General features: G+C 39.6%; 2 protein-coding genes across 2 annotated transcripts; one reads left to right on the top strand and one right to left on the bottom strand.

The window, feature by feature from the left end:
- The first annotated feature begins 2016 nt into the window (after positions 1–2016).
- LOC124118649 (early nodulin-75-like) lies at positions 2017–5186 on the top strand. Its single transcript, XM_046480851.2, has 2 exons — positions 2017–2094; positions 4017–5186. Exons 1-2 carry the CDS (start codon positions 2017–2019, stop codon positions 5184–5186), a joined length of 1248 nt encoding a protein of 415 aa, XP_046336807.2.
- A 6669-nt stretch (positions 5187–11855) lies between these two features.
- On the bottom strand, positions 11856–37677 carry LOC125378971. Its single transcript, XM_048394997.1, has 8 exons — positions 37645–37677; positions 36881–36967; positions 35935–36061; positions 26841–26927; positions 16096–16182; positions 15410–15576; positions 12697–12783; positions 11856–12150 (listed from the first exon to the last, which is right to left on the bottom strand). The coding sequence occupies exons 1-8, from the start codon at positions 37675–37677 to the stop codon at positions 11941–11943; spliced, it is 885 nt and encodes a 294-aa protein (XP_048250954.1). The 3' UTR covers positions 11856–11940.
- Positions 37678–55467: the final 17790 nt, after the last annotated feature.

Below are 55467 nucleotides of genomic sequence, written 5' to 3'. Positions count from 1 at the left end.
AAGTAACTCACGTATTCAACGAACCAGCCATCTGAGTGGCAGGAATCAGCAAACGCAAGACCAACCTCGTTCACGGTGCAGACGGAATCGTCGACAAACTGAAAGTGATACAACTAAACCTGTGAAGCTGATATTTTCCGTATATTTTCCACCCATTGATCACACACTTTTTTACAGGTAGCTGTGTATGCATCGCATATCAGTATCCTTTGCTTAGTCCTTTGTGCAAATATATAAGTGCATAGTGGTTAGTTTTTACATAATTCTATCAGCATGACAATAGAAATCGAACCTAGATATTAAGCATAACAGTTAACCACCGCCCCACCAACATGTTGGAGCTTCAATATGCATTCAATTTTGAACATGGGTCCTTAAACCAGACCACATAAATCTGATGTTTATGCACAGTCAGTAATATCTCAGGAAAGTTTAATACACATATTTCTTCAATAGTACGTGTATACTAATGGACTTCATCGATACAAACATGTTGCTTCAGCCCTTTTATTCCAAAAAGAAAAATCACGTTACCTTGTGCCTGCTTATGTCTCCTCTCTTTAGACTGATATCTTCCCCATGTTTCAAGTCCCTTCCAACTTGTCCACACGTCCCTGCAATGGTTAACCGCAGGTCAGCATCGGAACCAGCGTATCTTTTCTTTCCAGTCTTGATTGTTATTTCGTAAGTTGTGTCTGTGTGTTTGAAATTAGGTACAAGGACATGATGTCACATCTAACTCGGGCTGTATATAAATCTTGTTCACACATCAGGCAATGAATCTACACCATCACATTATTTTCAGAGAAGCATAAAAAAACTACAACAGACTAACTTGGTAAATTCATAGTGTAGCATGAATGTGCAGATGAAAGCTTTTATTTGAAAACAACAGATTATATGTATTGTAGAATAAAGCAACAGACTGAAATTGGGCACAGCCACCATAGTCTTAATTGGTAATAAACTGATATCTGATATCTATACAGTCTTTGTTGATCATAGCCCCTAATCAAATCCCGATCATGTACCTCAACTAGGACTGACGTATACAGGTAAACATAATATAGAAGCCTGTATGAATTTGAAGACATGCATCAACCAAGTCAGCGATACTACCTCGTACCGCAAGCTTGAGTTGCTGAAGACCTATTCTAACCCGGATCTTCACGGGTCACTCTTAATGTAAATGCCCATGCATCTTGATAATGTTGATGCCTGCCACGGGCTACACCTTTTGAGACCCATCGATCCAGATCCCATAAAGCAATTAACCCTATTTCCTAATATTCACGAGGGGATCTGTGCGCTTCCAGCCACAACCACATCTCATCACTGTTCGTACACTGACTGACTGAAACACTGGTACTTACGTTGAACCTCACATCTCTTTATGCACTTGTGAGTGTGCACTAGGCCATCAGGGGTTCTACCTGCTGTCCCATCGTTCTCTCCATCATCACATCCTTCTGAAAAATATTGACACTAACATTGACATCATATCTGCCAAATGACACGTTTGTTGTAATATCCAAAAGAAAGGTGTTAATAGTGATGGTGTCTTTAGTTGTCGTATATGGTGTCATATTAGGCTAGCAAACAACTATATGGAATTGATTATGCTGAAATGTTTTCATTATCCAATACCTGTAACGAACATGTCATGTCAAAATAAAAACTTACAACCCCAAGGGTCAAAGGGTGACTACTCTTAAAATCTAAGAGGACAAATGTTGAAACAAACAAACCTAAGAAAACCTTACAACAAATATGGCCAGATTGACTTTGGTGAAGATAGAGAGAAGGATATTGGTATAATGTAACGTCGCATCGATAACCAAGGTTATCTTATGCCACACCGTGGCGTGCTGTTCTGTCAACATTTAATTCAAACTACTTCTTCTTTTGAACCACAAATTGGAAATTAACGAAATTTGACTGGAAGCATCCATAGATAGATATCAACCATATTATGTTGGAAGCATCCCTAGGTGGTGGGGATTCAAAATCGGACAAATGGAGGGGCTGATCCCACCAGGACTGAGGGGCGGGGCCAAGAAGATTCATAACTTGGACACAGTTAATATCCCCACTGTAGAACCATATGCACAATTGCTGAGTTTAATGAGAGGAATGCACATACGCTACCAGGACTGGCCCTTCTGTTCATCTGTCACGCACTCCCATAGGAGTTAGAACCTTGATCATAACATGCAAACCGATATTATCCCCATCCTATAATATACAAATAATTGTATACATGTGTTTGTTATGAAGAGATTTATACATTTGTGCCAATAGGATTCACCCTGCGGTCCTATCCTGCCTCTGGAAACTTAGATCGTGGATCATAACATGGAAACGGTTCAGATCTTATGCTACATTTGTAGCTAGAGAAATACACGTTCTTGCTGTCAGATTTTGCCCTCCACTCATTTTAAATGCTGTCGGAGTCAAAATTACGAAATATTTGCAGTATTATATACATGTTCAATGGAAATGTATATTTTGTCATGATTGCGTAAATATCCAGGTGAGCAATTCAGGGCCTATTGGCGTCTTTTATTTCAAAGGCTGGTGTACAAAACATCTACTTACTGTATTCCAAGTAGCCGTCACACCTCCTGTCAGCTCCGTTATACACAAAATACATACATCTGCTATGTTTGTAACAGGTCGCAGCACACAAGGCAAGGCTAATGTCAGGATCAGAAAATATTGGGTCATTTTTGTCCTCCTGTTTTCTGCTACGGACGTGAACTACCCGAAATATGAATATGCACCAAATAATCCACGCAAGTTGATGCTTCATGTTTGTAACAGGCTCTGAACACAAATGGTGACAAAGCATCGTTGCAAAAATATTTTTGTCTGGTTGGCCATTAGTAGCTAATAGGATTCTTCACACAATTTATTTTATTAAAGATCTAAAGCTATACTAGATTAGAAACTTAATAGAGGTTATCACGAGAGTGTGTTTTGGGATGGCAACTGTCACGTATAAAGAATAATCGTTATAATAATAATCATCAGTGCTTCGGCGACCTAAATAAAAAAACGGTATGTATTTTAACTGCAGGATTGTGGCACCCCACAACGCACAAGTATGACACCTGTTTATCACATAATGTCAGTCTCATCAGCCTTAATTTATCACTAAGCTAAGTTTGTTTGTTTTGTAACTTCGCACTCAGCAATATTCCAGCTACATGAAGACGATCTGTAAATAATCGAATCTGGACCAGACAATCCTGTGATTTTGACATAATGGCATCGAGCTAAGTATTTTCATTTCTCACAAACGGTATTTTGTTTTCCTGGAATGTACACGCTGTTACAGTACATCATGCATTCAAGATACTAATCCAAATAGGCATATATTTTTCCGAACAATATTTGGTCAATCCATCTGTGAGAATGGACGATCTATTCAGCATGTATCGTAAAGTGCTAACGATATTCTGATCCAATTGAATCAATGCTGACAAGTTGCTATACTGCTTTTGGTACAAGGGCTGCAGGTATCATTGTGAATGGTCGATACAGAGCAAAGGTGTGGATACTGTGCAGGATCATATCTATCATGTTTGGAGCGTTAGCCTTGCTCTGGCATATACATGTTCAACATCCCCTGTAAAGAGCTGAACGTGATAATAGATTTATCTTTCTCAGAAATGTTTATACTATTCCGACCGCATATTAAACACGTCCGACATTTATTTTCTATACTGGTATATTTGCGTATTTTGGCATTGACAAAGGCCTACATGAAGGGACATAGTTTAATCTCTTCATTGAGGGAATACTGTTGAACGTCGCAGTCAGATGTATTCGAGCTAAATCAGGTACGGTGGTCTGTATATAATTGAGTCTGGCACACAAAATCAGTTATTGAAAGCTTCAAGAATGGTGCACATATCGTACACGTTGACCGGCAGATTACTGGTCACAAGGTGTACCACGGGATTCCGAAGGACTCTCCTCCCATAGTCAAGGTACAGATTACTGGTCACTAGGTGTACCACGGGATCCCCGCGGACTCTCCTCCCATAGTCAAGGTACAGATTACTGGTCACAAGGTGTACCACGGGATCCCCACGGACTCTCCTCCTATAGTGAAGGTACAGATTACTGGTCACAAGGTGTACCACGGGATCCCCACGGACTCTCCTCCCATAGTGAAGGTACAGATTACTGGTCACAAGGTGCACCACGGGATCCCCACGGACTTTCCTCCCATAGCCAAGGTACACATTACTGGTCACATGGTGTACCACGGGATCCCCAATGACTCTCCTCCCATAGTCAAGGTACAGATTACTGGTCACAAGGTGTACCACGGGATCCCCACGGACCCTCCTCTCATAGTCAAGGTACAGATTACTGGTCACAAGGTGTACCACGGGATCCCCAAAGACTCTCCTCCCATAGTCAAGGTACAGATTACTGGTCACAAGGTGTACCACGGGATCCCCACGGACTCTCCTCCCATAGTCAAGGTACAGATTACTGGTCACAAGGTGTACCACGGGATCCCCATGGACTCTCCTCCCATAGTCAAGGTACAGATTACTGGTCACAAGGTGTACCACGGGATCCCCACGGACTCTCCTCCCATAGTGAAGGTACCGATTACTGGTCACAAGGTGCACCACGGGATCACAAAGGACTTTCCTCCCATAGCCAAGGTACAGATTACTGGTCACATGGTGTACCACGGGATCCCCAATGACTCTCCTCCCATAGTCAAGGTACAGATTACTGGTCACAAGGTGTACCACGGGATACCCACGGACCCTCCTCTCATAGTCAAGGTACAGATTACTGGTCACAAGGTGTACCACGGGATCCCCAAAGACTCTCCTCCCATAGTCAAGGTACAGATTACTCGTCACAAGGTGTACCACGGGATCCCCAAAGACTCTCCTCCCATAGTCAAGGTACAGATTACTGGTCACAAGGTGTACCACGGGATCCCCATGGACTCTCCTCCCATAGTCAAGGTACAGATTACTCGTCACAAGCTGTACCACGGGATCCCCACGGACACTCCTCCCATAGTCAAGGTACATATTACTGGTCATAAGGTGTACCACGGGATCCCCACGGACTCTCCTCCCATAGTCAAGGTACATATATTGGTTACAAGGTGTACCTCGGAATCCCCACGGACTCTCGTCTCATAGTCAGGTTATACTGATGTTGCGTACTGTTCTGGTGCATATCGGTTTTTCACTTGTGTGATCACTTTCGTTGGTAAAATAAATATCATATAAATGTTGTGTGAATACATTGATTCAGTGATTGTTTGTTATCATTTCAATATTTTCTTCAATATATTGACTTTTAAACAATATTTCAGGTAGCTACAACTTCTACACGACAGTACCAAAAATACATCACAGTCACTGGACAAATTAAAAACAACAGCAACAAAAACGTACTGACAAAACTGAGAACAATGAATATTGAAAACAAATGAGAATGGAGTTAATTGGTGCGATTGAAATTGGCATGAACATGGTTTTGGAAATATGTTTTATAAATATTCCAGCCCAACTTAAAACTTAAAACTTATAGCAGTAACACACGAACACTGTTAACAGTCACAGAATGAATGAAATAGAAGCAAAAAAACAAAAAAACAGGGATATTAATGAATTTTGAAAACAAATAGAAACTGATCATGTTAATGGTGCGATTCAAATCGACGTGGACACGGCAGTACATTGACCATTTTTGGAGAAGGGACCGCCCATTTGATGTCTTCGGGTGGGGTTGGGATGTGTGTGGAGTGTATGTTTTGGTTGGGGGGTTTTGAGTTTATTACAGAAATACTTATGCTTCAAACGGTAGATAAAATAAGAAATTGTCTGTCACACAAATTACCTTGCTACAAGGTATTTGTCTTACAAAAAGAATATTAAGCCTCATAGTTTTGATTACATTTTTTTTTTGAATTTTCAGCACTAACTGAAAAAAAATACATCTCCAGAGAAAAATCCCAGGCCCACAACCAGGGGCATATATATTACTGATACACAAACTGTTTGGGAAAGGTTTCGTTTTTCAGATAAATCGCTGCAGCCAGAACACAACTGAATCTAGACTAGAGTGAGTGAGTGAGTGAGTTGGGTTTAACGTCACCTTTTAACAGTATTCAAGTTATATGACGGCATGTCAGCTTAATGTGAGAGGAAAGCCCAAAGTGGTACAGGTCTCAGACGTTCACGGGTATGGTGCTGACAAACCTAGATATATAATAGGGATGAACCGGGATTCGAACCCACAATCCTAGGTTTCTGGCGTGCCCAAGGGACAACTCCAACTCTGCACAGCGAATTGCGGCGCCTCAGACGACTGGGCCACCCGTGCCCCACGATTCTTGACTAGATAAAACATTGATCAATGATATGCAGTCTGACGATTCTCTGATTCTAACTACTTGGATCTTTTAAACAGTCTTCACAGATTCCGATATACGATGTTATATGTCACGTATCTTTCCTATTTCCTATACTACATCGCCTCTCATACAGTGGAATCACTCATCACTAAATAGATGTGAATTTGATGCTTGATCCCCGTACATTGGGGTTTAACATAAATGTGGCATGGCTTGATATGGCTTTCAACTAACATATGTAAGACTTCGATTATTTACATATACACGGGACGTTTCTGTCGTTTGTTTTAGTAATTATCTAACTGGATGTGAGTCTTGTTTCGTGTATTCTTCATTTACCATAATGCCAGAGAACCTCATATGTTGTAAACATTTGTTGTGTTGTCCTGATCGGTGCATGTTTATATGTCTTCTAGTATAACCAATAAACAATACATAGGTAATAATAAACACTGACAAATTTTGAACAGGACACTGTTTCTAGAAAAGGTATGTTTCACAACCGTTTTTATTGCTTGGTCCTGTGTCGAAGGTAGCCAACACCTCTTATATTAGAACGATCGAGTACGGACTTTCTAAATGTTTCCAGAAAGAATATGACACAACATGAAGTAATATCATGTGGATTCTCAAAAACAATAAGGATTTGCTTGAATTTGTGCAAACTCAGAAAAGAGCCAAGTTCAATTATGTCAAACATTCGATATTGCAACTGTGTACTCCCCTGGGGACTCGGGGTAGAATAGAATGTGTCCTCAGCACCCCGTTTTACATGGGATTCTCCTTTCTGTCGGTCGAGAAGTGGAGTCTGGTAGTTTAGAGCAGTGGTTCCAGGTGAACGGTGGCTCATGGGGCCAATCTGGTAATGTTGACCGCTGGATTCTGTATGTCTCTATTTTTTTTATTATTGGCAGAACCAGCTTGACAGTAAATTTAGTGGACAAATTTAGCTATTCATGTCATATTTGCTGGATAATAATGCCTCTGTAGCCCTGGTGTTTTGAATTTTGGATGGCCAAGGCAATAAAACACCATCCTCGTTGACACTCGATGGTGGCAGGGGACGAGGAGCGCAAACCTATCTCATTATATCTCAAAATCACTCTGGCTTTAAAAGAAAACACTTAGATGCCAGCTCATCTAATGATGAAATCGATCTCCAACTGGATTCCTCGTCTCGATTTATTGTGATCAGAGGCATCAAATCATCAACCGATGAAATTGAACCCGTTTGCCATTTTGAAGGTCATCAATGACTGTTATGGTGAGGTTTAAAAATGTCACCCACCTCGGTAATGACTCCATACTTGTGGAGTGTGTACGGAGAGTTATCATTCTCCAGCCCCAGGATAGCAGATAACCCAAGTTGCCTATGGGCGCTATAGGGTTTTTACATCCACCTCATATATTGGGTTAGGTGAACAGAGGCGTGGTTGAAATAAGTCACTTGCCCAGGGTGATACCACACGTTTTGACCCTTGTGTTTCGGGTGTATGAACGTGTTCATGTTTCCATCTGGTCAGCTATGATGAGTGGGTTCTTTAGCGTGCACAGGGCGAAAGCGTATGCTACAATTACCACGTCTAGGAAAGAGCCTGACAAAGTGATCCAGTTTAGGCAGGTCTGTACTTAGAGAAGCGTACACATATGCTGTTGGGGACAAACTCAACCCCAGAATTCCCACAGGTCTCTCTTCTCACAACATACTAAAACAGAAACAAATACGACAATATGTTGACAGTCTTTGAAATACATTTGAAATTTATACACATAAATGGATTATGTATGGATATCAACTGGTAAGTTGGTTGTAATATGAGGTCTTTGAAAGGCATTTGGAAGTGATACACATAGGGAAGATGATTTATGGATGTAAATGCTCACTCCGAAACGTTGTGTTCATCATAATTAAGCAGCTGACATCCATAAATCTTCCTTGTGGGTAATATTATTATAGTGAATTCAAAAAGTTGATAATCTATTTTCTCAATGATTGTTACTATATATATTTCAGGTTGTTTCACTGAACATTTTAGAACATTCTACATTTCTGTATCACCTATGTTGACAAGAAGTCCATTTGTCCAGGTGAACCCACATTGTTCTACATGTTCGCTTTTTTGTGAGACATTTGAAAGTAAATTATTCTGAGCACCTCAAGCATTTATCAAATAGCACGCAAGTTGAGGACTAGTTTTACTAAATGTGTCCTGATAAAGGTTATCATGAGACTCAGATCGGTGTAAACACGACACGTCAATGACCCTCACCTTGGATTAACTTCGTGCACATACCTGGAATACCAGATCAACAGAGCTGCCTATGTCCGAGTTGGTTTCGGGATTTCACAAATGCGTCTATCTATTATATTTTGCATTTCAATATAAACATAATCGATAAAATACTTCATAAATGTTCAGAATGCAGGTTTTTCATTCAACATTTCTTTACCTTCATTTCTATATCATCCATTTTGTCCTGGTGAATATAGCTTGGCTTTGGCCAGTGAACAATCACACAAAGTTATAAATTGTGTCAATGTCACATAAGGTCTGACCGAACACAGGCCAGTAGCTATTTGTTATCTTTATTTCACCTGTCCGTGTACATTGATGAAACATCAACACTGAGGACACATATGGAACAGTCCGCAAGCATGGATGAGTATGTGACGCATATCATACAACAAAACATTAGCAGAATTCACTATTAAGTTCTTAAATTATTACCAAAATGAATTGTATTTTTGTACTGAGTGATGAGTGCGGTTTTAGGCCACTTGTAGCAATATTCCAGCATCATCACGGCTGATAATTGGCTTCACCGGGAAATGGGCTTCACACATTGTACCCATGTGGGAAATGGAACCCGGGTCTTCGGCGTGACAAACCAACGCTTTAACCATCAGGCTACCCCACACCTCTCTACAATCACACCTTTACGTGGTTTGGTGCGCGTTTACTTGTGGGTCTGTTGGTTCACATTCTGAATATAATGCCATTTTTGTCCAGCCAACTGAGATACAAAACCACAGGTTAAACACGAATACCCCACTCAGAAACAGCATACTGACTTTGCGCCAGTGAGTTCTTGTTCTTGTTCAGCACCAGTCAGGGTATCAACAAGTCCTATGTTTTAACGTGTTTTGGAATGAGGGAGCTGAGGATGGGATGGTGCCACCGACCTTCCTCTCTCTCATTCCACAACGCCACACAGACGGTACCAAGCATGAGGCAGCATTCACACTGAACAACTAGTTATAAACAATTTGCACGTTTTGGAGTTTTACGCCATAAGTCTCAAGTTGTACTCATGCAACAAATCAAAACGCGTATCAAAATCACCTGCTGTTTTCACATGTATTTGTAAACAAACGTGGCGACTCCGACTCGTGTCATTAACTTGATATTGAAGTGTTTAAAATATCAACATTCAGAAACTTTGATGTGAGGCATCAACGCGTCGGCAAAATGTCTTTATAAAAGTTGCAAACCAATTAACTTTTCAAAAAAATATGAATATTTAAAACAAATGACTGCTGATCAAGATAATGGTGTGACTCCAGTTGACGTGGACAAAACGCTTCAATGAACATCTTCAAGACAAAAACAAGTGTATACTAAAACGTTAAAGTGCTAGGTCCCAAACTTTTCGGTCTTTTGCTAAAGCAGTTCAAGCATAACTATCCTTTATTGCAATACTCATCGTTAGTAAGTGAGTGAGTGAGTGAGTATAGTTTCACGTCACCTTTAGCAATATCCCAGTAATAACACTGGTGAGGACACCAGATATGAGCTTCACACATTGTACCGATGACGTGTCTGTAGTACCAATAAACCAAATGAGTGTCAATCCTATGAGATGTGTATCCTGATTCGTGGTTTGTCAACATAGAAGACAGTCATTAAATGACATTAAATTAGTGAAGCATTGTGTAATTTAAACCACATATTTAGTTATAATGTGTTCCCTTGCGTGAACATCTGGTAACTCTCAGCATAAAAAAAGTCAAAAACAAAAACAAACAATAAGCAGAATGATTTTAGGACCGGAAGCTCACATTTGATTTGCTCGAGAACTCAAACATATTTGAGACAGGCTCTTTATGTGACCATACTAATTATGTGAATGAGAGGCTAGAAAGTGATACATAGCTTTGCTAGTGTGTGTAAGGACATGAGGTACGGTGAAATGGGGTTTAACGTCGCGTCCGAAAGTATTGCCCTTATGTAACGACGTGCATGCATGTGTGTGTGTGTGGCTAGATACCATGTCACTGTTTGAAGGAATACCCCACACAGACGCAGTATACTCTGAACCAACCAGTCCTTGTTTTAGCCCCTTAAGGACATGAAGCTCCCCTGAAATCAAGGGATAATATTTCCGTAATAACAAAGAAAATGGGTAAAATGCATGCTGTTGAGAACATCTTTCTTGAATGCATCACATTCTGAAAACTACTTCTCATTATGAAAAACACACAAACACCAATTGTCACTGTGACACGTTTCAAAGAATATAATGTGTAAGAAGTTATGTTTCTCTGTCCAGGTTGGTGAAACAAACTGATTGTCACCATCATTGTCTACATCCTCTCTTTGACAAGCATGCAAATGAACCTGTTTCCTTTGTCAAGCAACTTAATTAGGTATGTGTGACTGTATATTGGCCATTAAACATTGACAAATCGCAGACATAAATTAGTATTGTTCATTATATGGTTGAAATCTGAGGGAAGCAAAAAATGTTAATTTTGTTCTGTTCTGCAATTTGCATGACTGCTTTTGAAGTTTTTGTTTATTTTTATTTTTTCATTCCCGTGATCAGAAGACCTTTCATCTGGATTGATCAAGGTGGCGAGAAGCTGGACCCTACTGCTGATGTTAACCCTTGGTAACCGACCTGAAAACAAGCTGGGAAAGCTCTTTCGACTACACGTGACGGAGAGGCGGACGTGTTAGGACCTACCAGACCTTCATTTCCAACGAGATCTCACGGTATGACCACGGCAGTCCACTGGAAGACAAGCTGGTGTGTTTGGTTCTGTTATAACTGGATCGCCATCAGGAAACAACCTGGGTACTTTGCCCTTCCAGACGTTTCACGGAAAACACACAAAACAAGATTGGGCGTATCAAGCCCCGGAGACAAGTTCAAAGCTCTTAGATCAACCAGATATGATTGGTGTACTAGGCCCGTATTCTTCATGGGGAGACAAGCTGATGTTCTAATGACAACCAGACATGAATTCTCCACAGGAAGAGAAGCGAGGTATGATTTGATGTACTGCACCAGTATTGTCAATGGGAAGACAAGATTGTTTGCTGGCATGTAGTAAACTCAAATTTCCCAGAGGCAAGCACGAGATACGAGTGATAAGATGATGAGCACTGCAGGCTTTATTATATCCTCATAGTTGAGTGACACAGCATGCACAAGGTTGTAAACATCAATACTGTGACAGTCTTACAGGTTCATTATCAACAAAACCTACAATAGTTACATTTAGGACACAAATATTTCCGTTCTCATCACTACCCACATACCTGGTAAGACCTGCAGGTAGCATATTGTTTTTTAATAATGGAGGTGAAACCCTGAAGCTGAACATTGACACATTTTATTCCGGTGGTATGCTCATCATCATCCTCATCATCATCACCATGTGCACTGAGCCAGTAGTTCGTCCGAAACGTCTTTCTGTCTCTATTGCGTGTCGCCATCTCTACAGTGACCACTGTAATCTGAAACTCAACAAACCCCCTGAAATTCACAACTCATAACATCGATGACACTCTCGGTCATAGGCGTAGATGGTGTACGTCAATATTTCATTCTACTTGATTGTTGAAATAAATCTTTGCATTCATAACCACAGGGATGGCATAAAAATTGTTGATGTAAAATCAATAAATGATGTTTATGACTTATAATAATTGATAACATTCAATATGACTGTCCTAAAACGTGTACAATCCCTCCCCTTTTACCTTGGATAGTGGATATGGATTCTAAACCTGAATCACCCCCACAATGATGCATAGTCCATCAGGCGCTATGGCATAATTTAAATACTTGGTACTGGATATAAATAATACAGTTCACAGTGGGGCATTGGGTTTACTGGTATGTCGAATTGAGTGTGCATAATATTCACGATTTAAACTCATGTTCCCAAATATGTTTTTATCTTTTCAGAAAATATAAACAAATGATGCTCTCTGAAATCATTCACACACACACACACTGAGGCAGTACTGACTCATATATTGACAAGCGTGGTAACTCACGTATTCAATGAGCCAATCATCTTTGTGACAGGGATCAGAAAAGGCAACACCAATTGTTTTCATCCCGCAGACAGAATCGGCAATAAACTGAAAGGATCGATTATACAAATACATACCATTATAGTTTTCTTTGAGTAATTAAACTAGTGTAGTAGGACATTCCACAGAAATCACAGTCGAATAAGGATGTGAATATGTTAATTACTTCATATGTTCAAGTGGATAAGTTCAATTCTTACAGGCAGTTTGAGATAACTGACAATGTTTATTGAAGTCATGTTCTTGGTGACCCACTTACAGTACTCCTTGTTATTATAAGGCAACGGTTGATGATGGTCCCTGCATGATTGTGGCTCATGGTCTGACCATATCACTCCCGGTCAACCCTCAGATAGCCAGCGGGGGGATGTGTGTTGATGTGCATCACCATGCTGGAATAATGTATGGCACTTACTGTTTGTCGGCCCACCCGATGACCCAACGCCGCTGACGCTGATACAATGGCTGGCATGAAGCAATTAACAGAGATGCAGACTTTGCAATTGTCAGTCATTGGAAGATAACCATTCCCGCTGATCTATGATTGCTTTCAGAAGTATATGTATATTTTGCCACCAATATGTATGCTTGATAAACACACTATAGTGCATGTACAGACAGTCTTCAGGTCACCTGGTTTACACATGTTATGCAGCCATACATAAAGCATGAATTTGACAGTTATTAAGTATTTTTGTGTGTGTGTGTGGTCGGGTGAAGTTTCTGCAATCATTTGCATTCTGTATTCACTATTCGATATTCAAATTAGTAATTCGATAACACGTTTATGTTTGTTTTTGTTTGATTCTGTGTGTGTTTTGCCGGTTTTACAGGATGTGAAGGCAATAGTCGCTTGTCTCTCAAAACAGGCATTTGACCATAGTTGTTTATTTCAAATAGCAATGTGTGAATGGATACGTTGGGCTTCATGACAGAGCATGAGCCTGTGCTGGTCGATTATCAGACACCACTCCCTGTTTTTTTAACAATGATCCAAGAGAGTGAAGAGTGTTTGTTTCTTGTGGCAGATAGACAAACATCCCACTCCCTGTATTTTGAACAATGATCTCAGACAGAGAAGAGTAAGTGTGGTTGTTTCTTGTCTCAGACAGACAAACATCCCACTCCCTGTATTTTGAACAATGATCCCAGACAGAGAAGAGTAAGTGTGGTGGTTTCATATCTCAGATAGACAAACATCCCACTCTCTGTATTTTGAACAATGATCCCAGACAGAGAGGAGTTCGTGCAGCTTGCTCGGTGCTGTAGTCATCAACGTGTACATTGTCGAATCATCGGTAGGGCAACATATTGTTCACTGCTTTGATTAACGAAGTCAGCGTACTTAATATTAAACCGGTGAGTTACGACTGCAGTGACTTACAACTACATTGTTACACATGTGTTTTGACAATGACAATGTGAATTTTGAACCTGTATATATTTGTGTCAGTGTTGCTCGTATAGTGTCAAGGGTGTGTATATAAAGTGAAACTATACGTTTTAACTCCAAACATGCTTGCAATTTGCTTCAGTCGCCTTTCAACGTATTGGTTAAATTCTTCAGTACATTCAGGCTACCCTAAGGGGTTTCAGTTTTCTTTTCTTAGTATGATGTCTTTCCCAGTTTGCATTTAGTTATAAACAGTAAACACGTACCTTTGATAGTTAGCATAAAACCAGCTTTAGAACCTGCATTTCGCGTCCAGTTGGGAAAACGTACATAACCTTGTGTTTTCCTTGGCGCCCTCAGCAACATTCCAGTTGGGAGCAGTTCTGCTACCTTGTGTGCATCAGCTACATTCCATTTAGAAACAGATAACTTACCTTGTGTGTGACTCAGCTACATTCCATTTAGAAACAGTTAACTTACCATGTGTGTGACTCAGCTACATTCCATTTAGAAACAGTTAACTTACCTTGTGTGTGACTCAGCTACATTCCATTTAGAAACAGTTAACTTACCATGTGTGTTCATCAGCTACATTCCATTTAGAAAGAGTTAACTTACCTTGTGTGTGCATCAGCTACATTCCATTTAGAAAGAGTTAACTTACCTTGTGTGTGCATCAGCTACATTCCATTTAGAAACTGTTAACTTATCTTGTGTGTGCATCAGCTACATTCCATTTAGAAACAGTTAACTTACCTTGTGTGTGCATCAGCTACATTCCATTTAGAAACAGTTAACTTACCTTGTGTGTGCTTCAGCTACATTCCATTTAGAAAGAGTTAACTTACCTTGTGTGTGCATCAGCTACATTCCATTTAGAAACTGTTAACTTACCTTGTGTGTGCATCAGCTACATTCCATTTAGAAACAGTTAACTTACCTTGTGTGTGCTTCAGCTACATTCCATTTAGAAACAGTTAATTTACCTTGTGTGTGCATAAGCTACATTCCATTTAGAAACAGTTAACTTACCTTGTGTGTGCATCAGCTACATTCCATTTAGAAACAGTTAACTTACCTTGTGTGTGCTTCAGCTACATTCCATTTAGAAACAGTTAATTTACCTTGTGTGTGCATCAGCTACATTCCACTTAGAAACAGTTAATTTACCTTATGTGTGCTTCGCCGTCTTTCAGCTACATTTCAGTCGGGAACAGTTTTGTTACCTTGTTTGTGCGTCTCCGTTCTTCAAGTGCATTCCAGTCGGACAAATTAGATTACCTTGAGTGTACCTGCGCGTCCTTTTCTTAGTCTGATGTCTATCCCATTTGTCAATTCCTTACTAACTTGTCCACACCATCCTTCGAGGGTTAACACCAAATCTGCTTTCGAACCAGCATTTCTTTCCCGTCCAGTCTTTATGTACACACTGTACTTTGCTTTTTGCTCTATGTTTTAGAAAAGACATAGGGTTCAACTACCAATGGCGTAAATCTTTTCGATCAGTTTTGGAATACTCCCATACTCTACCAGTATTTCCCCGTTTTTCCCCCGTAATTATTAAGCATACATATGAAATTCTCGGTCATCGAAGTGTCACGTTAAAGCATGTGCCAAGTGAGAATACTGTCTGATAAATAGAACTTACCCACACGTTTCAATGAAACTGTTAACTCAAATCAACAATTTACTGATTAGGATTTTAACCTAAAATATTTTTGTTATATTTACTTAATTATATGACGATGCTCTACCACCATGGACACATATCAGAGGGCATGACATTCAGTATGTTTCTATCTTTGAGCGTAGCAAGTGTTTGCGTGTCTACTTTCTTCTCAGACATGTGTCTCTTGTGGATGAGATGTTGTTTATCATACACCAGTATGTATGGATAATGTGCATGTTTGATATGTATTTCCCATCCGCTAAAATATCACATCATTGGTATCAAACAGTATACTTACTTTCGCATCTCTTCTTGCACGTGTGTTTGTACCCCAGGCTTCCAACGCTCGTACCTGCTGTTCCATCGTCCTCCCCACCGTCACAACCTTCAAATGAATTTAGTGTGAACGATTAATAGAACAGCATGACATCCCCAGTAGTATGCATGTGTCGTAAGAATAGATTTTCAGATGTGGTGGTCTAGTTCGGTGCCACTGCTGATTGCATGTTAATGTACTACCCTTTAGCAGGACACTCCTGAAAACATCAACCTCTGGTTTGTCTGGCCCGCACTCAGTGTTGTCACAGGCCGTCACGACACAGTCGGAATATTGCTGACTTTCAGGTAACATTACATTCTATCACATATGAGGAGCAAAGTAAAGTGCATCATGAGTGAGTGAGTGAGTGAGTATGGCTTTACGCCGCTTGTAGCAATATTCCAGCAGTATCACGGCGGGGAACACCAGAAATGGGCTCCACACATTGTACCCGTGTCGGGAATCGAACCCGGGTCTTCGGCGTGACGAGCGAACGCTTTAACCACAAGGCTACCCGAGCGCCCAAGTGAATCATGAAAGGTAGGAACTTGAAATATATACATTAGTTTATAAACAGTCAAGTTGTTCTCATTATACACGGGGGCACGGGTGGCCCAGTCGTCTAAGGCGCCGCGATTCGCTGTGCAGAGTTGCGTCTCTTTGGCACGCAAGAAACATATGATTATGGGTTCGAATCCCGGTTCGCCACGTTTATGTTTCTAGGTTTGTCAGCATCATACCAGTGCTCATGGGTTTCACCAGTGCCAGTGGTAAACGTCTGAGACCTGCATCACTTCGTGCTCTCCTCCCACCTTAAGCTGACACGCCGCGATATAACTGGAATACTGTTAAAAGCGGCGTTAAACCCAACTCACTCACTCACTCACTCACTCACTCACTCACTCATTATGCACTCAACTTTATTAAGTAGATGTGTGAGTACTCCTTTCGTTTCAGATACTCCAACAATCCATGACACAAACAAACCATTAATTTTGACCAGCAATTAGTGTAACCATTTGTCTGCCAAGTTAATAACTGCAAGAATGATGGCCTCTTCTAATTGACTCGTCACATATGATGGCTATATGGAACTTATGTAGGTTCGCCCCGATTATGTTTCTATGTTTGTCAGCATCATACCCTTGTTCGTGTGTTTAACCAAAGTGGTAAACGTCTGAGACCTGCATCAATTCAAGCTTTCCTTTCACATTAAGCTGACACGCCGTGATATAACTGGAATAAGGTGAAAGGCGTAGGCCAACATAATTATACTATCACACTTTTAATGACGATTAAAGCTTTTTATAACTATCCTGAACTGCTCATTTCCTGAAGTGTTGACATTCCCCTATTCCCCTATCTACTTACGATTTTCCTCGTAACCATCGCATCGTTTGTTGTGGCTGGTGTACACAAAATACAAACAGCTGCTATTTCTGTAACAGGTCACGGCACATGACACCAAGTTGCTGTCAAGAACGGAGTATGATGGTTCTGTTTGTTCATCGTTAACACCATGTTTTCTGCATTTATAGGCCATTTGATCAACACTGCTGTGAACGTACACTGTCCAAAAGACGCAGATGCGCCAAATACCCCCAACACCGAGGAGCGTCATCTCACACAGGATAGAAAATACAAGTGTGAGAAACAATCATGATCCGTGCAAACGAGAAACATTGAGAATTAATACTTTTCCTCACACAATCGATTCTATAAATGTCACTTGCTAATTAATTTACAAAGGTGTTCTTTTTTGGTTTTAAGAGTTTTGCTTAAGATATTTTTGCTTAAGATGAATGGATAGAATGTTTCTTGCTTTGTTTTTGTTTAACATGGCTTGATAAAGGTGAATTGATGAACTTATTATTTTTCTTAATACAAATTGGCATTTGTTTATTGAAAAGCGGGGTGTAGCCAATTCGTCTTAACCGAGTTGTGTCCCATGGGTTTTTATCTTGGTTCGCCCCTTTTATGTTTTTAGGTGTCTCAGCACCATGCCCATGCTCTGTGTTTAACCAAAGACGTAAATGTCTGAGACCTGTATTGCCTCGGGCCTTTCTCCCACATAAAGCTGACACATTGTGATAGAATTGGAATACTGTTCAGAGCAGCGTTAAACACCATCACTCACTGTTTCTCTATAAAATCCCCGTTTGGACCCGGGGAAGAATGTGTCCCCAGCACCCCATTGATGGTCGTAATAGGCGACGGAATTTGGAAACCCATTTTGCCCTGGGTAGCAACTCCCGTGTCGGCGGAGGACGGGAGGCCTCAGTAAAGCGTTCAACAGTAGAAGTGTTTTGTGGTAGACATATCTGAGGACATTTCCAAATTTGACGAATTAGTGATACAAATGATGTCCGATGCAATTCAATATTTTGACTTGTGTGTGTTTTTTTTTTCACGTGAACAATTGACTTGCCTTTGCATGTGTTTGTGATGGTGCCACCGATGAGGCAGGATACACTCACCTTTTCGCGAACACCTGGTATCATCACTAGTCCGTCCATAGGACCCGTGAAGATTCAGGGTGGAACAGGCCTTCAGCAACCCATGCTTGCCGTAAAAGCAGACTATGCTTGTCATAAAAGGCGATACAAAGGATCTTGTGGTCAGGCTCGCTGACTTGGTTGATGCATGCCATTGATCTCAATTGCGTGAAAAGATGTTCATGATATCAGTCAGTGGATTGTCTGTTCCAGACTCGATTATTTATAGACCGCCGTCATATAGGTTGAATATTGCTGGGTGCTGCGTTAAACAACTAACCAACCAACCAAATTCTAATTGTTGCTATCCTCAGAGACAAATACTGTGCACTCTGGTAATAACGGGCAACGATTCTGTTACAATACATCCACACAGGGTTTTGAAGCATCCAGTTAAAGGGAAAACTATGCTTTCAGGGAAAGTGCTGACGTTCCACATTTGAGATGATCGGGCAAATGTGCTAAAAGAATTAATATGAGCTTGATCTTCAACACACGCATACGTATGTTCAACCATAGTTCAAACTTTGAACACATGTTAATTTTGTTGTTTTCGTTTTGCATTTTAGGCTGCACTGACTGTTGTTGGCAATGCGGACTTCATCAACCAACTCACCGAGCCGTTCGAGGGGCTCTTTGTACCAGCATACATGTGTGTGTTTGGGTGTGGGGGTGGGGGTGGGGGTGTGGGAGGGTGGGGTGGGTGGGGGGGGGGGGGGGTGGATATTAGTTGGAGATACTTCATGACAGCTCGGAGAACAATTAATTGTTAATTGTTTTTCAACATATACAATTTAGTCACATCAGTGACTGTTTAATAGGTTGTGTGTGCATTATGTTTAAAAACAGCATGTGAGGTCGGACAGTAAGGGTGTTACACACATACTCAGAACACCAATTCAGATCACCTTAGTCAGGAAGAAATCAAGGGTCACTTCTACGCTTCCTAGGCAGGGTCAGAAATGTCAGACAACCTGGTACTACAGCAGATTCTGTAGATAGCATATGACATTTATGTATTTGTACAAGTTTTAAACTAGGCATAACAGCCAGCTGCATCTTAATTGCATGTATTGACCATCATCATACACTCGATATCATAATTCATCTTGTGGAAAACATCACATGCGCCCACAAAAGCAAACTGTCATGCTTGTGCACAGATTTAAAAAAAGCTTTGCGTAGATCCAAATTCAGGGTGTGCTGTAAACTAAATACTGTCCAAAGGGAACAGACATCCACATACACATGTGATCACTTGCCCTGTTACAGAGATGCTGTATGATTATGTAAATCAAATAATTGTGAGTGTTGTCACAGCAACATTGTCAAACCACTTCCCCATTGCCAAGTTTTTTACCCGTGAATATCCAGGTTACAGCAACCCATGCGTGTCATAAGAGGCGACTCACGGGACAGGATGATCAGGTTCTCTGACTTGGTTGACACGTATTCCACTTAGGTAGACAGATGCTCAATCAATGGATTGCCTGGCGCAGACTCGATTATTTATAGACCACCCTCACATAACTAGAATAGTATTGTGTTATTGTCAAATGGACACGAATCACCCTGCTTGCGGTCAATGGGCACAAATAACACGCATGTTGATGAATGTTTAAGGCATATGACCTCTGATCAAGGTAATAGGGCGACGCCTATAGGCGTGAACATGACACTTCATTTGCCTTCACTTTGGAATAAATAGGCGCACATACCAGGAATACCAGGTATAACAGAAATAAGTACCTTCACGTTGGTCTCGTCTTACACAAAGTGTTTCCTTTGTCTTGTTGAGTCTCAACTATAGCAGTTCAAGGCAGACATAGACATTATTATACTGACAATAGGGGTAGAGCACACGTTTCCAATATATACTCAACAACAAAAGTTCCTGACACCAATATTTTAGTGTATTTTTCAGTTTTGTTTTCATTATTGAAGTACATGTGTGGAATCAAATCACAAAAACGCATTCAATGCAGAAATTGACTTTTATGCAAGCCCCATGCATTTTACTAAAAAAGAACGTGTATAAAAACGTGCGTTAACGGGATTCCATATGCATTGTTTAGCATCATGCTGACAATCACTCAAAAAGCAAGAAATTACGCAATTATTCAACATTACGAAATGCCACGCCTGTCCGAAAATGAGCGTCTGCAAGCCATTGGTATGTTTGAAGCAGGATCGAGTCAACGTGATGTTGCAAGACAATATAACGTCAACAGAAACACAATTTGGTGTTTATGGTAACGTTGGCAACAGACGAATGTAGTCAGAGACCATCCTCGGAGTGGCAGGCCACGCATAACCAATAATTGACAAGACAATGGATTCGAACAACACACCTACGAAATCGATTCCAGGCAGCAACAGTGACTGCAAGAAGCATCCCTGGTCTTTGACGAATATCTTCACAAATCTTACGTCGCCGCCTCAGATGTGCAGGGATTGTCGCCAGAAGACCCACCAGACGTCCCATTTTGACAGGAAACCACCGTCAGGCACGTCTACAGTGGCGCAGACAGCGTCTACGCTATTCACCGACGAGTCTCGTTTTCACCTCAGCCACAGCGATGGACGGATTCGAGTGTACCGACGTCGAGGTGAACGTTACGTCAATCATTGTGTCATGGAAGAAGATCGGTTCGGGGGCGGCAGGGTTATGGCATGGGGTGGGATTACAGCAAGACAGATGACCGGTTTGATAGTGGTAGAGGGACATCTCAATAGACAACGCTACCGCGACGAGATCATCAGCCCTTTCAACACGACAACGCCCGGCCTCATATTGCTCGACTTGTTCAGTGTTTGACGTGAATGTCATCCCCTGGCCGTGTGCTAGCTGGGGTTGTGCATGTTGCAGAAGGATGTATGCCTATCTTGACATGCGTAAATATTCACGGTTTATGTCCGTTTCCCAAAACATCTAGTGCAACATGTTTCTGACATAAACATGTCAACTGCCATCGACAGAAGAATAATAATATGAAATAAAATATTTTAATTAGATCTTAGTATTTTATGATAAAAATGATTGCTTTTTGACAAAAAAATGACCACTTAAGATGTAAACCAACATGCATTTCAACTTATCCATAACTTGGCTATTGAATTATTCTTAAATGGCAACTGACGTTACCTGATGTTGAAATAATGTCAGTTCTGCAAGTTTTACAGGTCACGATAGCTTCGTTGGTTCAACGTTGATTCGAGATCAAGGTTGTGACCAGGAATAATCTGTATTTCAACGTTCAAGTGTCATGCTGGGATGCAAATATCTTTATCATCAAATGAGTTCTGATAGCGGACTGAGAGTCACCACATATAAAATCCCCTATCTATTAACATCAAGTCAGCATAAAACATATGCACTACAGCTGTGAAAATATGATGGACGTTTGTTTTGACGTTCGATGTCATCTTGATCGAGTGAATAAACGTGTATTTTGTCTAGTCAAGCTTAAATTGTTATATGGGCCTCAACAGATTGGTAATATTAGAATAGAGCATCAACACAAGAGACTGACCAGTCTGAAGATTCCAGCTGGAGGACTGTGGTTATGTTGCATCAGCAACACTTAGTGTTTCCAAGAATATAAAGTTTAAGAAAGTATGTGTATCTGTCCAGGGTGGTGAAACAAACTGATTGTCACCATCATTGTCTACATCCTCTCTTAGACAAGCATGGCAGTGAACCTCTTTCATTAGTCCAGCAACCTTATTAGGTATGTGTGACTGTATGTTACCCTTTAATATATTTTATAGTTCAGTACATGGTTCAAATCCGAGCAAACATCAAGAAATCATACTTTTGCTCTGTTCTGCAATTTGCATGAATGTTTTTTTAAGCTTCTGTTTATTTACTTTATTTCAGTCACGTGATCGGTAGACCTTTTAACTACATCGATAACGCTCAAGTTGGCAAGAAGCTAGAAGCTACTTCTGATGTCAACCCTGGGGACCTGACCTGAAAATAGGCTGGGAGAGTTTGGCTATCAAGTGACAGATAGGCAGATGTGTTAGACCTACCGAACCTTGATTTTCAACGGGAATGCAATGAAAGTTTGCTTGATCTACTCGGCCATGACATTGTACAGGAGGACAAGCAGGTGTGTTTGGGTCTGTCATAATTGGATTCCCCGTCAGGAAACAACCGAGGGTTATTTTATCTTCCAGACGTTTTAAGGAAAACACGCAATTCATGATTAGGTGTGCTAGGCCCGGATTATTCATGGGAGGACAAGTTAGAGTCTCATACTTCAACCAGACATGGATTCTCCACAGTAAGAGAAGGGAGGTATGAGTTCATGTAGTGCACCAGTAGTGTCAATGGGAAGTTTTCCAGAGGCAAGCACAAGGTACGAGTGATAAGATAATGAGTACTGCATATTTTATTGTATCATCATAGTTGAGTGACGCAACATGCACCTGTTTGTAAACACCAATAGTGTGATAGTCTTACAGGTTCAATATGAACAAAACCTACAGTAGTTACAACTCGGACATTTTGTTGTCATCATCGCTCACATATCTGGTAGGACAAGCACTCAGTCTGTTGTTTGTTCATAGTGGAGACGATAGCCCGACCCTGAGGTACTATGAAACATGTTATTCCGGTTGTCTGTTCATCATCCTCACCATTGCCATGGGCACTGAGCCAGCGATTCATCAAAAAATAATCTCTGTGTGTCTCGTTTGTGTTCACGTCTTGAGTGTCAACTTCAACCTGAAACTCAACAGAAATAATGAAATTCACAACTAATCGCAAGGATGATCCAGCAGGGCAATCATACCCTCGGTCACAGATGGTGTGCGGCAATATTTACTTTGTTTCATTGTTGATATTAATCCTTGCATCCATACTAATAGTTATGGCATCACTGTTTCCTCTGTAAAATCAAGATATAATGTTTCTGACAAATAATACATGATAACAACCAATATGACGTGTGACCTTGACCCCAAACGTGCAGTTATGGCCCTTCTGTCCCGATAGTGGAAATGGATAATAATATTCCATCGACGCCCAACAATGATCCATAGTCCGACCCAAACAGGCAGAGTTTCTGGCCTTCTGCCCCAGATAGTGGAAATGGATAATTATACTGCATCGCCGCAGATGATGCAGAGTCAATCAATCAGGCACTGTAGCATATTACTGGATATTACTAAAACAGTTCACAGTGGGACATTGTGTTACTTTGTTAGTGTACTTAAACGTCACGCTTTCAGATGATTGTTCCCAAAGCAGATCGGAAAATATTATCTGCTCTCATCTGTGTATGATTACATCTAAAATCAATCACACACACCGAGGCAGTACTGACTCCTATAATGACAAGCATAGAGACTCACGTATTCAATGAACCAATCATCTTTGTTGCAGGGATCAGAAAAGGCAAGACCAATTCCTTCCAAACGGCACAGCGAATTGGCAGTCAACTGAAAGGAATCGTTTCTACAAATAAATACCAGTTTATATTTCTTTAAGTAATTAGATTAGTGTGGAAGTACAATGCACTTTCCTGTTATGTATTCAACTACTGATCATGATCCCTGTGTGATTCCGGCTTATCAATACAGAATGTTTCTGATGCTCAGCAGGGATATGTCTGGAAAGTGTGCTGTGGAAAAATAAAAAATAAAGATTATATATATTCACATACTTGGTAAACAGGGTTGCTTATCTTTAAAAACAGGCAATTGTAGCAGACCATGTTTCTTTATTTAAATTTGAAACTTCAATTGTGAACAGTTAGGTTACCTTTTGTGTGTTTCGTCTGCTTCCACTATATTCCAGTTTGGAACAGTTAGGTTACCATGTCTGTGATTTTCGGTGACCTCCAGCTAAACTTAAGTCTGGAAGAATTGTATTACTTTGTGTGTGCTTCGGCCAGTCTGAGATACAATTGGGGGCACGGGTGTCCCAGTCGTCTAGGGCGCCGCGGTTGGCTGTGCACTGTTGCGTCGCTTGCACACGCCAGAAACCTATGATTGTGGGTTCGAATCCCGGTTCGCCCCGATTATGTTTCTAGGTTTGTCAGCACCATACCCATGTTCGTGGCTTTCACCGAAGTGGAAAACGAGACCTACATCATTTCGGGCTTTTCTCCAACATTAGGCTGACACGCTGCGATGTAATTGGAATACTGTTAAAAGCGGCGTTATACCCAACTCACTCACTCACTTAGACACAATCAAAGCCGGAACAGTTGGCTAAGTTTGTGTGTGCTTCAGCATCCCGTAACTACATTCCATTCGGGAACAGTTAGATTACCTTGTGTGTGCTTCAGCATCCATTTTCTACATCCCATTCGGGGACAGTTAGGTTACCTTGTGTGTGCTTCAGCATCCCTTTTCTACATTCCATTCGGGGACAGTAAGGTTACTTTGTGTGTGCTTCAGCATCCCTTAACTACATTCCACTCGGGAACAGTTAGGTTACTTTGTGTGTGCTTCAGCATCCCTTATCTACATTCAATTCGGGAACAGTTAGGTTACCTTGTGAGTCCTTCAGCATCCCTTTTCTACATTCCATTCGGGGACAGTAAGGTTACCTTGTGTGTGCTTCAGCATCCCTTTTCCACATTCCATTCGGGGATAGTAAGGTGACTTTTTGTGTGCTTCAGCATCCCTTATCTACATTCAATTCGGGAACAGTTAGGTTACCTTGTGAGTGCTTCAGCATCCATTTTCTACATTCCATTCGGGGACAGTAAGGTTACCTTGTGTGTGCTTCAGCATCCCTTTTCTACATTCCATTCGGGGATAGTAAGGTGACTTTTTGTGTGCTTCAGCATCCCTCATCTACATTCAATTCGGGAACAGTTAGGTTACCTTGTGAGTGCTTCAGCATCCATTTTCTACATTCCATTCGGGGACAGTAAGGTTACCTTGTGTGTGCTTCAGCATCCCTTTTCTACATTCCATTCGGGGATAGTAAGGTGACTTTGTGTGTGCTTCAGCATCCCTTATCTACATTCAATTCGGGAACAGTTAGGTTACCTTGTGTGTGCTTCAGCATCCCGTTTCTACATTCCATTCGGGGACAGTAAGGTTACCTTGTGTGTGCTTCAGCATCCCTTATCTACATTCCTGTCGGGGCAGTAAGGTTACCTTGTTTATGCTGCAGCGACCTTTAAAAAACATTCCTTTCGGGAACAGTTAGGTTACCTTGTACATGCTTCCGCGTCCTTTTCTTAGAGTGATGTCTTCCCCATTTGTCAGGCGTCTGGTACCTTCTCCACACCTCCCTTTGAGGCTTAAAACCACGTCAGCTTTTGAACCACCATTTCGTTTCTGTCCAGTCCTTATGTATAAGTTGTATGTGGCTTTTTGCTCTGTGTTTTAGATAATACATTGGGATTAACAACCACCACATCAGTTGTATTTGATTATTCCTCGATAAATATATCTCAGGCATCAATGCCTCATCATTTTTCAATTTATCAATTTACCTGGTTGATCAGATTTTGCATGCTCAACAACTGTCATTGAAGGAAGCAGCCAAGTGCAATGTGTGCCCAGCTGTGTCGGTATGGGCGGTGGGTCGATTCCTCCCTTATCACTTTTAAGAACAATGAGCCTGGGAAGTGTTTACTTTTTTGCAGACTGATATACAGAACATGTTTTGTTATTTTTAAAAGCACAGTTATGTGATTTTAGGAAATATTGTTTCATGAATGGAAAATACCCATAAGTTTTAATGATACTTATCACCGAAATCTGTTGGATACTTGACTGGTGTATTGTGTTCTTCAGGTTTTAAAAATATGTTTTGATGTTTGTACGCATCAATACGACAATGCACAACCACCACGGTCACATTTCAGAGGGCATGAGAGGGCGTGTGGCGTTCAACCCCTTCAGTGTGTTCTATTTATGGGGACCATTTAAAAGGAGCAAATGTGTTGTTTTTTTCTCAAATAGATAAGATTTGTTGATGAGTGAGTGAGCGAGTTGGGTTTAACTACGTTTTTAGCAGTATTGCAGTTATATTGCGGTGTGTCAGGAAAGCCCGAAATGATGCAGGTCTCAGACCTGCACCGATTTGGTGAAATCCACGAGCACGGCGCCTCAGACGACTGGCCCACCCGTGCCCCCAATTTGTTGATTAGATGCCGTTTAGTTTATACTAGCATATATGGGTAGCCAATTTTGCAAATTATACCATTTCCCCAACTGCTAAAATATAAGGACAGCGGTATCAAACAGGATACTTACTATCACAAATCGTCATGCACGTCTGTTTGTACTGCAGGCTATTCACTCTCGTACCCGCTGTTCCATCGTCCTCCCCATCATCATAACCTTCAAGAAAATGTGATGTGAACGGTCAACAGAGGAGTCATGACACCCATTTAGCATGACATTGCATGTGATTGTACTACCCTTTAGCATTGTTGATTTTCGTGTAATTCTCCTATCCTTCAACAGGACATTGCTGATTGCCTGTGATTGTACTATCCTTGAGATGACATCAACCACTGCCTGAAATTGTACCACCCTTTAGTAGGACACTGCTGGTTTCTTTTAACTTTACTACCTTTAGCAGGACATTCACGAAAATATCCACCACTGGTTTGGATGGTTTATATACTCAATTTCATTCCCGACCGTCGTGACATAGCCGGAATAGTTCTGACTGTGACGTAAACTTACATCCAGTCAGATATAAAGAGCAGAAGCTAAATGCATCATGTCAGGCAGATAAACAGTCAAGTTGGAATCATTAAAAAGAACATCGACTTAATTCAGTAGATGTGTGAGTATGCCTTTAGTTTCAGATCCAGCAATCAATGACGCATATACAAACAAACAATGCATCTTGATTAGCAAATGCTGCAACAACGTGACGGCCCAATTAACAACTGCAAGAATGATGACTCATACTTGAATCAGGATTGTTACATCTGATTGCTAAGTCTCAATTAATTATATAGTCGCAGAATATCTTCTGTACTTTTATTTTTCAATATAATCTCCATTCACCTTAATACACTTAATTCCTTAGTCCTTCAAGCTTTTAATACCACTTTTATAGTAATCCACAGATTGGCCCTCTAACCCTCTGTGGCAGCCTTTTATGTTCTCGTCATCCTGGGAGCGTCTTCCATGTAGGGCAGATTTCATTGGCCGGAATAGGAAATAGTCACTGAGGGCCAAGTCTGGGCTGTACAGTTACATAACCCACACTACAGCCCAGACGTCTCTTGAATGGAGATTATATTTTAAAAAAAGTGTGAACTCTATATATAACTACTCATTTACTGAAATGTTGACATCCCAACTCCATACCCATTCACCATCAACACCCAAAATGAACAAAAAAGACAGAACCGTGAATATCTACGTACGCTTTTCCTCATAACCATCGCATCGCTTGTTGTGGCTGGTGAACACAAAATACAAACAGCTGTTATTTCTGTTACATGTCACGGCACATGACACAAGGTTACTGTCAAGGACGGAGTATAATGGTTCTGTTTGCTCATCCTTGATCACATTATGTTTTTTGCATTTGTAGGACGTTTGATCAACACTGCTGCGAACGTAAACTGTCCAAAAGACGCAGATGCGCCAAATACTCCCAACACCGAGGAGCTTCATCGCACACAGGATAGAAAATACAAAGTGTGAGAAGTTATCATGATCCGTGCAAACTGTTATCAAGAACTAATTAGTTTCCTCATACAAAATTTATTCTACATTGATACTGGAGATTGATGGTTCAAATGCTTCGTGTTCTGTAAGTTTAGGATCGATGGTTTGATACAGGTGAGTTGATAAAATGATTGTTTATCTTAATAGTATTATTGTACTATTGGTATTTGTGTATGCATGAGGGTCACGGAAAGCTCAGTCGCCTAAACTGACGAGTCGCCAGAAACCTGGACTTATGGGTTTTAATCTGGGTTCGTGTAAGTGTGTAGGTGTGTGGCACCATGCCCATGTTCGTGGTTTAGCTAAAGTGGTAAATGTCTGAGACCAATAGTTCCTCGGGCCTTTCTTCCACATGAAGCTGACACTTTGTGATAGAACTAGAAAATTGTTAAAAAGTAGTGTTAAATGCAATCACTCGCTGTTTTTTGTGTAAATGGGTAGCCCCAAAAATATATGCTTCATCACACACCAAATATGCCATGGTCCAAAATCTGTCCTTCGATCAGAATCAGCACCTTGGGTTCCTATAACATTCTGATCATACACATGGTCGCCAAGGTAGCAGTATTGTTCTTCAGGACAACGACTGCAAGTATTGTTGTGGATTGTCATGGTCAGCAAATATATGTGTACAATGTCCAGAATATATTTTATTATATCATATCTGGTATTGCGATCGTTGACACTAACGCTTATTTTAACATTTATTTACCTGAATCTTGTGCATATTACTCCAACATTGTGAATCTACGAACTGCTCACACGATTCCAGTCATATATCTAAATAGGGAAATAGGTAATATTTCCCTATTATTGACAGTCCTTGTCACAAACGTGGTTTATTCAAAAGACGCTTGTTTAGATTTCCAAAAAAGTATTTTAAACTTTAATGTGTTTTTTTAAATGTTCTGATGCAGCATATTTTGATCTCTTCTTAAACGTTGATGAAGTGAGTTAATGTTAGTTTACCGTCATAGTCTATATATCTGTATGTCATAACAACTAGTGACTCCAGAGTTAATGTTTATTTACAGTCATAGTCTATATATTTGTATGTCACAACAACCAGTGAACAAACCTGGACTCCAGACCAGACAGACCAGTGACTTAAAAAAACATGTCCTACAATCCACGACTGAATGATAGCTTTTCTATGATACATTTAACCTTAGCATTTAACTGTTCTCAACTCGGCACACAAATCTCAAACAACACGCATATTGATGCATGTTTTAACCAATTAAATGTTCTGTGTTAGAGTTAATAATGCAACGCGATGGCACGACACTTCAATAATCCTCGCCTGGAATTTTGTGTGTGAACATGTCAAGAATACCAGACATGCAAGGTTAAGAGAGCAGTCTGTGTCAGTTTTTGTTGATGGACTTCAGAACCGCATCTTTCTATTAAATTGAGCACCTCAATGTGAAGATAACCGATTAAAACACTCTCCACGATGAAAAGAAAAGTCCTTGCGTGTTAATGATTCACTATCTGATTGTGTTGATACTAGCTTTTGGCTTCAAACAAATACATGATGCTGGTGGTCTAATTGTTAATATGTGAACAGAAGATGATTCTAATCGTAATCGAGTGCAGACAAGACAGGCAGAAACCAAGTCACTAGACATGATTATACTATCAAGCCAGTCGTAACCTTTTTAGTGGAAATTACTGGGGACTTATTCTAACTCCCCATGGGTGATTTTTAAGTGACCCCTGCCACGCCCAATGTCGATAAAAGCACATTGGATTGCACGACGGTGTGTCATTCTCGACTTGGCAGCATTACAACTTGCATGGTTCCCTTAAACCTCAACTATATATCCATTTCTTGCGGCTCACCACTGTAAAAGTGCATGTGTTGAAATAGCAAAGATCATATTGTGTGAAGACATAAGTAATGAAGATAATTCTATTGTCGGGTCCATGCAATGTAAACAACATCCGACCAATAATTGGTCGGGTCAAACATCAACATGAGAATATGATTGTGTTGATCTAATATCAGTGAGTGTCATCAAACCAAGATTGTGCGGCGCTAAACAACAATGTTTCAGAGATATTAAGATGGACACAAAACGTCTGCGTGGCACCCTGCTGACTGTCATTAGAGTCATTACAAAAAGCACGCTTATTGATGAATGTTTAAAACAAATGATTCCTCATCAAGTTAATGAGTCGACGCAAATAGGCGTGAACATGACATTTCATGTTTTACCGACTAGGTGGCATAAAAAGGTGTACATACTAGGAATACCAGGTCCCTTCACGTTGGTCTCTTCTTACACCGAGCTTTTCTTTCATGATTATTATACTCCACGTGGGGGCTGAGTGAGTGAGTGAGTTGGGTTTAACGCCGCTTTAAACAGTATTCAAGTTATATCGTGGCGTGTCAGCTTTATGTGAGGGGAAAACCCGAAGTGATGCATGTCTCAGACGTTCACCACATCTGTGAAACCCATGGGCATGGGTATGGTGCTGACAAACCTAGAAACATAATTGGGACGAACCCGGATTCGAACCGACAATCATAGGTTTCTGGCGTGCTCAAGGGACGCAACTCTGCACAGCGAATCGCGGCGCCTTAGACGACTTGGCCACACGTGCCCCCACATTGGGGTAGAGCAAACAATGTGTTTACATATATTTCGACTGAAATAGGACACAAACATATCTGAAGCGTTTGCTGAAAACACACAAGGCTTGCGTTTGATTCCCACACATGCTTGCAGTGTGTACTTTCTTGTGTACAGCGCCCTGATGTAGCTTGGGCTTAGCTAACAGTACTAGTACTAATTTGTTTGCACGATATTTAAATTGCATTCATGAATTAAGGTTATTAAATTCCAAATCCTTGTCTAAGTTTGTTTATTACTTTGTTCTTGATGTTTACCATTTACTATTCGTTGTTTTATGTTAATGTATAAACTGTTTGTACTTCCTCACTCAAACCTTAATATCAACATCATTGCATCAATTCTCGGTCGATATGCGAAAATTGTACTACTGGGACAATAGGTTAACGGCCAATTAATATGTGTTCAGTTCTGTTTAACTTTTGATCTGATGTCTACAGATGTTCCTGTGCGTTATAGAATAGACTGTCGTAAAGCCTGCAGTTCTCAAATTGTATCCTGAAGTGTTTACATGGATTCAGGCTTCTTGTTTCAAAACCTGTTGTGTTGCAAAAACGGTCTTTTCGCGATGGTCACTTGTTAAAGCATGATTTTTTTTTTTTATCATATCGTGTCCCTGACATTGAAATATGATTTAAAAAATTTAAAAAAAATAAAAATTGCATTTTAAAACGTAAAAAAGCAACAGTCTGGTCGTGCTTTTATCATAATTGTACAGGGCAAAACTACAGTATATCGTATATCGTATATCGTATATCGTATATCGTATAACACTACACATGAGTGCAAACTTTATTTCTTTTATATATAAGTATGTTAAAACTAAAAATCGCCCTCCGTCATTTACTTCTTATACATTATATGAATATTACTTTAAGCAAATGTGTTTATTGATGTCACAAATATGTTTTAGAATACTTCTTTTTTTTCATTTTAGTATACATATGCGATAGATTCAGATGTTCCCATGATACATATTTGAGCAGCAGAATATTCTCTTACTTTGTCATATGGGAAAAGCGTTGTGTTGTGTAACTGACAGCAATATTACATCCCATTCACGACGGCCACTACACAATCAATTATGATGTCATTGAATGAAGAACATACCAACCGCCTGTCTGCTTAATGATAAAAAATACATTTTGAGAAAGATTACGAGTGAGTGAGTGAGTTGGGTTTTTAACGCTCCTTTGAACACTTTTTCACGGTGTGTCAGCTTGATGTTGGAGGAAATCAAGAAGTGATGCAGGTCGAAGCACTTTAGTATTGTGCTCAGAAGCCTAGAAACATATTTGGGCGAACCCGCTATCATAGATTCATGGCGTGACCAAGGACGCAGCTCATGGACAGCAAATTGTGGGGCCTTAGACCACTTGTGCCTACACAATTTACATCATAGTAACACGTATAACATTTTGATATCGCCAAATAATTAAAATATGTGCACAATTCCCGGTGTTGGTAGGAAGAAGTATCTGAATGTTCGGATATAGTGTTTATTGTTTCAGGGATTGCATTTCAAAACAATTTAGAAGAAATACCAAATTATCGCAAACAAAGGAACATGTGTTTAAAGTCGCAGCACCAAATACTCAGACAGAAAAGGCTTTTTAAGATTATGACTTTTGCATTTACATGACGACTATGCTAAGAAAATGAATCAAAACTCTAAAACAAATTTTGGTGAAATTGGACCTAAGACCAGAGCGTATTTTGGGAGAGTTAAGAACATTTGAAAAAAAGTTATAAAAAATCAGTCATATATATGACAGATGAGTGTGGACCTAGTGTTGATGAATGTTTACCAATCTGTAGCTGACTATGTAAATACGGTAATATTTGAAATCAGAAAAAAATACAGTACGTGATGGGAGCATTGGGGCATGATGCTTTGATCAACCTCAACATGCTTTACAACCAGTTGAGCTAATTCGTAACACGAACAAAACAATATTAGATCCACTGACATTATATTTAGGCGTATACGCTGCTAACACTCTACTGGTGACATGTTTGTAGCATCAATAACCAGTGAGAAAAAGTCACCGGGCAAGGTTACTCCAGTTGTTTAACTTCCTGGATGCCACAGAGACATGCATGTTCTCCTCTACAACCCTCACTTTGAAGTCGAATAAAATTCAAAATACATAACCCATACAAATACACTTCACAGTTTTGAATCAGGTGGGAATTCCCTGTTCTGTGATATCATCCACTGGCATTTTAGGCCACGCAAAAGTACTGAAAATGATAACTGAACATAAGGTACATCTTAAATGTTGCCATTTTTCACACATTACGAAGTCATCTCTCACGGCGTTATTTACAGCAAAATTTTAAAATCTAAATTTCGGAGATTTACTCAGAATTATATATTTCAATTTGAATTTTAAAACTAGCATATTAGTGATCACGGGTATCTGTCTTTCATCAAATCACCAATGATCATTTCAAAACGTCTCCGATAACCCTAGAATCATTTCGAATGTTTTGGAAAATATGCAAACACGAACGCCGAAGTGAACTTTCCGCCATATTGGATAGTGTTTTTAAGATCAAGTTTCATGTTCACTGGTTATGAGACGCCTGTAACATCACGTATGTTTCAAACTTAGCTGCCATACATACATCCTTGAATTCCTCATACATTTCAGATTCAATTGACCAATGTTCTTTGTCACAAAAATAAGGTGGCTAGATGAAATCAAGCCAAAAACTTGTTTTGTTTGAAATGTAACCAATGCAAAATTCAGATTTTACACAGTGTTGCATTATCTCTTATTTTGAAATTTCCATTCGTCTATTCGTTCATGTAAATAAGAGCGAACGACAATTCCTTTTAAACTGTCGATTTATTCCATGATACGGTCGAGATATTCAGAAGGATAGGATTGACTGCAGAAGAGAATTGTAGGAAGAATTAGGGGCTTTAAAATAGAAGGCAACAGAAATTGTCAAAGTTAGCGTCCTGTGTGACGCCATGACTGACACAAAATCACGCACAACGAGAAAACGGTATTTATCGGATTATCTCCGATGGTTTCAATGAAAATTATAACAACACATAACAGTAGTCCCTTCGTAAAATCCCCCTACCATTCATTTTTCAATATTTTGATCACAAATATGTGTCCAATATTGAATATAATTTTGGTTGTTTTGAAATATTATTTTGGGCTTTTCATTAGGTAATTTGATGCCAAACAGGTGCATTTCTTGTCAAATTAAGATACAAAAAAAAAATGTTTACATACTCAAGACATTAGTTACTAAGTGAAAGCAGTCATTTTATGTTGTGTCAAAAAACGTATCAAGTTTTTCCATACCATGAACAAAATTTATGGGAGATATATATATTTATCAAAATACCAGTGTTGTCTTTCTCCGACGTTTTCAAAGGCATAAAACCAGCCAAGACGTCAAAAGGAATGGTGTTATGTTTTGGTATTTCAAAACATTTGATGATAAGGCAGGTGCTCAATTAATAATGGTGCAAAATTAGTCAAATAATACTTACACAATCAGGAGAATATTGAAATCTATAGGTTAGATCGAGCCATCCATTTCTCTATTAACTCTTTTTGATGAAGTATGATTTCATCATTTCTTATGCTGTTGTTTTTTATAACTAAACGTATACGGTTTCAAATATTGATACTTGTTTTTGAATAGTTTGGTTTCTCATAAACAAAACACCACGAAAATATATTGTCCTTACCCGCAGCTAATTCTCACCAAGTGACCTGAGTTACAATGAACTAGTGCTAAGCTTAGCGGAGTTATGCTCCCTTTCCTTTGTACGTGTGTAACCTCTCTGGTGCCTTTTGACGTCATACAGAAAAAAACAGTTTAGGGCATGCTATTTTTGGCATTTAACCTGTCACACTGCAATGCTAATGAAGTAATATTAAATTCAGATCTCCGAGAAGTCCCTTTGTGAAGACCTGTCAAACTCTCCTAATATATATGGTAAGGCAATTAATCTGTGTGAAGACCTGGCAAACTCTCCTAATTAATATGGTAAGGCAATTAATCTGTGTGAAGACCTGACAAACTCTCCTAATCTATATGGTAAGGGAATTAATCTGTGTGAAGACCTGACAAACTCTCCTAATCTATTTGGTAAGGCAATTAATCTGTGTGAAGACCTGACAAACTCTCCTAATCTATATGGTAAGGCAATTAATCTGAGTGAAGACCTGACAAACTCTCCTAATCTATATGGTAAGGCAATTAATCTGCGTGAAGACCTGACAAACTCTCCTAATCTATATGGTAAGGCAATTAATCTGTGTGAAGACCTGGCAAACTCTCCTAGTCTTTATTTTAAGGGAATCCAATGTGTAGGTAGCCTGTGGGTGCACTGGTCTACAAGATTTGCCATGCGAAGACAAAGTGATTGAGTTAAAAGTTAACGTCGCATCAGCATTATCTCAGCCATATAGCGACGAGACCAATTCATATATATATCAGTACTGCAAAGTGTTCTTTAAAAACAAGTTGTAAAACATATTTGAGCATACTATATTTAGAAACGATTCATGAAACATATTTGAACATAACAATATTATATATACTGTTTTAAAACAAGGGTTATAGGCCAACAGTAACCAAAGGTAATCCTATCATAATCAATGTAATTATCATCAACCAGTGTTTTTAAGCCAACTCATTTTGTAATATTGGCTAGCATTGTGCACAACTACCAGTGGCTAAAGTGACGTAAATCCTGCTGGGGTATCATGCAGGAAGCAGAGGTACTGTAAGTATCAATGTTCCCCAGTGGGGTGGCCTAGCTTTGGTTACTGGTGGCCTAAAAGGTGTGAATGGATAACATAGACGACTCGAGATTTCTACAGGCATCAACTTGATTGCCTTGATTATATGTTCTCAGTTATGTGACCCAGCTAGCAACGCAGTAAATATCGATACATTGAGAGTTTAATATCGACAAAAAATACACATTTGCAGTTATTCACATCTCTGGCAAGGCGAGCAATGAACAGCCCCACTAGCAGCACTGTCACAAGTTATTCCGGTTGTCTGATCTTCATCGCCATGTGCAGTAAACCAGTAGTATGTATTAAACAGTATGACGATTCCCTCGCCTGTCTCCATCTCCTCATAGTTCACTTCAATCTGAAAGTCGACATTAAAAACTAACAACATGGGTGAAACAACAGAGCAAACATATACAGACGATGTCAACATCTTAAAATGAAGTTTGGAACCCATAACCATAGTGATCACAACAATGTTTCAAAACCAAAATCAATTTATCAGAGTTTTATTTTCTGGCGTTGAGGCTATATATTTACAAATATCCAAACAAATATTAATTTGATAGTCGCCAATATGACTGATGACCTTGAGGCATCCTTTTCCCGTGCACGGGTCTAATGATGGTGGATTCTATTTCGAGATCGCCCACACTATTATGCTTGGTCTTTCCAACATGAAAGTCAGGCACTGTGCCACAACTAAAATACTTAGCTCAACTTAACTGAACACCACAACAATGATATATCTCACTCACAACCAAAATATCATCCAGAAAGAGTTGTTCTGTATAAAGTGCGTCACGCCGAAGACCCGGGTTCGATTCCTCCGTGATATTGCTGGAATATTGCTAAAAGCGGCGTAAAACAATACTCACTCACTCACTCACTCACTCACTCTGTATAATGTGTGAAACATTATATCTGGATACTTGAGATACTAGTTGTCTTCAAAACATAATGGTGGACACATATGTATGTACATACATGCATGTTGCGTTGTGAAAAGTATATATACTTACTGAATCTTCACTCTTCGCGAATACGTTTTTGCCTTTTCAGAAAATAGAAGACTAGTATGCTCTCGTCTCTTTAGACTTAGACGGAGTTGACGCACATTCACCCATTCACGCACACGGAGGCTCTACTGAATCACATAATGACGGGCAAAGTAACTCACGTATTCAATGAACCAATCATCTGTGTGACAGAGGTCAACAAAGGCAACACTGACTGTCTCCACAGTGCAGACGGAATCGGTAATAAACTGAAACAGATAGTTTCTACAGCTATATACTTCTGTGAGAAGTTAAAGAAATGTAGTGTGCTATTACAAATAAAAGCCACAAGACCCTTCAATAATCAGGAGAAATCATAATTCCATTGTAGGATTCAGACTATATCGAAGTATTTGTTAATGATTCACCAAAAACATGTGCCATGGCATTGTTGAAAGAAATGAGGCCATGAGAAGTATGAAACAGCAATACTGTTATAATCTTCAAACAAACCTAACAGTTTTGATGTATCTTCTTCTAAATAGTCAAACCATGATCACTGCATACAGTACCGTCCCACAATCCCGAACAGTCCCGGGCAAGGATACAGTCCCGGCGACCTGTGACTAGCCGTTATTATCCAATATATAGGTCCAATCTTTAACCACATCAAAAAATGATTCTACATTGATACTGGAGATTGATGGTTCAAATGCTTCGTGTTCAGTATGTTTAAGATCTTTGGTTTGATAAAGGTGAGTTTATAAAATGATTTTTTGTTTTAATAGTATTATTGTTCTGATGGTATTTATGTATGCATGATGGTCACGGGAAGCTCATCGTCTAAACTGACGAGTCGCCAGAAACCTTGGCTTGTGTAGGTGTGTGGCACCATGCCCATGTTCGTGGTTTAGCTAAAGTGGTAAATGTCTTAGACCAGTATTACCTCGGTCCTTTCTTCCACATGAAGCTGACACATTGTGATATAACTAGAATATTGTTAAAACTAGCGTTACATGCAATCCCTCGCTGTTTTTGAGTTAATGGGTAACCCCAATGATATATGCTTCATCACACGGCAAATATGCCATGGTCCAAAGTCTGTCCTTCGATCAGAATCAGCACCTTGGGTTCCTATAACATTCTGATCATACACCACACATGGTCGCCAAGGTAGCAGTATTGTTCTTCAGGACAACGACTGCAAGTATTGTTGTGGATTGTCATGGTCAGCAAATATATGTGAACAATATCCAGAATATATTTTATTATATCATATCTGGTATTGCGATCGTTGACACTAACACTTATTTTAACATTTATTTACCTGAATCTTGTGCATATTACTCCAACAATGTAAATCTACGAACTGCTCACACAATTCCAGTCATATATCTAAAAAGGGAAATATGTCATATTTCCCTATTATTGACAGTCCTTGTCACAAAGGTAGTTCATTAAAAAAGACGCTTGTTAAGTTTTCAAAAATGTGTTTTCACTTTCAATGTGTTTTTTTTAATTTTCTGATGCAGCATATTTTGATCTCTTCTTAAACGTTGATGAAGTGAGTTAGTTTACAGTCATAGTCTATATGTCTGTATGTCACAACAACTAGTGAACAAATCTGGACTCCAGACCAGACTGACCAGGGACTTAAAAAAAACCATGTCCTACAATCCACGACTGAATGATAGCTTTTCTATGATTCATTTAACCTTAGCATTTAACTATTCTCAACTCGGCACACAAATCTCAAACAACACGCATATTGATGCATGTTTTAACCAATTAAATGTTCTGTGTTAGAGTTAATAATGCAACGCGATGGTACGACCCTTCAATGACCCTCGCCTTGGATTTTCTGTGTGAACATGTCAAGAATATCAGACATGCAAGTTTAAGAGAGCAGTATGTTTCCGTATTTGTTTATATATTTCAGAACTGCATCTTTCTATTAAATTTAGCACCTCAATATAAAGATAACCGATTAAAACATTGTCCAGGATAAAAAGAAAATTCATCGCGTCTTAATGATTCACTATCTGATAGTCTTGATACTAGCTTTTGTGCGAATGGGAGAGCGTTAGATGTCCCATCGGGGGCACCCGTTTCACACAAGTACATGATGCTGGTGGTCTAATTGTAAATATGTGAGCAGAAGATGATTCTAATTTCTGAAAGATCCGTCATTCCTTTTTTTCTTCGCTACCAGGACCTCGAGGTAATCGAGTGCAGACAAGACAAACCACGTAATGACCGACAGGCAACCAAGGCACTAAACAAGATCATACTATAAAGCCATTCGTCACCTTTTTAGTGGAGATTACTGGGGATTTATTCTTACTCCACATGGGTGATTTTTTAAGTGACCCCTGCCACGATCACTGTCGATAAAAGCACATTGGATTGCACGACGGTGTGTCATTCTCGACTTGGCAGAACTAACATGGTTCATTTTATCCTCAAATATATATTAATTTTCTGGGGCTCACCAGTGGAAAAGTTAATGGATGTGTTGAAATACTCAGCGACAATATTGTGTGAAGGTATGAGTAATGAAAATAATTATGTTGCCGGGTGCCATGCAATGTAAACAACATCCGACCAATAATTAGTCAGGTCAAACATCAACATGAGAATATGATTATGTTGATATAATATCAGTGAGTGTTATCAAATCACGATTGTCAAACCACTTCCACATTTTCAGGTTTCCCCTCGCGAATATCCGGGTTACAACAACAGCTTGTCACAAGAGGTGATTAACAGAATCTGATGCTCAGGTTCGCTGACTTGTTTGACACAAGGATACCACTTACGTAGATGGATGCCCGTGCTGTCAACCCCTGGCATGTCTGGTGCATTCTCGGTTATTTATAGTCCACTGTCAACTAACTGGAATATTACCATGTGCGGCGCTAAACAACACCTTTTCAGAGATATTCAAATGGACACAAAACGTCTGCGTGGCACCCTGCTGGCTCTCATCACAGTCATTTCAAAAAGCACGCATATTGTTGAATGATTCAAACTAATGACTCCTCATCAAGTTAATGAGTCCATGCAAATAGGAGTAAACACGACAATTCATGTTTTACCATCCACGTGGATAAAAAGGTGTACATACCAGGAATACCAGGTCCCTTCACGTTGGTCTCTTCTTACACCGGGCTTTTCTTTCATTATTAGTATACTCCATGTGGGGGCAGAATGAGTTAGAGAGTTGGGTTTAATGCCGCTTTTAACAGTATTCCAGTTATATATCGTGGAGTGTCAGCTTTATGTGTTAAAGAAATGTAGTGTACTATTACAAATAAAAGCCACAAGACCCTCCAATAATCATGAGAAATCGAAATTCCATTATATGATTCAGACTATATCGAAGTATTTGTTAATGATTCAGCAAAAACATATACCATGGCATTGTTGAAAGAAATGAGGCCATGAGAAGTATGAAACAGCAATACTGTTAAAATGTTCAAAGAAAACCTACAGTTTCGATGTATCTTCTTCTAAATAGTCAAACCATGATCACTACATACAGTACCGTCCCACAATCCCGAACAGTCCCGGGCAAGGATACAGTCCCGGCGAACTGTGACTAGTCGTAACAATCGACTATATAGATCGGTTGAATGCCTGTCATCGTGTCCAATCTTAAACCACAGGACCTCCTCATGATACACTTGAATTTGCTTGCAATAAGCTATTGTGACTTGCATTAGTGTTTAACAGCCAAAATATGAAACAAAACAATGTATAAAAAAACGGTTATTTTTTTAATCTTGCTGACTCTACACCTCTGTGGATAATAATGACTAACAAGGCAATTTAGTTCAGTGACGCATTTTGATTTTTCCCTTATTAACACTGAAGGTTTAACATCAAAGATATGTTACATTACAGCAAAGGCCCTTCAACTAGGTCCCAGTCGTGAAATAGAGATATTACCTTGTGTATACCTCACCTACATTCCAGACAGGAACAGTTCGGTTACCTTGTGTGTGCTACGGCGTCCTTCAACTACACTCCAGACAGGAACAGTTCGGTTATCTTGTGTGTGCTACGGCGTCCTTCAACTACACTCCAGACAGGAACAGTTCGGTTACCTTGTGTGTGCCTCGGCGTCCTTCGGCTAAATTTCAGACAGGAACAGTTCGGTTACCTTGTGTGTGCCCCGGCGTCCTTTGGCTGCATTCCAGACAGGAACAGTTCGCTTACCTTGTGTATGCCCCGGCGTCCTTTGGCTGCATTCCAGACAGGAACAGTTCGGTTACCTTGTGTGTGCCCCGGCGTCCTTAAGCTACATTCCAGACAGGAACAGTTCGGTTACCTTGTGTGTGCCACGGCGTCCTTTGGCTGCATTCCAGTGGGGATCAATTAGGTGACCTTGAGTGTTTCGGCATCTTCAGTTTCATTCCAGTTAGGAATAGTTAACTTGCTTTGACTGTGTTTGGGCAATATGCCGGTTACAGTTACATTACAGTTATATTCCAATCGGATGCATATCCCTTACCGTGGTAGTGTTTCGAACACCTTCAATGAAATATCAGACAAGAACACTTATTTTAAGTGAATTATGTTAAAAGGTCATTCAGCTACATTCCAGTCGGCAACAGTTAACCTACCTTCAATGTACGTAGACTTCCTCTCCTTGGTGTGATATTTTTCCCATTTTTTATTTCCGCACCAAGTTCTCCACACGCCCCTGAGATGGTAAGTAACAAGTCAGCTTTGGTACCAGCATTTCTCTCGTCTCCAGTCTTGAAGCTGATCTTGTATTCTGCTTTTTTCTCTGTGTATTTGAACATCACATGGAACATACAATTACTTCTGTTCATCCCAGTAGTCTATTTTATCAACGCAGGAACAGTATATTGTTCCCGTGAATTAAAGCAAATCATGTTTGTTTCTCCGGCACTTTAAATCGGGGGATTGTTTATTGCCAATATTATTTTATGTCAAATGTAGCATTACAAATTGCGTCTTTTGCACTTCAATATGAGTATGATCAGGCAACGTGCCAATGTGATACTATTAACGTCTACAAATGCATGCAAAGGACCCGTTCGGCATTCAAAACAGTTTCAACTCTAGGATTCACTGAATGAGACAACTGCTTGCATGTTTCATTTATATATTTCAAACATGTGCCTCATGTTTGCGGGATGACATGTACTTTATATGATAATATACGGAGCGCAAATATGCATATGTAGTATAAAATTGGCCAACTGCCAAAGTGTCATGACAGCAACATCAAAGAGGATACATACTTTGGCATCTCTTCTTGTACATCTTTTTGTACACCACGTGAACACCCTTTGTTCCATCTTCCTCCACCTCGTTGTCGCACACTTAAAGATAATTCAAGGTAAACGGGCAATGGTTGCACTTTGAATTTGCCCGGTAACAGACATTTGTTGTAAGAGACGACTAAATATAATAGTTGTCAGGTTCAGGATATTATGTGATTGCGTCTCATTGTACCTGAACTAGGACTTTGCTGGAGACAACAGCAACTGCTTTATTTGGTCGATACTCAAATTGTACTTGCCATTATGCGATAGCAGGAATATTTCTGACTGTGGCGTAAAAGTAAATTGTTTCAGATCAGAGGATCAAAGAAAAAAAGTGAGGTGAAAATGTGAAATGTTATACATTAGTCATATCGGGATAATGATTTTGAGTACGAAAAGTGATTGCTCTATCACACTACAACTGACAAGTTTACAACAACACCCAATCAGACCAGGGAAAAACATCAGGCAAATATTTAGAGGATATTTTATGTGTCGAGTGAAACATCATGTTTCTCTCATAGAGTGACGGGGAAAAGGAGATATTTTCACGAGTTCCGTAGCTTACATTATCCCTACCGAACACACTGGGACGGTTCATCACCCATCTATTTGAGACCAAAACAGTAGTTTCGTGTTTGCAATATCCTACAAAACATAAACAAAAGTACCAAAACTTATTTACAGTCACGGATATTCTGTATCATACATACATATATGATTATATACAAATTCAAATTTAACAAACAATACTCTTGAAAACTACGAGAACGCTGTTGGAAGCGAAACAATACACGCTGGTCAGGTAACAGAAATGGTGCTTTGCGAAACGAACGGACTCGACACTTTGTTATGAAACACTTTCACGAGAATAACAAACGGCATAAGCGATATCTGGCAAGTTTGTGTTCGGGCCAGACACTAACGATAAAGTGAGCCAATTTGAGGGGAGGTAATTCTTGTTTGACTTTAGTTGCGTCGAAGTGTTATGCAATGAAAATTGAGTCTTTCACCCTGGTTTATGATAAATCTATCTCCCTGACAACATAGTGTCACTATGGCCGGAATATTGCTGACTGTGTTGTAAATGTATATCTTTTTCAGATTAGAGGATCTGAGGTGGCAACAGTTTTCTTCACTTGAGATGTTACACATTTACGATATCGGGATACTGATTTTGAGTATTCCACGGCACTATAACCATTTACTAAATGATTATACATAAGTGAGATTGCATTTTAGACTTAAGATGTGACGTGTATTGTTGTTGATAATGGCCCTGAACTACGCACAGCTGCAAAGTTGGTCTTGTCAGAGATGAGATATATAGAAAAAAGATAAGAAGCATGGAACTGTGTACATCCACTGACTATATTCACCTTCACCATTACCATCGCTTTGTTTGCTACGTCTGTTGTACGCGACATACCACCGTATTTGAACCTATGTTGAGAGAGTTTGAAGGGGAGAGATGCATTGTTGAATGAACAGTTCTTTACACAAATCTTTTAGTTGTACATATGCAACAACGTAATCTGCATTGCCGTATAACACTAGGTGTACATCAACAGGTATGTTATGAACACTATTTTATTCAGGCTGTTAAACATAATTGCACGCTGATGAGTAAACAATGTACATTCCATGAAATAATGATATGCATTTTCACATTTATTTTCACATGTAAAGTTCGAGTGATTTTTTATACCAATTCTATATAAATCACAATTCAACTGTCTGCACACGTATCTCAATTTTATGTGTAAGATATTACATTTTCTTTTTCCATATACAAAGTACGCAGGTGACGTGGGGTGGTGCTTTTGTAATGTATTAAAAAATAAAAGAAATCATAGAATTTTGATGTGATAATGGAATAGAGTTCCACAATTGGATAGACGATGGGTAAAGGATTCACACGAATGTCTTAGTCTTGTGAGATGGGGGCGGTAGCCTAGTGGTTAAAGTGTTCTCTCGACACGTCGAAGACCCGGGTTCGATTCCCGACATGGGTACAATGTGTGAAGCCTATTTCTGGTGTGCCCCGCCGTGATATATTGTAAAAGCGGCCTAAAACCAGACTGACTTACTCACTCTAGTGAGAGGAACACTGATGATTTTTTTGCAGCAACGGTTTTTGGTAGAATATATGTTTGATAGGCAGGGGCCATATCATGATTAATTTTGAAGAAAAGACAAAGTTGTTGTTTTTTTCTACGCTCAATTAAGGGTCCCCACACGGTTTCGTAATATAATGAATGCCCGAGGGCATATTTAGGTAGACAAGTTACAATGTGTGCAGGTCTTCAAAGTGTGGTCTTATGAACATTATATATAATTTTAACATTATTAACATTCTATATGTATTGTTAATAGTATTTCTGTGAAGTAGATGTTTGAGTTTTCTCATTGAGTAAATCACTTTGGAAGTTGTTTTTATTATGGCATCCATATGACAAGACCATTTGCCACTGGCTTCAAGTATAACACCCAAGTGCTTATGGCTATTTACAGAGCTGATTTCTTTTCCGTTGAAATATAGTTTTAGTCCTCCAATATTGTCTTTGCGAGGGAATAGAACAGATTTAGTCTTTTTGGTATTGTAGGTTATCAGCCAAAGTTTCGCCCATTCACTTAAGATTGCTAAATTTGTGCTTAAGGAACGTTCCGGAACACTGTTATCATTGGATGTCATGCCAATCGATGTAGCAGCCTTGACATTCAGTCTAATTTATCAGCAATAAACACAATAAAGAGTAGAGGACCAAGAACGGACCCCTGTTGCACGCCAGCCTTCATGTATCTTGGTTTGGATATATGCCCATTCACAAATACACTTTGGCTACGATTGGTAACTCATTTTATCAGTTGGTCTTTGATACCATACTTCTCTAATGTATACACAAGCTCACTGTGCCAAACACGACCAAAGACATTTGATACACCCCACAATACAATGAAATAGTTTTCTTTGTTATCTAACGCTGGGCACATTTGATGATAAAGTTCTATTAATTGATGGGCAGTTGAGTGACCAGCCTGAAACCCAGATTGGTACGTATACAACAATTTGTTCTCATGACAGTAATCATATAAATGTTTGAACACAACTCTCTCAAACATATTTCCTAAACAGCTAATAAGTGATATTGGTCTATAATTAGAAACGATAGTGTGATCACCTTTCTTACATAATGGCATATCGTTTGCTTCTTTCCACACTGATGGAAATATACTTGATTGTCGTGACATATTGAACAGTAAACACAATGCTCCCGCTCAAAGAATATACAGTTTTCTTTAATAATTTATGACAAATTTTGTCCGGTCCTGAGGCTTTGTTCAGAGGCAAACATTGTATTATATCACTCTTTAATTTCATTTTTTTAGACATGGCTATGTTCATCTCTGTCTCTGTGCGAAATGTGAATTCGGGCATAGTTGTGCCTGTATCATAGACATCAGATATAGATTGAACATATTTATTTAGTTTTTCTCCCTTTTCAATATCAGTGAAAGTTGTAAGGAGTTCTTCACAACATGTATATAACGTAAAACTTTCCAGTAAGAGGGTTTGTTTTCTGCATGTAATAATGATTCAATGATACTAATTAATCGAGGTTTGAATAAAAAATGTTATTTAGCATGACATTTTACGTTATTGACTTTGTTCCTCTGATATTTATAAGCCCAAATGACATTTTCCTTAATCCTTTTTCTAGCCTACTTTTTCAATCAATCGCTTTTCCTGGTTTCTCGTCTTAAACTGAAATCATACCAAGGTTTGACCTTTGGATGGAATGCATATTTTAACATATTTGTTCAAGTATCTATAGAACAGACCACCTGCTTCATCAACATTTGAATTTTGACTAAATAATTCATTCCACTAAGTGTTTTCAAAGAGCGAATTTAGTTTATCATAGTCACCGTTTAAAAAACATGAAATTTATCTTTTATATGGTAATTTTGTTCGCAAATTAGTGTCTAATTCAATGTAAATTCCCCTATGGTCGCTAATTTTACTTTCAAAATTAATTATACCAGATTTGTCCTATTAAGTAATTCATTTATGTTTTAGCTCCTAGAAGAGAACATATTTTCATTTATGTCACCAACAAAAGTAATCTTGCACGAAATATTTTCAATGCTATCATCTAAGCGAGTCCAAAAAAATCACTGAAATATGTTTCGGTCTGTAGGCAGTGCACAATAAAATGGAGCTTTGAGGTAAGCATATTTGAATCAATATTGATTCGATTTGTTAGTGTCTTCTTTTAAAAGATAACTACTTATCAAAATTAATATATTTAAACAAAACATGGCTGGCCTGAATAAAATTGATAGTGGAACAAGCACGGAGCTGTGCTCCAGGGACCAGGGTGTCATTAAACAAGTGAGTGGGTGAGTGAGTAGGTATGGTTTTACGCTGTTTTTAGCAATTTTCCAGCAATATCACGGCGGGGGACACCAGAAGTAGAGAAAGTCAGTAGTGGATAAAAACTGCCACATAATCAATTACAAACGAGATCTGATCGTCGAGCGGCCAGCCAGTAGCAAAACGACACCAGAGGAAAAATGGTTTTCACAAAGGTTTTCACCCATGTGCGCGCGCCGTATAGGACAATCTGACTGCTTTTACGACTGGGTGACAGTCGCTATTGTTGTAGTTGCATATTTGACTCACACGCTTAGAAATATGTGGTATTCATATGATTATTCTTTGACTTCCTTTCCCTAAGTCTTTTATTTTATGTATGTAAACTTTTCGTGGCATGTGCTACTTGGGGAAACATGTTATTTTCAGTGCGTGTGATAAGTGTATATTTCCCTTTACCTTTGACAGCATAGTTAACTTGCTGAATCATCATTCTGAAGATACAGACACGATTCTAAACAAGTGCACGATATGGGATTATCATTAAGTGTCTGCGCATCGTAACTCTCGCAAAAGTAACAAGCAATAATCAGAAATACAAAACGGACTTGTATTATTAATAACAAGTTCGTCAAGGATCTGTTTGATTTTAATTTGCAATCGAAGAGAAAAAAAACATCATTTTCGACAAACATTTGGTGTGTCAGCTTTGTACATCATAATTTGTTTTACTTTCGCACTCTCGATGCTCTCAAAGTAATACTAGAACAAACATTGCCACACAAGGGTACTTACTGCCAGCCTCACATATCATCATGCACTTGTGTTTGTACACCCGGCCATCAGCACTTCTAGCCACTGCCCCATCGTCCGATCCATCATCACAATCTTCTGAAAGTATTTAGTATACACTTACATTGACATCATATCTGCCCAATACCTATTGCTTGTGGTCAGAGGTGACTCAAGTCATCCGATAGGCAGGCTCAGTATGATACGTGATCGTGTCATCGTATTCTGACAGTGTTTGATCCCTTGATTCTCTGGGCTATAGTGGCTTATTCATTAGAAAGTTAGATGAACTACTGCTGACCGGTTTAAAACAACATCCAGTAAGTGCAGGTGAAAGCACTGTGAGTGTGGGACCTAGGAGGTAGATTTATAGGTTAATGTAGGATATGGGACGAATTTACCAGCCCAGGCCATGCATAACTGTGAAAATGTTAAAATACTTAAACAAATCTTACTTTGCAATGGTTAATGGGCCTTGGTGTTGTATTGATTTCGAATATGCCAAACTGACTATGCTATACACTCACCGAGATGTTTAAACTTAAGGAGAGATTGTCACAGTTATCGAATGATAACAGCTGGCTGTAACACACCTGGACAGCACATATCCTGAACAATTGCTATTTCCAAATAGGAGGCACACAGGTCTGGTATACGCCCCTCTCCACACACCTTAACAAAATAAGCATAAAAAAGGAAGAAAAAAAGGTGCATATACTTACTGTCTTCACCGTCACCGTAACCGTCGCATCGTTCGATATGTCTGTTGTACACGAAATACGAACATGTGTCGTTTGAGAAGCAGGTCAAAGCACAGGAAATCAGGTTATTGTCAAGAACAGAGTATATTGCTTCCGTTTCCTCTTCGTTATTGGCATCTTGTTTCCTACATCTGAAGGACTTGTGAAGAAAACTACTTTGAACGTAAACCGCCCCAAAGGCGCACACGCACCAGATACTCCCTGCACTGAGGAGCTTCATTCTAACACAGGCTAGAAAATACAAAGTGTGAGAGAAATACCATGATTCGTTTAGATTGTTATTAAGAACTAATTTTGTCTCACCCAATTAATTCTAGAAATGTCACAGGTTAGGTTAAATTTGATACACCTATCTATTTCCCCAAAAAACACTTGATGTTGTTTGAGAAAAGAAAACCTTTATGGTGAAGGGTGAACGTAAGTATTTATGCCGTGAGCAAGAACTATTGACATTTATTTCTGAATGAAAGTATCCTTCAAATAAGATGTGCTTCATTGCACAGCACGCATCCCACGGTCCGTCCGTCCATCTACCAAAACAGCATGCCTCTAAAAGAGTTGACATTCCGATTAAAAAATAATGTTGAAAAGAAAGTATACTAAAATGTTTTCAACTATTGTGATAACACACAAACTCGATATGAATTAGAATTTATATATGTCATACAATACATGCACAATGGAATTAGGCGGACCAAGTTTGGAGCTTCGAGACCAGCTTCGAGACCCAATTTGTTCCCAGATGAGAGTATATGTTGCTTTAAAGAAATAATTGTCATTAGCGAGTAGGTTGACATTTAGCACCAATTGTCTATGCTAAAGTTATCCGTCTATCTGCTAGTCCATTGAAGACCTGCCCAATTCCACATACTGTTAAATATAATTGTCGTTTTCTTGGATTCTCCGGGTGCTTCATACATTTTGTGACAAGGACTAGTTTGTGTGCTGGTCATGGCTGGAGGTGCAAGTGTAACATGAAGTCCAATGAACCATTTGTATAAAAAGGGGTGGGTTCAACAGTCAGCTTTCTTGATGATAGGCTTTCTTGTTGATATGCTTTCTTGTTGAGAGGCTTCTTTGTTGATAGGCTTCTTAGTTGATAGGCTTTCTTGTTGGTAGGTGTAATAGTCAGGCTCGGTCGAAATCGACCAAGACCTTCGGTTTTCGTCCACGTTCCCGCGATCGTTTGAAGTTTTAATAGTTATTAAATATATGATTATTTATTATTACATACACGTCTTGCGTGTAAAAACGATGTATATTGTACGTATAACATCAATTAAATGTTTCATAGTAATATTTAACAGTTATAGTTAGCTCCAGTGATCGGCTCAAATAATCCCACGATCTACTGGTGCTTACGTCATCAAAAGTTGGGTAGTTCATTCCGAAATTGTTCCATGCTCTAAATACACTAAAGTAAATATATTTATTCCAAAATACTTACGTAAAGACCTCCCTGGACATGTTATTGGGTAGATTACATCCATCCTAGTTAATGTCACGTCGTATATTTGGTGTTTAATCGCATTCTTCTCGCTCTAATTTTTGGCGTCTTCTGCTACATGTGTTTCCGGAAGTGACGTCACAACGAATATAATCTCATTCCAAACCAGTTGCAGAAGTAACAGACTCAACATAAGTTGTAGTTTTTGGCCAGCGAGTTTTTAGAAATTTTATAATGATTCTATAGACTAGTTTACAGTTTTTTTAATGACAATTACCGTGCAGCATTATTGGCTCTGCATAGTAATTATTCTTTTTCGAGTCGATTAAATAGAATTTGTAGAAAATAATTATCTAGAATATAACTGTCAAAACTGACACGCGCGCAAAATAGCGTACGACTTGCAGTTAGTTCATGTACATATTGAAATTGTAACTGTCATTATTAATAACAACAACAACAAGTAAAGATTTCAATTGACTTTTATTATTTGTTATAGTTTTCTTTTACATCCGTTTTAACAATACCTCTTTGTAAACTGACGGTTGGGTCGGGACTGAAAACATCCTGACAACCACGTTACAGTAGGCCGTCTTGTTGATACGTTTTCTTGTTGATATGCTTTCTTTTTGATAGGCTTTCTTGTTGATAGGCCTTCTTGTTCATAGACTTTCTTGTTGATAGGCTTTCTTGTTGGTAGACTTTATTGTTGATAGGCTTTCTTGCTGGTAGGCTTTATTGATGATAGGCTTTCTTGTTGATAGGCTTTCTTGTACTCCTGTTTTGGCTTAATTAACTCCGATGTCAGTAGCGATTGCAGTAAGGATCACAAACTGGCCAATCGTTTTGAAGAGGAGTATAACGAGCTTAATTCTCAACCGTATGCCGACATCCGGTTGTTAAAAGTACATAAGGAACCAGAAAATGTCCTCCATTCCAATCTATTCCTTCACATTGGTACAAATGGTCACCCCACACCCAGGCCACACTGACACCATCGACTACCAGTACTACTGCAGTCTCAACACAACACAAAACAAGTGGATATTGACAGTTATCTTTATCCAGTGTCGGTACTATCCCCAGTGTGTGCACTGCCACCAATCAGTCCACCAGTTGATCTCTCGTAGCTGCACCATCCACACCAGCACTAACTGCACCATACCGTTCTCTCCTTCGCTCAAGACTGTCAACTCCACAGCCACGACCTCGGCGAGTTAGAAGCTTATGGATGGGCAGTTTGTTTAAATACGAAGTGTCTGGGTGTGAAGGTGTAATTAGACACTGCCACTATTTATTGCCTAGGTCGCCATTTCCCAATGGGGGTAGGGGGGTGTATGTAGCGGATCGTGGTGCTAACTCTCATAAGCCCCAGTCTTCATTTATATATCGTAACGCGTGCATCCCTTGTCAGCACATGTTTGACGTCTTTTGTCACCACCTCAGTTCCATGCGAGTTGACACTATCTTGGATAGGGGCCAAACAGTATGTATGTCTTTTCTAGTCTTATAGATACGCAAACCTACAACTAACAAGTGATATGAGGAACTGTGATAAATAATTGAATGTGTGATGTTTCCTGTTGTTTGTTTTTTACTGTGAAATGGGCTTGAACGTGAAACCACACCTTTCGTAAAACGAACCCTCATTAAAATGTACATCAAAACCAGTGATCAGTGTCGCGGCACCCCATATCATGCATCTTGTTGAAGGTAAGTTTTGTTGCGACATGCGCTCAGTAAATTAGTTCCTCCTTAATAACGTTTATGTTTAATTAACGTTCATTTTACAATGTCGACAAATATTTCTTTTTCTAAGATTTGCGTCATGTTATGCTGAACGGCCTTACGGCGTCGTGTTCGACTGAAATTTCCGTGAGATCAAGCAAATCTTACAAAGCGAAATATATATCTCCCAATTAATACACAAACGTTTTCTCCTATCAGAGTACCCCATACACATATCATTATCATAGGTATTGACCTATTGGGTGAGTAGTCGTGTTCGATCACTTGCAATCGTAGGGCGTTGCATGTATTGTGAACAAACTATTTATTTGTTTATCACCCTGTTCAAAAAGACAACACTAAATATTGGAAAAACTTGGACACTTTTAATTTACTCAATAGATGTACTTTTGACAAAATCGTCAATTCTCACACAAGATCATCCAAACACAGCTGCCAGATCCTCTCATCCACATTTCATCTTACTCTATGAAAGCTGCTGACCGAACGACTGATTCTGATTTGGTGAGGATGTTGTTGACATCCTGTAGGCTGGCGCCAGCACTCTCAGAGTTGCGAAGTAGTTCTTTCTGAAACAGTTCAGACTTCATATAAAATAATATCCATTTACTTCATGAAAGTAGTGAATATATTGTCAACAAGAAAAGTAAAAAATAATATCCAAGCATCTTGCAAGTGTTAATGGAAGTGGTTTGTAGTTGTTTGGTAACAAACGCTTACCTTTCCTATAAATTGGCTTCATTACACCCCATTTAACCAACCATTTTTCTTGTGTCTTACCAGTATACAATATTATTTTTGAAGAATTTAAGCTAAACAGTCATCTTTTCGCCTTATAATGCCGACGTGCCGTCAAATTTTAACACATTTGCTTTCAGGTTGACACAAAGCCGACTTGGGCGAGGTTCCTAGCTGTCGGACGGGCGCTCGTCTGAGTGATTGGACCCCAAGCCGGGTCGGCTGGTCCCTTGCCGGCGTTTCCCTCGCCGGCTGCTCCCGGGCCAAAATCCGCCTTTGTCCGGCGCAGGCGCACTCGTGGATTTTGGGGTTACGCGAAAAGCAAATGTTTCCAGGGACCTTTTTTATTGTTATTTATTTATTTATCTATTTTTTCTCTCTCTCTCTCCTCTCTCTCTCTCTCTCTCTCTTCTCTCTCTCTCTCTCTCTCTCTCTCTCTCTCTCTCTCTCTCTCTCATATGATCAGTGAAAAGTAAATAGTATATATCATCCTGTTCAAAAAGACAACACTAAATATTGGAAAAACTTGGACACTTTTAATTTACTCAATAGATGTACTTTTGACAAAATCGTCAATTCTCACACAAGATCATCCAAACACAGCTGCCAGATCTCTCAATCCGCATTTCATCTTACTCTATGAAAGCTGCTGGCCGAACAACTGATTCTGATTTGGTGTGGTTGTTGTTGTCATCCTGTAGGCTGGCGCCAGCACTCTCAGAGTTGCAAAGTAGTTCTTTCTGAAACCAGTTCAGACTTCAGATAAAATAATATCCATTTACTTCAATGAAAAGTAGTGAATATATTGCCAACAAGAAAAGTAAAAAATAATATCCAAGCATCTTGCAAGTGTTTAATGGAAGTGGTTTGTAGTTGTTTGGTAACAAAGGCTTACCTTTCCTATAAATTGGCTTCATTACACCCCATTTAACCAACCATTCTTCTGGTGTCTTACCAGTATAAAATATTATTTTGAAGAATTTAAGCCTAAACAGTCATCTTTTCGCCTTATAATGCCGACGTGCCGTCAAATTTTAACTCATTCCCTTTCAGGTTGACACAAGCCGACTTGGCGAGGTTCCTAGCTGTCGGACGGGCGCTCGTCTGAGTGATTGGACCCAAGCCGGGTCGGCTGGTCCCTTGCCGGCGTTTCCCTCGCCGGCTGCTCCCGGGCCAAAATCCGCCTTTGTCCGGCGCAGGCGCACTCGTGGATTTTGGGGTTACGCGAAAAGCAAATGTTTTCCCAGGGACCTTTTTTATTGTTATTTATTTATTTATCTATTTTCTCTCTCTCTCTCTCTCTCTCTCTCTCTCTCTCTCTCTCTCTCTCTCTCTCTCTCTCTCTCTCTCTCTCTCTCATATGATCAGTGAAAAGTAAATAGTATATATCATCCTGTTCAAAAAGACAACACTAAATATTGGAAAAACTTGGACACTTTTAATTTACTCAATATATGTACTTTTGACAAAATCGTCAATTCCTCACACAAGATCATCCAAACACAGCTGCCAGATCTCTCAATCCGCATTTCATCTTACTCTATGAAAGCTGCTTGGCCGAACAACTGATTCTGATTTGGTGTGGTTGTTGTTGTCATCCTGTAGGCTGGCGCCAGCACTCTCAGAGTTGCAAAGTAGTTCTTTCTGAAACCAGTTCAGACTTCAGATAAAATAATATCCATTTACTTCAATGAAAGTAGTGAATATATTGCCACAAGAAAAGTAAAAAATAATATCCAAGCATCTTGCAAGTGTTAATGGAAGTGGTTTGTAGTTGTTTTGTAACAAAGGCTTACCTTTCCTATAAATTGGCTTCATTACACCCCATTTAACCAACCATTCTTCTGGTGTCTTACCAGTATAAAATATTATTTTGAAGAATTTAAGCTAAACAGTCATCTTTTCGCCTTATAATGCCGACGTGCCGTCAAATTTTAACTCATTCCCTTTCAGGTTGACACAAGCCGACTTGGCGAGGTTCCTAGCTGTCGGACGGGCGCTCGTCTGAGTGATTGGACCCAAGCCGGGTCGGCTGGTCCCTTGCCGGCGTTTCCCTCGCCGGCTGCTCCCGGGCCAAAATCCGCCTTTGTCCGGCGCAGGCGCACTCGTGGATTTTGGGGTTACGCGAAAAGCAAATGTTTCCCAGGGACCTTTTTTATTTGTTATTTATTTATTTATCTATTTTCTCTCTCTCTCTCTCTCTCTCTCTCTCTTCTCTCTCTCTCTCTCTCTCTCCTCTCTCTCTCCTCTCTCTCTCTCTCTCTCTCTCTCTCTCTCATTATGATCAGTGAAAAGTAAATAGTATATATCATCCTGTTCAAAAAGACAACACTAAATATTGGAAAAACTTGGACACTTTTAATTTACTCAATATATGTACTTTTGACAAAATCGTCAATTCTCACACAAGATCATCCAAACACAGCTGCCAGATCTCTCAATCCGCATTTCATCTTACTCTATGAAAGCTGCTGGCCGAACAACCTGATTCTGATTTGGTGTGGTTGTTGTTGTCATCCTGTAGGCTGGCGCCAGCACTCTCAGAGTTGCAAAGTAGTTCTTTCTGAAACCAGTTCAGACTTCAGATAAAATAATATCCATTTACTTCAATGAAAGTAGTGAATATATTGCCAACAAGAAAAAGTAAAAAATAATATCCAAGCATCTTGCAAGTGTTAATGGAAGTGGTTTGTAGTTGTTTGGTAACAAAGGCTTACCTTTCCTATAAATTGGCTTCATTACACCCCCATTTAACCAACCATTCTTCTGGTGTCTTACCAGTATAAAATATTATTTTGAAGAATTTAAGCTAAACAGTCCATCTTTTCGCCTTATAATGCCGACGTGCCGTCAAATTTTAACTCATTCCCTTTCAGGTTTGACACAAGCCGACTTGGCGAGGTTCCTAGCTGTCGGACGGGCGCTCGTCTGAGTGATTGGGACCCAAGCCGGGTCGGCTGGTCCCTTGCCGGGCGTTTCCCTCGCCGGCTGCTCCCGGGCCAAAATCCCGCCTTTGTCCGGCGCAGGCGCACTCGTGGATTTTGGGGTTACGCGAAAAGCAAATGTTTCCCAGGGACCTTTTTTATTGTTATTTATTTAGTTATCTATTTTCTCTCTCTCTCTCTCCTCTCTCTCTCTCTCTCTCTCTCTCTCTCTCTCTCATTCTCTCTCTCTTCTCTCTCTCTCTCTCTCATCTCTCATATGATCAGTGAAAAGTAAATAGTATATATCATCCTGTTCAAAAAGACAACACTAAATATTGGAAAAACTTGGACACTTTTAATTTACTCAATAGATGTACTTTTGACAAAATCGTCAATTCTCACACAAGATCATCCCAAACACAGCTGCCAGATCTCCTCAATCCGCATTTCATCTTACTCTATGAAAGCTGCTGGCCGAACAACTGATTCTGATTTGGTGTGGTTGTTGTTGTCATCCTGTAGGCTGGCGCCAGCACTCTCAGAGTTGCAAAGTAGTTCTTTCTGAAACCAGTTCAGACTTCAGATAAAATAATATCCATTTACTTCAATGAAAGTAGTGAATATATTGCCAACAAGAAAAGTAAAAAATAATATCCAAGCATCTTGCAAGTGTTAATGGA

Source organism: Haliotis rufescens, unplaced genomic scaffold (genome assembly GCF_023055435.1).
Source record: "Haliotis rufescens isolate VD_foot unplaced genomic scaffold, xgHalRufe1.0.p SCAF_137, whole genome shotgun sequence".
Classification (NCBI taxonomy): Eukaryota; Metazoa; Mollusca; class Gastropoda; order Lepetellida; family Haliotidae; genus Haliotis; species Haliotis rufescens.
The sequence above is the reverse complement of the archived record's forward strand: the minus strand, read 5'-3'. Positions and strand labels throughout refer to the sequence as shown.

Excerpts from the sequence above, each read along its gene's own strand:
- LOC125378971 (XM_048394997.1), bottom strand. The coding sequence starts at position 37,677 with ATGTGTCAGCTTCATGTGGAAGAAAGGACCGAG. Across the intron at positions 26,928-35,934 it reads AACTTGTGACAGTGCTGCTA|GTTATGATGATGGGGAGGAC; the intron begins GTGGGGCTGTTC and ends ATTTTCTTGAAG. Across the intron at positions 12,784-15,409 it reads GACGCGCAGGTACACTCAAG|TTTATTGCCGATTCTGTCTG; the intron begins GTAATCTAATTT and ends CGATCCTTTCAG.
- LOC124118649 (XM_046480851.2), top strand. The coding sequence starts at position 2,017 with ATGGAGGGGCTGATCCCACCAGGACTGAGGGGCGGGGCCAAGAAGATT. Across the intron at positions 2,095-4,016 it reads ACACAGTTAATATCCCCACT|GTGTACCACGGGATCCCCGC; the intron begins GTAGAACCATAT and ends ACTGGTCACTAG.